This window comes from Pleuronectes platessa, chromosome 9 (assembly GCF_947347685.1).
Source record: "Pleuronectes platessa chromosome 9, fPlePla1.1, whole genome shotgun sequence".
NCBI classification, from domain to species: domain Eukaryota; kingdom Metazoa; phylum Chordata; class Actinopteri; order Pleuronectiformes; family Pleuronectidae; genus Pleuronectes; species Pleuronectes platessa.
In genome coordinates this window covers 25427701-25498192 of record NC_070634.1, presented here as the reverse complement: position 1 = coordinate 25498192, position 70492 = coordinate 25427701, and the positions used below count along the sequence as shown (strand labels likewise).

The following is a 70492-nucleotide window of genomic DNA, read 5'->3' as shown; positions in this document are numbered from 1 at the left end:
CTCAGCTTTAGAGTTAAAGAAGTGATTAGTGTGTAACTTTCTCTAATATTTCCTGATCTGAGGACATTTGAGTGTTTCTCTTTTAGCTTCATCCCTTAGAGCTGCAAGTTTATTGAGACTCGGAGAGAGAAGCTGCAACCCAGTTAAATAAACCTGTTGTGTATATATCTTTGTTTTCATCAACATTTTATACTATCACATAAAATACAACAGCGTCAAGTTGCTGAGTGTAGTGTTTGACCACTAGAGGTGCTATAGGGTGATCCTGTGAAAATCGATGAAGAAAATAAAGATGGACGACATGACAGCAAATGAAGAGTGGAGCCAAATCATCTGGATCCTCCTCCTCCATGTTAGCAGATGGGACATCAACCAAACTTAAAGGTCAAAGGTTTTTGCCATTTTAGGGAGATGTTATCAAACTGACTTAATGAGTTATTGATGCTATAAAAATTATACATATAAATAATAAAAAAAGACTAATTAGAAGCAGAACTAATTAGTTGAAGATAAAATGTTTAGAATAATTTGTGTGAAATTTAATGTAGATTTCATATTATTTGAATTTGTGTGCTTTAATAAACATTTTCAACAGGCTCGCTTTGCAGAAACCTTTGGTGGGAATCATCTCATGGACCCATTTGTCCAAGATATAGTTTTTCAGGACTTGATGAAAAATGTAAATGTGATATTTTGAAAGATATTTAATAAAAGACGAGATTTGACAGCGACACAGGGGGGGAAATGTGTGTTTCCCTCTTTTTGCCACATTTTACCAGATCAGTGATTCAGTCTTGAACCTGCAGTCGTCTCTTTTATCATTTACTGTGGCTCCTCTCTGTGAAATCACTGTGTAACTTTCACCACTAGATGGAGACGAATGCCTGGTGTTAGCAGCTGTAAAATAACAGCCTCATTAAAAAAAAAAGCAGAATGAATGTAAAGGACTTTTAACGACAGGTTTACTTGTTCTTATTATGTTATATTATAATGACCTCGCCCAGGAAGCCATGTTTTACAGGTTTAACAGGTAATTTAACAACTGTGACTCTAATCCCTGTAATTTAACCATTAGTCAGCTAATTGTCTTTAGTGGGAACACTTCAATAATGAATTGAACACCACAGGATCTCCATATTTCTCTCCATGTTCATTCAGTGTTTTTACTGGTGGAAGATTTTAAATAATCCATGACTCTAAAAAGCAGGAACCTGTGGTCAGGGCTCTGTGTGAAAGGTTCCTGCTGACGGAAGTCGACCAGTGGAGGGACTGAAGTGTTGCTCATGAATCAGGGGATTCTGTCTGAGGACTGTTGACAGGGTAATAGGAACCTGTCAGTCTGACTTCCCCCCTGAATATCTGCCTCGGCCTCGAGGACCGAAGTCTGTTTCACTTCCACTTCCACACACACACACAAAAACACACACATGGTGAAATACTGATTCTCCACCCAACCAGCTGTGGGGATATTATTCTGTCAATTATTAAAATGCTTTTGATTTCTCTTTATATACCTCACATGATTTTAATCTTGATCTTAGAGTCCAGAGGCTTAAATGGTTAATGGACAGTATTTATACACCACAAGTACAAGTTGCTTTAACCCATTCACACACACGTGCACACATCGGGGACACTTTGGAATCCAGGCTAGAGGAGCCAGGGATCAAACCACCGGCCTGTGGCTCAGGTGGTAGAGCGGGTCAAACCGACCTGAACCAGGACTCTGCCGGAAGGAGGAGCCCTCAAAGCTAAACGCCCCCATCTCGCCATGTTAAAGAAATCTGAAGACAAAGAGCCTGGATCCGCCCTCTTTCTTGAATCAGCTCCAGAGGATAAAAGGTTCCTGGCGGGCTCTGACCCCGCCCTGCCAACGGGAGCAGTCCTGCTCTAATCCTGCAAACCGCCACACAAACAGAACCGACAACATTCTCCTGAGCTGAGATGATCAAACCCGGCCACCGTCATCAGATCTGTGAGAAACAAACACATGGACGACGAATCAGCAGCGTGAGACGTGAGCGAGGAGGCGAGAACTGGGAGTCCTCGCGTCCTCCCTCTCTCTCCGCTGGTCGCTCAGATTTTTCCCGCTCTGAAAAAACTAATTTGTGACAAGGGAGGTGGCCACACACACACACACACACACACACACACACACACACACACACACACACACACACACTGGTTACTGTCGCTGTGTGAAAACTCAGTTCAAGCTGTTTTCCCTCCTCTCACTGTGACTGCAGCACTTTTCACGTGTGAACCCCCCCCCCCCCCCGATCACAGTGGTACAACAACAGCTCCACTAGTTTAAGGAACTCATTGGTTTTGTATTGTCAGTATTAACTCGGCCTCTCGACACAAAGCACATGCTGCAGCTTGTTGTTGGGTGTTGCGTGACTCAGTCTGCAGAAAGGCCCGGCCTCCGCTCACCAGTCACACCCACACTGGTCCGTTTAGATTGGATTTGATGTCAATCAGATACACAACTACAATGCCACGGTATGTAAACACTTAACCCACACACACGTACTTAAAATACTTGTACTCTGTGTACAGTTCTTTTTCACCCACGCCCGCCCGAGTGAGGACATATCAACTGTGTTTCATTCAATGAGCACAATGTGTTTCCACAAATCAAACACACAGGCCCCGGTTTCCCTCACTGTTGCCTCACGAAGTCGACTTCCTGTCGATCGGATGTGATGTTTCTTGACTTTCCTTTATTTTGTAACGTCAGTGTCACAACAGTCTGTGTGAAAACGTGTGAAAGTCTGAGTTGTACAGCGTCCTGACGAAAGAGGGATGCTGCTGACCAACGAGGGAAATTCTGCGCTTGTGAATAATCGATACGAAATCCTACGAGACGGATGACGAGTGAGAAAACGTGTCTCCGATGAAAGACTCATTGTTAAATGTCAAACTGAAGAAGGTGGATTGATAATCTGCAGTAAAATGATATGACACATAATCTTCATCAGCTCATGAAGACAAGTTTAGACCTTTACAGTTTCGAGACAACTGGACAAAGTTTATCCCTGAATGACGACAGAAAAAAATTAAAACAAATGGAAGTTTATCTTTGTGTCTAGGGTTTAAGTTCAGTGTGTATTCGCTCTAACAAACTCTAAATTAACTCTTTAATAAAATATAATGAAGACCAGAATGACCAAAAGGAAAAAGAAAGTGCAGTGGATGAGTTCATGTGAAGTTCATCTTCGCTGTGAGAGATGAACGTTAGTCTTTTTGTATTATTTAAGGTTATGCCCCAGTATGCCTAAGGTCGCTAATTTGCCTCATACCTAAATTTATATCTATTGTATATGCTATATTGAAATTAACAATCTCCACTTAATTTAGCATCTGTATGACAGCCAAAAACACATTCCAATTATGTGTTTAACACAATTAAACACATAATTGGAAATTAATTCAGGCAATAAGGGGTTAACCAAATAAAATACGTATAAAAATTCCCCTAGGCTTTGAATTCTGAAGAGTACACTAAGTATTTACAAATCACACATTTATTCGGCCGATTATCAGGGAATCAATAATGTGTTATCATGCTTCTGGAAGTGAACATGGAAAATCTTTTAATAGAGTGCGTGTGCTCCGTCGTTGACGTGTCCACTTGAAATCAAAACATAAAGTGAAACAAAGGGAGAGGAACAGGGAAGTTTGGAAGGAATTTAATCAGTAAATGTCCGTCACATGATCAGTTACCGTGATAAACATGTTTTCTTTGAGACGTCTGTTGTTCAACCTGATTTTCTCCTCTTATCAACACGTTTTTTCATCCACGTGTCAACGCAATGTTTTGTTAATCTCACGTGTTGATCTAGTTTTGTCGTCTTCACTCTGTCGTTCACAACATATCTTTTTACTAAATGCATTTGACCAGAACAGAGCTGGTGGAAGAGATAAACTGGGAGTGAGATGAAATATTTACATTTTGAACAAGTTGACGTAGAAAAACAAACTTTAGTTTTACTCTAACTCAAAACATGCGTAGACACTCAACTTGTTCCTGTTTTCGTGACGTTGCTTTGTCGTCATGTTAAAGCTACGATGTCCAAGACATGGAGTTATTTCAGTTAATCAGTTGATGTCAGTGAAGATGCACAAAACTTCTTCAACGAGGTAAAAGCCTGAAGGCCCAGATACAGTATCTCAGACCATTAGTACAGAACAGATACACTTCAAACTGGTTTTCCTATAAGTTGTCATGAAGTAATTTTTTCCCATCATCAAATAGCAGAACTCTGTTGTGTTTATGGGATGTCACCAGAGTTAAAGAAAAAACTAGATCAATGAAAAAGAGATGTTATTTTCTGTTAATATATCTAATACCTCAAAATAAATGATAAACAGTAAAATAACTGGAAAATCTCATATTAATGTTAAATGATGAATATTAAAATATGAAATTTAAACAATTGCCCGAGAAGAGGGTGAGCTGTCTTTACTGCCATTCACAGTGTCAACGTCTTATGATAAGATATAAGTACTGCAGGCAAAGTATTCTGGTGAGTAAAAGTACTGCTCTCAGGGACGTGCTGCCAGTACTTTAGTCACCGTACGAAGAGGAATCCCTTGATTCAAGTGTTTAGTCAATGTGTCCTCACTGACTGTAAAAGGAAAGAAAAGCTGATTGGGGAGTTTCACTGGAAAATGGTAACAACACAAGTTTAGTCAGCACGATTACACAAAAACAATCAAATGAGTTTCCACAAAACTTATCAAAACACATTAAACGTTAAGGCTGATCCACAAATGGGCAGATCCAATCATTTATTTTGTTACTATCTTTAAGGTATGGCATTTTTGGGGGCATTTTCACATTCCCCTGGACATAATAATTTTTTCTTTATGTAAAACACACACACATATTTAGGGCACTGGTAAATATGAGTGTGTAAGTTTGGTGCAAACTGCTCTGTCAAATGAAACCTACTTCTCATGCAGCCTCTGTATTATTGGTTTCCACATCATTGAGGCTTCACCAAGATGCTGCAAGACAGAGCTTCCTGTGTGTGTGTGTGTGTGTGTGCACTTTTTAACACAACCACTGAGATAAGGTGCTGGTCCGTTGCAGTTTGTGTCTCTGTGTTCTTGTTTTTCCATTTCTGTTTCCATTTCTGTTTTCATTTTCATTGAGAAACAAAATCGAGTCCATTTATGGTAACAAACAGGACACACAGGATTTCATAATGTGCTTCAGGGACAGTGTCACTGGTGTGAACATGAACACACACACGTCTATGAATAGTTCAGCCTCACAGGTGACAATTCTACGAATCTATGAATTTGCAATGACGTGACTTGTCCGTCAATCTTTCCACGAGGACAAATCAGGACATGGTGTTCAATACCAACCCACACATTCACACACACACACACACACACACACACAAAGGTGTGTTCACATACCTGAATGCTGATCAGAACCACCCACACACTGGGAGCAACACCCACATACGCTATTTAGAAAATGAGATAATGACTAGCATTCTGAGCTGTGAAGTTTGAACCACTATTGATTTTGAGTGGCTGAGAACAAAGGGTATAAAAAAAATTCTTTAAAAAAACTGCAGCCAGTTTGCTTTCTGTGAGCTGAAGCACCGAGGATTATGGGAAATGTGATCCTGTAATCTCCACAAACACTGAGGTGAGACGACAAACCGCAGAATCAAGTCACAACTCAACATTCAATCAAACCCAGTCTCTGTTTTTACTACACTCCACCTTTCTGCTCGAGAGTTGGCAAACAGAAAAATCACTCTACAAATTATTTATTAAAAGTTACTGATCACGTCTCTGTGAACGTTTTTTCCATTTCATTTTTGCATCCTCTGAACTTTCCCATGTCCCCGATGCAAAGCACGGCTCAATCGAGCATGGGGGGGGGGGGGTCACCGGGAAGTAATTTGCACCGTGTGCGTCGACTGTGGTGGAAAGTTGGAAATTACCCACTTCAGCATTTACATACCCACAAGGTTACCAACCAACAACAACAGTGAGACCCCTGAGGGACTCCTGTAAAGCCCCACTCACGCCCATATCAACAAACACACACACACACACACACACACACACACACACACACAGTTACACACACAGTCACAATAGTATGTTGTAGAATTCCATTTCAATCTGGGTCGCCATTTACATGAAAAAATAAGGTTTAAAGAGATAATGTTTCTCTATTCCACGTTTCTCCATGTATAAGATATTGTATTGCATATCAAAGAAGGGTGTTATTCTTACTACTAAATCACCTAAATAAATACTCTGGTCTCAGCTCTGATATAAAACAAACCCTGACACACCCATGGTGTTAACAAGTGCGGTCTTGATGCAATAGTAAATATCTGTACTGACTAATGTCTGTGGCTCATGGCTCATATCCTCAAAAGCCCAACCCATGGCTCTTTTAATAAAGTCATTAATCAGTCATTAAAATGGAACTCATTAAAACTCGATCTAAAGACATGTGACAAAACGTACACACGCATGTACATGACATGTAGTAAAACATATACCATCAAGATGAGGAATCCGATTTTTCCGTGAATCAGAGGAATTCAGCAGCAGTGAGTCACTGAGTGGTCTCAACAGCAGCTGCATGTCTATCCATGAGATTTCCAGATACCTGTAGCTGCAGGTCCTCGGCGTCACAGCCATTCCACCCTGTTTCTGTCTGGAGGAAAGTCCTCTCACTGATCTGAGGACACTAACGGAGATGTTAAAATGCCCAAGCTTCTGTTTTCAAAGGCTCGCTTATATGAAATCCGGGATCTGATGCAAAACGTCAAAAGACCCAGAAGGTAAGCCCCGACAGATGATGAGTGATGAGTGATTGGAAAAAGGGCAACGAGGCTCAATGTTTGCGTTTTTAACTTCATGTTTAGTTAAAGTTCGACTTGTTGAACTAAGTTTTAACTTTTATTTTTCAGGATTGATATTGTGCTTAATAGAAGGAGGCGTAAGAAGGATGTCCAGGACCTGATGGTGCAAAAAATAAGTGAAGAGCCATCTTCTTTGAAACTCAGGTAGTTAATGTTGGGCTTGTATAGATATTTAAATGTATTTATATATTATTGGGTGAAAGTTAACGTTCCTAATCTTATGATCTTTATCTATTTACAGTTGTCAGACAGAGAATAAACTCCACCTCACTCTGGAGAAACTATTACGGGATAAAAGTAAGAAAGGTTTTACTCTTTTCTGATGATTAAATACATTAAACAAAATGAACTCGTTCTAAATTTGAATTTGAGCGTGAACTGAAATCTGACCATCTCTAAATACTGCATAATGAACTACTTTTAAAAAATCTTTCTCTTAGAGTATTTAGCAGCGTTCCAAACTTTCCTGGAGTCGGAGTTCAGTGAGGAGAACATCAAGTTCTGGCTGGCGTGTGAGGACTTCAGGTCGACCGCCTCATTGGATGATCTCCGCTGGAAAGCAGAGGAGATCTACACAGAGTTCATCCAGCCGATGGCCTGCAGAGAGGTCAGTGTCAGTCACACCAGGACGACATCTGGACTAACAGCCAGGAGATTATACCTTATCAGGCTAAGTGTAAACTGCATTTATCCAAATTGATATTACAAAACAGCATCAGGTCTTTTTTGCAACACAGAAAGGAAACTGCACCTCATATCGGAAGGAGGAGATTAGTAAAAGTAGATCATGCAATATGGAAGATGAGGGCAAATCCTCTTCAAATCCAAATTTGATGTCTCAACAAATGCAAACACAACCGCTTCACTTTTCAATTTATTTTCTCGTCCGTGCAAAGTTTCTAAGTTTCTAAATGACAACCTGAACCTTTTGTGCATCATTATCTTGAATTGACTCACCATCTCATAACTGGATCCAAACTCAAACCGTCTATTTGAGTCCAACCGGCTCTGAGCTGTCTGATCCTGAGCTCGCTGTCCAGCCAGCTGCACATATCTCATTCATTGAAGTGGATTAATGAAGCAGGACGGATACTGGATGTGCTGTGAGACCCCAGAGTCAATACACACGTGTTTTAAAATAAAAAAAAAAACTGTTGCAAATCTGCAAGTTTCCAGCGAAATCTACAGTGCCTTGCATAAGTATTCACCCCCCTTGGACTTTTTCCCATTATGTACTGTTACTAACTGGAATTCAAGTAGACTTAAATAAACTTTTTCCCGTTTGATCAACAAAACATGCATAGTACTTTGGAGGTGCAAAATACATTTTATTGTGACACAAACAATAATGAGAACAAAAAAGTTGACATCTGTTGGGTGCATAAGTATTCACCCCCCTGTGTCAATACTTGGTAGAACCCCCTTTCGCTGCAATTACAGCTGCAAGTCTTTTGGGGTATGTCTCTACCAGCTTTGCACATCTAGAGATGGAAAGGTTTGTCCATTCTTCTTGGCAAAAAAGATGAAGCTCAGTCAGATTGGATGGAGACCGTCTGTGAACCGCAATCTTCAAGTCTTGCCATAGATTCTCTATTGGATTGAGGTCTGGGCTTTGACTGGGCCATTTTAAGACATTAACATTCTTTAATCCAAACCATTCCTTTGTAGCTCTGGCTGTATGTTTAGGGTCATTGTCCTGCTGGAAGATGAACCTCCGCCCCAGTCTCAAGTCTTTTGCAGACTGCATCAGATTTTCTTCAAGGATTTCCCTGTATTTGGCTCCATCCATCTTTCCCTCTATTCTGACCAGTTTCCCTGTACCTGCTGAAGAGAAGCATCCCCACAGCATGATGCTACCACCCCCATGTTTCACTGTTGGGATGGTGTGCTCAGGGTGATGGGCAGTGTTGGGTTTTCGCCACACATAGCGTTTTGCATTGAGGCCAAAAAGTTCAATTTTGGTCTCATCTGACCAGAGCACCTTCTTCCACATGTTTGCTGTGTCTCCCACATGGCTTCTGGCAAACTCCAAACGGGATTTTTTATGGATCCCTTTCAACAATGGCTTTCTTCTTGCCACTCTTCCATAAAGGCCAGATTTGTGGAGTAGACGACTAATAGTTGTCCTGTGGACAGATTCTCCCACCTCAGCTGTGGATCTCTGCAACTCCTCCAGAGTAACCATGGGCCTCCTGGTTGCTTCTCTGATTAATTTTCTCCTTGTCCGACTCTTCAGTTTGGGTGGACGGCCTCCTCTTGGTAGGTTTGCGGTTGGGCCATATTCTTTCCATTTTCTTATGATGGATTTTATGGTGCTCAGAGAGATGTTCAAAGCTCTGGATATTTTTTTATAACCTAACCCTGCTTCATATTTCTCCACAACTTTATCCCTGACCTGTTTGGTGAGCTCCTTGGTCTTCATGATGCTGTTTGTTCAGTAATGATCTCCAACAAACTCTGAGTCCGTCACAGAACAGGTGTAGTTATACTGAGATTAAATTGCAGACAGGTGGACCCTATTTACTAATTATGTGACTTGCAAATGTGACTTGTGAATGCAATTGGTCGCACCAGATCTTTGTTAGGGGTTTCACAGTAAAGGGGGTGAATACATATGCACTCAACACTTTTCAAATTTTTATTTGTAAATAATTGTGAAATCCATGAAATATTTCCCCCCACTTCCAAATGATGCACTATTTTGTGTTGGTCCATTACATAAACTCACGATGAAATAAATTTTAATCTGTGGTTATACCATGACAAAATGTAGAAAAGTCCAAAGGGGGTGAATACTTATGCAAGGCACTGTAAAACCAGATCAGAAAAGATATAACATTGGTGACTCTCGTTAACTATTAGCAGCACGGGGCTAAGTCCCGCCTGCATCGGTGGCCTGCGGTTGTGGCCATGCTTTAGGATATTTTTGTTTTGAGGGTCATGTTGACACATCACAGTTCTCTAAGGAAAGAAACCGCTTTGTGAATATGGGCTGTAAGGCTATACTTGTTTTCTGTGTTTTTCCAGATCAACGTTGACCACTACATTAGGGAGAATATCAAAACGTCCTTGGAGAACCCGAGCATCTCCTGCTTCGACGAGGCCCAGAAACACGTTTACCTGCTGATGGAGAGAGACTCCTGCCCCAGATTCCTGAACTCTGACGCCTACCTGAGCCTAACGCGCAAATCCAGAACTATGTGGTACATTTAGGTGAGAGAGAACGCTGTTGTTTGAGCTGAAAAGTTCTTTCACAATGTTTGAGACGATCATGAACGTTTTCTTACAAAGGCAGAGCATTTCTCACAAGCTCTACAACCCGAAGTCATCAATGTCCATGTCCTTTTGCAGACGGCTAGATAATAATAAACGTTATGAATGAGGAACCTTTCAAAACCCAATAACAGACGTGTTTTACGAGACACAAATGACCAAAAGACAATTTGGAGAAACACAGAAGCAATTTGAAGATCGCCAAACTGCTACAGCTGAGAAAAGGGTGGAATAAAATTAGGAGGCACTAAGTAGAGCTCCTCAGTCCCCGGTGACGTAACGTCCAGGTCAGTTGCTCCTGAGGTTTTTTCCGCAAATATCTAAAACTGAAAAAAACACGTGTGAAGATTTCAACCTGGAAAAACAGCGAGATTCTTAAGCGTTTAGTGACACCGGTGTTGATTTGCTGTAAACAAAAACACAAGGCTCCACCCCTCACTCAAATCTTCTGTACATTTCCGTGTTGTTGTGACCGCGTTCGATCCTAATCATATCCCACTGGGTCCTTGGTGTGTGGAAAACCAATTTCCTGGAAATTTACCACAGTTCATGATGATGATAGAGAGCACTCCCCTAAATTTGCATTTCCCAAAAAAATTCCCTTTTTTGCAGGAACGTGACACACAGTTGGATCTGTGTCAAACGTTTTGGCTTTACATAAAATAGTAAGTTCAGAAGCAGGATAAATACGTTACAATAAAAGGTTTTAAGAAAGTGAATTTCAGCTCAAAGTCCTGAGAAAACAGCTTTTGATATATTATTGATGATCAGTATTAATGAAATGTGGGCATTAATAAAGTAATGAAATACAACTACGAGGAATAAAAAGCAATGTGAGCAGAAAGAAGTGTTTGTACGTAGAGGAGAGAGAAAGATGTTGGTATGTGTGAAAAGATGATTTTGAAGGATTAATCGTTATTTGATAAAACTTGTTTGTTAACAGAAAGTCTGACTGAAAGAATCATAAATGATGAGGAATGGTAAATGAGTGGTTTCTGATCAATCAATCTAGTATTTACAAATCAATATTTCTGTCATAGGGCTCGACAATGTGCAAAACTCTCTGTAAAATAAAATAAAACAACTTTTTTACCAAATTGTCCTGATCCTCATCCGGACTCTTCATCTTTTTTATTCTATTTCCACATCATCAGAAGTCTGAGACCAAAGTTTATATTTATCTGATTGACTGACTAACTGCAGGCGTGGACACGGGCATGACTACAAAAAAAACTGGAATAAGCCAGAGAAGAGTTTCCACCGCTCACCCAGCAAGGAGATTCTGTTTTTGGTCACATGTCTGATATATCCTCTTAATTAGGTGCAGGGATGACGCCACACACCAGCAGTAGGGTTTTACCAAAGTGGAAAAGAGTAACCCCCGAGGTAACCCTTGATCCCGCTCTGCTCTGTAAATGGCCTTATTCCTCAGAAATGTGCCTTAAAAAGGAGTAGTGAGGCAGCTAATAATAACCCGGCAGCTTAAACGACAACACAGGAGTCATCAGACAACCTGATGCGTAACAGATCAGCCTGAAATGTTCTGCCTTGTTAGGGGAATAATCTCGTCACAGACACACACACACACACAGACACACACAGACACACACAGACACACACAGACGACGATGGCAGAGATCTACTGAGAGAAAGAACCTGAAGGAGCTGGACGATGAGATCAGTGTCTTCTGATCAAATAAAAGAATGTGAACGTGGAGAATAAGCCTCTTTATATTTCACTTTGATAAAGTTGTGTTGCTTGTTGTGTTACTTATTAGCAGCCAGACATTCCAGGCCTTCTTCAAAGAGTAAAACTAAATTTAAAAGAAAAAAAACAAAATGCCGCAGGGATGATACTTAAATCTCGTTACTAAATGTTGTTGTTGACCCGCGATGGAACGTTCTATGGGTTGAAAATGTCGAAAAACTAGATTTACCCTTTCAGGCGACATACCATTTTAATTGAGATCACTGTGACCTTTGACTTTTTGAATTCTCATCTAATCAGTTCATCTTTGAGTCCATGTGACAAAAGGTCAGAGTGTAAAGAAACACGCTCCAGCCCGACTTGAGATCTGCTCAAAAGGCCAAGAATGAGTTTGGTGAAGCCACTGTGACCAGGACTTTTGACCATTAAATCTAATCAGGTAATCAGTGAGTTTGTGCCACTTTTGAAATGATTTTCTCGAGGTGTTAATGCATTCACAAGGAAAAAATAGTTTTTTCAATTCTAATCATTGCGTCAAAGTGATGAAAACTATCAATATTCCCGGATAAATCCTCTTCACAAGAACAAGAGGTCACTGTGACGTTGACCATCGACTGTCAAACACCAATTTCTAATCAGTTTATCATTTAGTTCAAATGAAAATCTATATAAAATTCGGAAGAATTCCCTTTTTGCGGTGTTGAGATACTTTGTTCACAAACCAGGTGGAGATGCGGATGAAACTTTTCTCATTTCTGATTCCTAATATAAAACATTTATCCGAATATCAAAATAATCCTCAGAGAATGTATTTAAATTGCTGATCAGTGATATATAAATGTGATTTTTTGGCCTTCTGGTTGACTCTGTTCACAGGTTTCACAATCCACAGCTTCACTGGTCTCTCCCCCCCCCCCCCCCCCCCCCCCCCCCCCCCCCGCCGAGCACCAATGTCAGTAAATCTGAGAACACATGGAAGTGAGGGGTTGTTCCCGATAAGTGACGAGGCCTCATCACACTCAGTCCTTCACACACAATCTGTGGCTGTTTAATCATAGCAGCGGAAAGGAAGTGAGTACTGAGGAAGATTCCCTCACTTCCAGATCTTGCTATTCGAGGTTATGTCACTCTATTTAAACCGTGTATCCTGCTCTGATATGGCCTGAGACAGAATGAAATATGAAGGTGGGTGTCAGATTCACACTGACATCCTTCAGTTCTCAGTGTTTTGGTGACGCCTCACTACACCTCAGTGCTTCTAACCGTGTTTGGGCAAAAGAGGGAGAGGAGCAGCATCAGTGAAGCCGAAGGGCAGATTGCAAACGGGGCGGCCTGTGGCACCAGGTGCCGGGAAGGAGAAGCTGAGGAAACAGTAAAACATCAGATATACGTATATTCAGTCAGGTGTCTGATTGTACAGAGCTTCTATACGACGTTTTAAATCACTTTATTTGCTGAAAGGTTCCTTCCTGGGTGGAAATTCATTTCATTTATCAGTGAGGTATTTGAACACAACAGAAACTTAGTGGTGGTCAGTGAAATCAACTAAATCAGATTTAATTTTACTGCAGCTCACATCTTTATCTCATCTGGGTCTTTTATCCTTAAAGTAGTTTTTCTTGTTTTTCTTCAGCTCGCTTATCCGTTGTGTTTAGTTCTTATCTATGTGTTTAGCTCTTATCTGTTGTGTTTAGCTCTTATCTGTGTTTTAGCTCTTACCCGTTGTGTTTAGCTCTTATCCGTTATGTTTAGCTTTTATCTGTTGTGTTTTAGCTCTTATCCTTTATGTTTTAGCTCTTATCTGTTGTTTAGCTCTTATCTGTTGTGTTTAGCTCTTATCTGTGTTTTAGCTCTTACCCGTTGTGTTTAGCTCTTATCCTTTATGTTTTAGCTCTTATCTCTGTTTTAGCTCTTATCGTTATGTTTTAGCTCTTATCCATTATGTTTTGGATCTTACCCGTTGTGTTTTAGCTTATCCGTTATGTGTTTTAGCTCTTATCTGTTGTTTAGCTCTTATCCGTTGTGTTTAGCTCTTATCCGTTATGTTTAGCTTTTATCCGTTGTGTTTTAGCTCTTATCCTTTATGTTTTAGCTCTTATCTGTTGTTTAGCTCTTATCTGTTGTGTTTAGCTCTTATCTGTGTTTTAGCTCTTACCCGTTGTGTTTAGCTCTTATCCTTTATGTTTTAGCTCTTATCTCTGTTTTAGCTCTTATCGTTATGTTTTAGCTCTTATCTCTGTTTTAGCTCTTATCGTTATGTTTTAGCTCTTATCCATTATGTTTTGGATCTTACCCGTTGTGTTTTAGCTTATCCGTTATGTGTTTTAGCTCTTATCTGTTGTTTAGCTCTTATCCGTTGTGTTTAGCTCTTATCGTTATGTTTTAGCTCTTATCTGTTGTTTAACTCTTATCTATGTTTTAGCTCTTATCCGTTATGTTTTGGATCTTACCCGTTGTGTTTTAGCTCTTATCGTTATGTTTTAGCTCTTATCCGTTATGTTTGGGATCTTACCCGTTGTGTTTTAGCTCTTATCCGTTGTGTGTTTTAGCTCTTATCTGTTGTGTTTTAGCTCTTATCTGTTGTGTTTTAGCTCTTATCCGTTGTGTGTTTTAGCTCTTATCTGTTGTGTTTTAGCTCTTATCTGTTGTGTTTTAGCTCTTATACGTTATGTTTTAGCTCTTATCCGTTGTCTGTAGCTCTTATCCGTTGTGTTTTAGCTCTTATCCGTTGTGTTATAGCTCTTATCCGTTATGTTTTAACTCTTATCTGTTATGTTTCAGCTCTTATCCGTTGTGTTTAGCTCTTACCCGCTATGTTTTTGATCTTACCCGTTGTGTTTTAGCACATATCTGTTGTGTTTTAGCTCTTATCAGCCGAGAGTCAATTCCATGTTTTTAAGTCAGAGTTGTGCTGCAGGACAATAGCACAACAGTCACAGGTTCATGTTATGGCCCCAACTGTTATTGACTGATTCTGTTTCTACAGACAATATTTTCCTGCTGCCTATGGGACCAGAATGTTAAATGATCGTGTCTCTCATCTCCTCGTTCGCTGTTTGTTTCATCTCAACAACTGAGTGCAGTTCTATGAACGTCGTACAGATGAGACCTTTAAAAACAAAAAGCAATTATCCCAGTTGTTAGACTCTCTCTCAGATCACCTCTCCGTCATGGAAGGTTTCTCTCCTTGCCTCCCAGTATGGAACATCTATACCCGCTCTTCATTTCCCAATGCGATTGGACATGTCTCACAAATTAGCCCTTAAGGACCCAGCATGCTCCCCTCAAATTGGTCTGTGGATCGTCCAACAGCGTCACCTCTCACATCTCTCTTTTCCCCGTGGACGTGTCCAGACAACTCTTAATACCAACCATAGACTGTATCTAAAGATGGATGACATGACAGCTTCCATAAAGGGAAGCTAAATGGGACTCGGGCCAAACTCAAATGTCAAAGTACCTGCAAGTACATTTTATCTCAAAAGAGGGTTATTACATTGACGTATGTTCGAATGATCTTTTTTCCGGTAAGTTTGGGTTGAATACATTTTTTGATGCTATAAAAATGGGGGGAAACTTTATGATTGACGACTGAGACTGACGTGGTAGAGTGCTTTTATCATCGTGGCCTTCCAGGTTACGTCACAAGGGAGATTACAGCCTCAAGTTCTATACGTTAACTTTTAATATACCTACAGCCTTTCTGAGGTTTATGGTATAAAAACTGTATTTCCTTGTATAAAAGTAGTTCTGTGTACCCAAATAAATATCAGTAGTAAACAGTATGCAGCCGTGCATCTTCCACTCCTGCAAATATTTCAAGATAAAAAACCTTTTAAAAACAAATGAATGGATTCCATCAACAGAAACGCTGGAGTGTATTTATTTTGAAATGGGTGGGCTACAGGTAGTATTAGGGTTTCATAGGGGCGGAAAATTTTTGATAAATTTCTGGAAACTTTCCGGAAACTTTCCATGGGAATATTCAGCTAGAGAATTTTGAAAAAAACAAAAATTACACAAATTAAACGCTGAGCACTAAAAACATCATTCAAAACTCTATTTTAAAGATGTGTGGAATGCAGCACATGCTGCACTTTGAATTTCAACCCTCCACTGTGCATTTCTCCATCACATGCACAGATAATTCCCAGCATCCTTCACACTACAGCAGGGCTATTGAGGCCAGGTCAGGTAAGTTTCGATGATATTACTGGGGGAAATATATTAGCATGCTGATTGAGGATTGTTCATCTGTTCATCTAGCCTATTTCTATTCATTTATCCATCAATTGTAAAATATTTTTAAAGACGATTCCAATTGGCCAACTATTTATATCTCTGGCATTGCTTTAGTGTTTTTTTTTACAAGCTTTTTTCTCATCTTATTCTACAGAACAATGCCACGTGCACTATCTCATGTGTGGAGACATTTCACCCCAGCCAATGTAGAAGGAAAGGCTGTGTACATTTGCAAGTACTGTGCAAAGACCTATGTTAAGAATGACACAAAGATGCAGAAGCATATAGTCAAGTGCCCAAAGTTTCCTCAGGGCTCAAATCAGCCTATGAAAAAACAAAATGTTTATATGTCTGTATATGACAAGGTAAATACAGTTAGTATAAATTACCCACAACATTTCCAGTCAATTCCCGTTAATTCCCTCATGTAAGCATGTGAATCATGTAAAACTGGGCTGAAATAAAACCACAGCCGGTGTTCCACCAAGCTTGTAAATTCCCACATGATGTTGTGCAGCTTCCGATCTTCTGCAGAAACCGCTGCGTCAACGTCAGCAAAAAAAAAAATGTCTCTGTCGTCGGGCAGCAACGATTTGAGGAAACAAAACCTGAAAGGTAACCGGTCATCGCTAACTCACTTCAGCTCAGTCACACGTCAATACACAGATGGACTGGTTCACACGTCTGCTCTGAGTCTCTTCAGTGACTAACTGGCAGAAAGGCTGGGGCCTGTGTACGTGAGTCAGTGTCGACATTGGCATCAGATTCCATGTTTGTTGTTAAAGTTAATTCCCCCATAAGTGAGATAATGTGATGTATCTTCATTTCACGGTGAATTAGCCTCATAGACGTTTAGAACACAACACAAATCCACATGTCAGCTTTTAATCTGTTACCTCATCGGACGGTTTCAACAATAAAGCTGAAACCAGACTGTGGTGGTGACACGACGCCCTGACTTCCTGGCGCCTTGCTGAGTCTCTCTGTTGCAATCGATTCACTGTTTCCTCTTTCACATATGTCCTTGCATGCATTTCCGCCGTTCTCTGATTGGAAGGAGTCAGGTCTTCAGACAGAAGGCTTCCTGGTTGTTGCTGGATTAAGATCAGGTTGCTGGTGAATGTGTGTTTACCTGAGAAAGTTGTGACCTTTTGAAGCCAAACTCGACAAACACCTTTGAGCGATGTCAGTGTGAGCTACGTTAGAAGGGCTGTTTGGGGGTCAAGACTTGGTTTAAGGGCTAGAGCGAGGTTTAGGGTTAGGTATACCCAGTTAGCTGTGATGGTTAAGGTCAAGGTTAAGGCCATTTTGAGCCTAGACCTTATGGAACAAGGGGCATTTTGGGCATTTTGCTCAGTCCTCACTTTCAATGAGCAGATTTAGGGTTCAGACTGGATTTTAGGGTTAGAATTAGTTCAAGGTGAAGGTGAGGATTACAATTAGGCGTTTATGTGTGATGGTGGAGGTTAGGGTAAGGGGGTGCATGATGCCAAAGAGGGTCCTCAGTAAGATGGAAGTGCGAGGTTGTGTGTTTGTGGTGTTTCCATGATGCATGCTGCTTAGTCGTTATCCGTATGGCTGTGTCACTGTGAAGCACATGCTAAATGTGTTTGTTTTTGTCGACTTTCTAAATGTAAAGCGTATTAAAATCTCTTTGTTACCGAGCGTGCTCTACGTAAAAACTTGCCTTTGTGCGATGGATGGAGGTCAACGCTTTCCCTCCGAGAGACGGAAGCTTATTTTCATTGGACCCGTATCAAAACAAGGTAAAGGTCTCGATTTGCTTATCACCATCACTGTCATTTGCATCTGTCCTGCCAGACTAAAAATAATGTGAACACAGCGCTCTTTCAGCCGCGGATCGCCTGGTCGGGCTCGTCCAGCCGGGGGGGGGGAGAGGAGGGGAGGAGGGGGGGTCCAGATGGGGAGGAAGCAGGGAGACATAACAGGGAGTCAGGCGACCAGACGAGGGGAATCATACATTCAGTGCAGCGTGTGTTGTTTCCAACGCTGAGGCAGGAGGAGAGGGGAGGAACCGAGGGGGGGGGGGGGGGGGGGGGGGGAGGAGGAGGAGGAGGAAGGGGTGCTTCCTCTTCGACTCTGCTGATGCATCCCAGCAGCCCCAGTCCCATGGCAACAGGAAACCTGGGTATATAAAGGCCCTTCGCGGGGGGAACCCTCCTAAGTGTCTCTCAGCCGCAGCATGACCAGGACCCAGAGCCTGAGAGTGTGGACTTAACAAAACAATGCCCAGCCTAACCGGCGAGCCACTCACCACGCAGCACTTCATCATGGACGCAGATGAGGGGAAGAGAAACAAGAACATGTGAGTGAAACTTTCTCCAGCCGCAGGTTTCCAGTGAACTCGCTGAAGAGAAAGCATTTTTAGATTCTTGTTAAATTGTCTATTTCATACAAGGCTTGAATTTCAAATTGAATTTTTTCACTTTTTTGGGACCTTTGCGTCAAAACCTTTAAGATAAACAATCATAAATATTATGTTTAATGTTAAGTAAACCCCCCCGCACGCAGGTTTTCTGTTTGATTCCTAACAGATACATGCTTTGACTCTTTGAAAGTAATCGAGCAAAATCCATCAGGAGTTCATAGTATGACGCTTTTCTTATCTCCACACAGTGGAAAGAACTTCATGTCCAGACTGCAGTGCATGTTCTCTCACTCGTCCGGCTCCGAGAGGTAAGGACGGCTCGTGGAGTGTTTTGCATACATTTTGCTTCTGAAATAGCCGGCCTGCTCCTATCACTTCCATCTATGGCATCATGGAAGGATTCAAATGAACTACAGACACCATGTTTGCTTTGGCAGCGCACACACACACACACACACACACACACACACACACACACACACACACACACTCTCACACACACACACACACACACCAATATATCTCTTCTTTTTTTGGGTACATATTTGATAAGCACATCCGCTTGGCTTCTCCTGATTAGGCAGCTCTCTGCGTTCCTCTGCAGCTCTCCCAGCTCTCCCAGCTTTATTTCACCCCAAATTTGATTCTGGTTGAGTAATCCCGTTTGCGTTCTCTCCCAGCAGGCTAAGTTTAGAAGATACCCAACAATGGTCACAGTCACTGGAAAGGCTTCTGGAGTCTAAATGTAGGTTGCAAACCCCCCCCCCCCCCCCCCCCTCCTCCGAGGATGAGAATACTGCAAAAACAGTGAATTACGTTTGTGAGAATATGAGTTTTAAGGTTTCTTATTAAACCTCTCTTGCTTCAGATGGACTGGCCACCTTTCGTAACTTCCTCAAATCTGAGTACAGCGATGAGAATATCGAGTTCTGGCTCACCTGTGAGGACTACAAGAAGATCAAGTCTTCCTTCAGAATGTCCTCACGGGCCAAGAAGGTTTATGAGCAGTTCATCAAAGCAGAATCTCCAAAAGAGGTAAAGACTGCTCATGCACGCACACACACACAGACACACACACACACTGCTCCAAACGTAAATCTTTGTGTGATTAAATCAGACTGAACAATGAGGCGGAATGAAAGGGAATCACGGAGCCTGCTGCTCAAACCTCTGGCTCTCGGCTGAGTTGCCCTCATTCCTCTTCCTGTGCCTCATTCCAGATCAACATCGACTATCACACCCGGGAGCAGATCAAGAGGAACGTGAAGACTCCCAGCACGCACTGCTTCGACGACGCCCAGAAGATCGTCTTCGGGCTGATGGAGAGAGACTCGTACCCACGGTTCCTCCGCTCCGACATTTATAGAACTCTCCTGGAAAACCTCGCCGCCGACGCCACGAAGGGATGAAAGCACAGTCGGGGGGGAAAGAGAGAGAGAGAGAGGGAAGAAGAGAGAGAAAGAGAGAGAACGGACATGAAAACCCATAACTGGAATGTTTGAGCTCCTTCCAGAGGAAGGGCCGACAACACAGGAGGAAGGCGAGTGGACCTGCGCGGCACACGGACACGCACAGAGGCCTCGCACCTCGCCGCCGGCACTAGACCCAGACCGTGTCCTGTAGTCACAGGGAGGATCCCCCACACTGAGCACCCCAGAAGAAACACAGCCGGCCTCACCACCCTGTAGCGTGCACCGTGCACCGGATGATACGTGTGTGTGTTCGTAGGCCAACTGAGCACTTTGTGAACGAGTCAGTGGCGCCCCGCTAACGCTCGCAACTGACCGTGGAGCCGCCTGAGCTCCTTCTCTGCAGAGGTGTTTCCTGTGCAGATAAAGATTGAGGATGTGAGACTGTGTAACTGTCGCACACGTTGCATGTGTGTGTGTGTGTGTGTGTGTGTGAGTGTATCTAGTTGTTTGCATTTTACTGCCACTGACGCACAATGAGCTGTCACGGAAAGAGCCGGCCGAGGCTCCAGAGACAGAATCAAACCCACGGTGATGGGAGGAGCAGCTCAGAGTCACATGTCATCCTGAGTGAAGCAAGAGGCATTCTGGGAAACTTCAAGAGGATATTTCTTTCTACATCGGACTGATGTGAGGTTTTAAAAACTGACGCTGAAGTTTTTCTTTTAGTCTTAAGTTTCCTGAGGGTGACATCTTCGTGCAAATATTGTAATATCTTTAAAGTGGCAGTATTCAAACAACAAACGTAAAAAAAATTTTAATTTAGAGCAAATTATATTTTTGAATGATAACAAAACATAATCATGCACTTTTTTTGTGTTGAATCCGAAGCTAATTGTGCGTCACAGCATCTTAACAGTGACGGCCGGTGGTGTCTGATTTAATTCCTCAGCTCACGACTTAAAAAGAAACTCTTCAAGCACCGAAGTGTTGACGGTTGTGATTTTACTGAATAAACTACGAGTGGAGATGTAGTAGAACTAGTATCACAGATGCATGATGGGATGTTCTAGCTCCTCATATACCCGGAGAGGATGGGCCTTTATCCCCTGCTTTCCAAACCATGTTGTTCCAATGTGTTCTTATGGAGTTCATAGTTAATTAACTTAAAAAAAGTTCAACGTGTCATTATTTATTGTTGCTTGTCACCATTTGAGTTCAAACTCCGTTGCAGTGCTGACGTGCTTTTTTCAACTGTTAGAGATTTGAAGGACATTAAATTATTTAAATCGCTCACTTTGAAGTCAGTGACCTTTTATGTTTCACGCTGCCGCGGCTCTCTAGCGCTCGCTGCCGCGGCCTCAGTGTTGTGGTCTGTTTAAAGACGACAGTGAAATAGATCTTAAACACGGCGTCAGAAAGAAGCGATGGGATGTTTGCACAGTGATCGTCTGCTGCGTGTTTAGAAGCTTCACGGTGTCGGGATGGAAACATGGAGGCTGTGCCAAGTTCTCGTCGGAGGAGGAACAGTTATCTTCACTCGTTGTGGAGAAGCAGCCGACGGCCGGACTTCACCCTCCGTGCTACAAGTGACAGAATATATATGTGTGTGTTTTTTAATGTTGCTTGTGGTCTCTCATATTCAAACAGTTCCAGCATTTGAATCAATAAAAACGAGAAAAAAGCAGTAAATCAGATGAATATTAAGAAAAACACCAGATAGGATCATCGACTCGATGGCTCTGAGTTGTAATCTGTGTTTAGGACTAATGTGACTAAGGATATTGGTGCTCGCAGTTCCCTGTTTATTCTGTGGACTTGGAAGTGAAGTGCTTCCAGTGATATGTGCTGCTTTAAAAACAGGAAGGCCCAGACTTCCAGTTTCTTATGAAATCAGTCACTGATGGGAGAAATGAGATTTTTTATCTGGTATGAAACACTGTTTAACAGAATGTTGTGTTTTTCTCTACAGCCTTTCGAATATAAATAAATGGAATGGTTAGTTCATGAGAGATTCACATCAATGTATTTTCTGCTCTGTGAGAAAACTTGAGAAGATGTTGACAGTGTCACTTTTTCATCGGTTTCAAAAAGAAAACAATTTTTCACAAATCATCTTGTTGACTTCACACTTGGCCTGTGTACCTTTAAGGGCTCAAGGAAGTGGATTATGGAATATGATGTAATTTGGAAACTCTGCTGACGGAGGAAAAATGAAAATCTGTATAAACCCCCAATCACGCAATGCTGACGTCTGTCTGTGAAGCCTGTTAGGGAACTGAGACAGTTCAGGTTCCTGCATCATAACTTTGTCAGAAACCCTGTTCATCTAAACCGTATTCATTCTACTGAGAAGGACCCCCCTCCTCCACCAGGCAGGTTCTGACCCGGGTGCATGGCCGGGGGAAATTAGGAAGCTGAAGGGAGTTTGGACAGGAGCATCCCTGAGAGGCAGCGCTGGAACATCATCTATTTTTGTTCCTGAAATAAATGATAATAGTAAAAAATACGTCAATGTGTGGTTTGCGCTCATTAAATTACCACTTTCTGAACATCAGTCTCCTCTAATTAACACAAACACTGGTTCTATTCCTGCTGTGAGCGTCCACGCTGCCCTCAAATCACATGTTTTAATTATACTTTGCATCTTCAACATCTGAGTTAGTGCAGCCTCTGTATCAGTCACACAGAAAGATGCCCACTTTCCTTTCGTGGTTTTAAGACAGAACAGGCACAGAGGGAAAAACGCACAAACAGAAGATTTAAATGCAGCTGAAGCTTCTTTTATTCTGAAGAGTAGTATCTGTGTTAAATGGGGGTCAGGAGCATCAGTGCACAGAAACAACTATTTTTAAATAACCTTCAAAGATCGAACTGTAGGTTTTAGGCCGGTCTGACCGAGCTGCCACGTGCTTCCATGTCTGCATGTATGTGACGTGTTGAGCAGGAGAAGCCACTGAGTGATTCCAACGCTGTGCATGTGAGATTCAAACTTCCCCAATAAACAGCAAAAGATGAAGTTCCTTTATAACAATAACGTACCAGACCAACAGCTGCGTTACTGGTCACTTGCACGTGGAACAAAACCCAACGTGGACTCTGCACCTGTGCCCTTCAAATGCAGGTAGGACAGCACAGTGCATTGTGGGAAAGTGCATATTTGCAATTCAAATTGAGGTCATAATGTGCAACAAGCTCGTAAAAGATTTACTGCAGCACAGTAAATCTTTTACTGTGCTGTTGGGATGAACCGGTTCTGATGTGTTTTTGTTTTAACTCTGAATTACGCACACGGGCCGTGGATTGTTAAATGTCAGCTTCCGTAAAGAGGGAGGTTCCCTGTGTAGTTTGTGTGCGTATGTGTGTGTTTGTGCCCTGTGTGCATTCTTCACACGGCGTTCAGTACAAACACACAAAGGTTTGGAATTTAAATGTTTGGGTAGTGATAGCCTCCCCCCCCCCCCCCCCCCCCCCCCCCCCCCCCCCATACATCCTATTCCTAAACTGTAAGTGTTGACTGCAGTTCTCAGTTGAAGCAGGAAACTAGGACACGGGCTTTGGAAAGAAACAACACACATCTTTAACAGTGTAAAGTCACTAGTGTCTAGTGTTGTTTTGTTGTGTTTGAGTTTTCAATGCGTTCACGTCTCTTTTCACTCACCAGCCCAATCAATGGAAACTATTTAAACTTGATCTTCATTTCACACTCCCTTTCACATTCACATCTCCGGTCAGTGTAGGGTCTCCAGGCGACTGAACCCGAGTCTGCATGACTTTGGACTGGGAGAGAGAAAACACACACAGACACAGGGAGAACACACAAACTGTGGCTGAACCCAGGATTTGAACCAAGGACCTCCATGCTGTGAGGTGACAGTGCAAACCATCTGAAAATGCTACAACCAGACAGAGTATGATACTGATTGAATAGAATAGAATATAAATCTTTGTACAAACGAAATTTGTGAGATGTTATGATGATGCAAAAGTGTTGGCAGTGTGTGTGTGGGGGGGGGGATTAGATACCTCTACTACACCAACGTTAACAGGTTCTTTTTAAACAAGATCAAACCTGCTGTAAAAGGCTCTTTTCCAGTCTCTGTTCCTTTTCACCGGTGCGTCATGTTGCTCTGTTATTTCAGTTTGCTCAAGTGTATCTGTCGCTGGTGTCAATGTCAGAATCGCACCTACAGCGGCTTTTTAAAGACGTCTGCAGAGACAACAGGTCTTATGTCCGAGTCGTAAAATGCACAAAGATCCTCACAGGTCTCAGGTCAGGATTCTGACCCTGAGACCTGTGGGAGGGAGGGACAGAACTGTTTTCAGAACCTAACGAGTCCACCGGCCCTGATGAGCTTCTGAGGCAGGACACTGAAGAAGAGGATGAAGGTTTGAGGTCCCTCCTTCATGGCACAAAGCCCAGAGGACGAGAATGATGATGACGCCACCGGGGACAGTCATTAGATTGTGATTTGTGTGTCTTCACACACCTGTGTCACCTTAACTGTCACTAGTCATTGCTGAGGCGTTGATTTGCATTTGTGAATCACTGTATGATTGACATAAGAGGAGCGTGACCTCTTCTGAAAAGGTCATGCTGGTTGCATGATTCCATGGCAGCTCATTCCTTTAACTGCATCATAATTAACCAGATTTTAATGAGACGTTTCTGTGTTTGTTTTTATTGTTTTTTATCGGTGTCAATATAAATAAAATGTTCCTGGTTTTGGTTGCAGCAAATTTAATGTGGTGCTTCACTTTTACTATTCCTCCCTGTGGTCCAGTGAAGTTTATCGTCTACTGCCACTGTGAGAATGACACAAATACATAAATATAGATGTGTATGTTTGTGTGCTGTGTCCGTAGAAGATGAATAAAGATGGTTCTCCTGTTGAGCAAAATTGACCTTTGACCTTTGCTGCAGCAAGCCACTAGGGGGCGATCAAGAAGTTTTGGCTTCACTTTTTGGGGCCGTCATGTCGGCCATCTTTATAAACAGTTTATAGCTTTGTCCCATTTCAGGAGCGGCATCCTTCAGGGGACGCATTTGAAGACCATCCTATTTTGAAGGCTCCTTCAAATGCATCCTTTCATTTTCAGGTGACAAAGGATCCAACGGGTGGATCCCTTCAGTAAACCTATCCCAGGGTTCAATGCGGGCTGAAGACAAAGCTCACAGGCAGGAAATGCAGCCGCTCAAAGTAGCTAAACATGAATTAATAGGAGCCGGACAAGATTTCCCCGGGAAACTGTTTTTTGTGCATTAACTAGGATTAATATTTGGTGTTCGTTGATTCTACTTCAAATAAAACCGGCTCAAAACAAGTTGTGGCAGCTCACCTGGGCCCCTGATGGAGTCACCATGCCCTGGAAACAAAGGGCAGATACGTTCAGTACCTGCTGTGACACCAACACAACAGAAACATGTCACCATGGAGAGGCTGTGGTGGCAACCTGGAGCATCGCCCCCGGGGCAGGAAGCCTGAATCCACTGTTCTCGTCTCAGCCTGACTGACAACTGAGAAATACAGGAAAGGCAGGTCACAGTCGAACCCCAACAACAGCCACTGCTGGTGTGAGTGTATATGTACACAGGAGGGGGGGGGGGCCAGAAATAACACTTCAGTCACTGAGGTGATAACCTTAACCTGACCACTAGAGGGACACGCCCACATCGGGCGATCAGCGGTTGACACACAACAGATGTTATGCTAATGAGGACGCAGGCGGCGGAAGTGGAATTCTACTCAGAATGATAAGAGATATCAGCTTCATGCATGATTCCACACGCGTGTTAGAAATCAAAGCACTTTAATGTCGTGTTCCAGCAGGAAATCTTTTCCTTTTCTGACGCTGTAAACCACAACTTCCTAAATAAATAAATAATAAAACAATTATGACGTCTGTCACGTACTGTATGTGGCGTTGGCTCTGACCTCGATTCACCGTGAGAAGAGTCGTGTTGGCTACGTGCAGACATCCTCTGCAGCTCGCCAGGTTGGTTAATTATATCCCACATGTACGTTTTCACCTGAACTTTAATTACATGTTACAGGCGTGTGGTGGAAAATCAGGTTCAGGTCCATTGTTCGTCTTTTAATTACTTTCCACTCAGCGATTGCTTTGGCCTGAGTGCACGTGCAGACAGAAGTGCTTCATGTTGATGGTGTCTACTCTGTGTAATATTTATATCTATTTATATAAACTATATATATGTTTGTTTCTGCCGACTTTCCACATGCAGAATGTTCCCATTGGAAGTTATACTGGTCTCCATTAGCAGCTATAAACAGGCTGCATAAGGGTGAAGCCAAGAGGTTCGTTATTTCAGAGGTTTGGTTGAAGAATAGAATATCAACGTGTGTGTCTGTGATTTGTCTGTGATTCGCACTTAAACCATCTCTTATGCAGTTTGCACTTCGATCATTTGATTTATAGTTTTGATATAAAAAAAGATTGTTCGATGTGGGTTGATGGTTCAGCTCCACTCGGGCCTGCGGCTCCCAAATTCCATTGAGACGCTCCGGTCTATTACACGAAGTAAGAAAACGTGGCTCCGGATATTTTCCAGAGTTTTTCTTTCACATCTGCAGAAAGCAGCCGGGGGACACACACATTCACAACAACAGGAAAATGTCCACAACACACCGAGGCGGCTGTGCAGAGCATCAGGAGGCGGGACATGGCGTGTTGGTGTTTAAAGCACATAAACACTGTCGTCAACCTTTATTATGACAAACTTTCCGAGCTGACATCTTCATCTCTATTTCATTATCTCTATTATGCATCCCCCCCCCCCCCCCCAATATCTATAGCAAATGTCCTGTGCATGTCTGGAAGCAGCTTACGTCACGTGAAGCTTCATGATAAGTTTAGGCTCCTGGTTGTTTGGGCTGAGCAGGAGGTTCAGAGAGCAGCCGGACTTCACATGTACCAAAAAACATCCAGAACACCAGAAGAGGCTCTGAGCCGGTGCTGGGAATCACCTCCTGCGTAAGGACAGACCTCGAGTCTTAGTGGAAACTTGGCTCTGCTCTGCGTCCACTTCCAAACGCGACAGCTGCTTACACACAGTCTGCACATCATAATAAACACACGAGGCCAACGCTGTGTGTTCACCCAACAGATCTCCAACTGGTCTATCACAGGGGGGGGGGGGGGGGGGGGGCATCACAGCACAGCGGGTGACGCAGACGCATGAAAGCCTCGAAAGTACAGAACAAAATTTGATTATTCTTTACATACACGTCTACCACAAGAGGGACGCTCTTTAGGGCTTCTGGGAAAACAGGTGGATGTCCAGGCTTCGTTACTGGAACAGACTCCACTGGGTTTGAGCAGTGACGTGGTCAGCAGTGTTTTTGCGGTTTCTTCCACCAACCACACAAAGCTTGCACTCACTCTGTTTTGCATGCACTTTTACTTTTACTGTATAAGCGTAAGTAGTCAAATATAATATTATACCAATTCGTTCTACATCATCCATCATTTGCTCCTCTCGCGCTCTATCGAGTCACAGCGGACACTTTGTACCTGTGACAACAGAATGTGAAGCTATTTCAGGTCTGAAGCTTTGCATGCAAACGATGACCGAATGGAAACCGGGCGCTGCCGGTGCCAGCTGGTGGAGGTGGTGTGGGTTACACACGCTGCCGTGGATGAGCCCGGACCCGCAGGTGGAACTGAGTTACACATCTGAGTCATCTGCCTCTGCACTGCAGCCGTGACAAAATGACACAATGGAGTGTGTTGTAGCAGCAACAGTTCCTATTTGGAACAGACAGATCTGTGCATGACATCCGGCACGTTTACCTAAACAGATCAGCTGGAGCGGGATAAGTGTCAACTCATGTTCAACCTGTTGAAGAATAAACCTTAGGTCGATGGATCAGCTGGTGTTAAGTTCACATACGACTTGATTGGCAAACAAAGATCATATCCTGTACATCAGGGTCCTGTTAACACATGTATAGATTTAACTGATGCTAAAAACACAAGATGAATCTATATCATCGTAAAGATGTTGGGCAATTAATCAATATTATGATCATACAAATCGATCGTGGGTATCAAGCAGCAATGTGCTTAGAAAGACTTCACTCATTTTGAAGCTCAGAGAAACTGACTCTTTGTTTTGTTTTGGATTTTCTAGATCACAAATCTAGTTCTCGCTCGATTCATCTCCTGCAGCAGAATATTTAAAGTCAGGGGGTCTGTTGGCAAAAGGCAAAACCAAAAACGTGACCCAAATATCTTTAGCCATATCTTTAGCTGAAGGAAAAGGAAAAGCCTTGGTGATAATATGACTGAGCTGTGCTAAATGGAGTTCCTCATCCTCCAGATGTGCAAAAACATCTTCAACTTTCACCTTTCAACTAAAACCCAACAAGATCAGACCGGACTTTTACTTGCATCAGCCATTAAAGCTCATAAGCTATAATCAGCCGCGTCATTTCCCCCGACTCATTTATCCATCATCAGCTTCTTGGATTTCACGTCGGCCTCGATTTCCTGAAAACTTCCACTCTGCTGCCGTAGCTTCCCCGGACCTCCTCCTCCGGGGCTGCAGCTCCTGGTGATGTTGACTTTAATAACATCTCTTATCCTTACATGTGTTTGCTGAAGGGGAGGGGGCGGGGGGGGGGGGGGCAGTTCTACTGGCAGCATCTCCTCGCTGACCCTTCGAGGGTTTATCCGCTAAATCTGAATGTGTTTTACCCTTTTTGCTATAAATGGTCAATATATTCCCTGGAGACGCTCATTTAGAGAGATGAGGTTTCAACTGTTTTCTGAAATCTGCTCCATTAAAAACATGTCAAACAAAAACAAATGTCTAAAAACTTTCACGTCCATGCAGGTTTGAGTCCGTCAGGTTTTTTTTATTCACTAAATATGAGTGGAGTTAACAAGCAGCATCCTGTCCAGGTATTAGTTCAAATCCTCGTAATCACCTTTGCTCCGACCTGTTGTATCTTGACAGAGGTAACGCTTCACGCCCGGTGTGACTCACCCATCAAATATGCACGGCTCAGTGTAGTGTTGCAAAGCGACAATGAATCAGTTGTGCATCAGAAGTGAGTCCCGGGGCAGTTTAACAACTACACAACCTTATTTTTCTCTTCAAAGTAAGATGCACCTTGTTTGTTCAGACGAGGTGCTGGAAGTACAAGTGTGAATGTTTCAGGTGCTTGTGTGAACGTGTCTGGACTCGAGTCCCACAGCAGCTGCACTTTGGCAAAAACAATGTTCTCAGGGGAAAAAAGGAGAAAAGTTCCACTCGTCCCTGACGGAGCTTTTTCGTGAGGAGTCAGGGCATCGAGTCTGGAGCCCACGTCACATCTCGACCTGAAGCGGAAGCCTACGGGACAGTGAGGGGGAGGGGGGTGGGGGGGGGGGGATGTTTATGCAGTCGTAGCCAATCACTGCCTGAGAGTCATACCAGGGAGAAGTCGTTTTGTTTACACAGGCCCGAGCCAATCGCGTTACAGACCTGTCATTCCAGTCCCCGCCCCCCCCCCCCGGGCCCTTCACACCCCTCTCAGAAACTATAAAGTGTCCTGTTAAGTCAAGAGGGAGCATATTGAACCATGAGAGAGAACCTTGCAAACATGGCATTCACAGACTGTCTGACACCTGCTGACCTGTTCCCAGAGGGGAAGGGGTCAAAGTAAGTCCATCTGGAGTTTGATGGGGGGGGGGGGTGGGGGGGAGTTGCTGGTAACGATGGGACATCACTGAGACTCACTCCGAGACAAACCACTAACAAGTTGTCTTCATTTTCTTTTCACAGGAGGAAAAACTGGGGAACAAGAATAAGATTTCTCCTGAAGACAAACTCTTCCCACTCGGTTTTACATCTCGTGAGAAACAGACGATACAGGTGAGACACTGAACTCTTCATTCTGTGTTTTGCATGATTGAAACTACAGGTTATAGTTTTTGATTTGTTTTATTTTGCATAATTTTAAATTTTTATTACCTTTGTTTTATTCAGATTTATTTTTATTTCATATTGTTTTTGTGTTTATATATCCATAGTAATGTTGTTGTATTGTTGCATGGTTAATATGGATAAATTGTGTTATGGATAAATGAAACCAAACCTTATGATTTTATGCCTGGAAATAAGAAACTAAATTCTAAATATGTTATTATAGCATGGGCATAAGATCAAATCCTAAAGTTTGAAAACAATGAATTGTTAATATCTCCAATCTGTGGATTCTCCTATGTTACTTGTTTCTTACACAACCTCTGCTCTCTCCCCTCAGGCCGAGTCCTGATGACGTGAGCCAATGGGCGCAGTCACTCGACAAACTACTAAGTCATAAATGTAAGTGTCGCTCCCTTCATCACCCAAAGGTCACAGCTGGGTGCCCAGTTCACCCGGGTTTATCGGCCTCAATAAAACGCCGACTCCACCTTCCACCATTTGGTTTTAACACGTCCCTCTCTCTCTTTCCTTCACAGACGGCAAAATGATCTTTTGCATCTTCCTGAAGTCGGAGTTCTGCGAGGAGAACATCGAGTTCTGGACGGCGTGTGAAGAGTTCTGCACGCTCACGTCTCACAAGGAGCTGGTGTCCAAAGCCAACAGCATCTACGAGGAGTTCATCAGAAGCGAAGCCCCCAAGGAGGTAAACAGCAAACTGATGCCTCTCGTTTAATTCATTGCAATGTTCTTTCTTAAATGTGGACGTCCCGGACTCACTCTGGATGTTTCTCTCCTGCTCAGATTAACCTGGATTACCACACGAAGAACCACATCACAGAGAGCCTGGACGACCCGACGGTCACCAGCTTCCTGTCGGCTCAGAAGAAAGTCTACAGCCTGATGGAGAACAACTCGTACCCGAGGTTCATCCACTCCGACCTCTACAAAGAGCTGTGCTCCCGGGCGGAGGCCAAGCACCTGAGAGCCTGGTCGAACTGATCGCCGGCTCCTGCAGCCATTTGTTTACCAGTGTGACCGGGAGATGAGGCCACTGACGAGGACAATGGACCCGAACGCGAAGCCTGAGCATGAACATTAAGGGCGAGTGTGGGAAATGCACAAAAAGCCATTCCCAGTCCGCCCTGCTGGGAGCGTTCAGTGGTGACGCTCAGTGACGCTGCAGGCAGTAACACAGCATTTCAACCAGATGGGATTAAGGCTACATTTTTTCCTCACTGGGACATTACCTGCACTTTCCTCTCTGTGCTGAGTTTGATATTCTGAGCAGTGGAGCCGTGTCACTAGCAGAGTGGGAGGAGTCTGTGCTGCAGGACGTCCTGTGGGACGCCGTGGGACAGCGTCTCCTCGTCCTTCGGGTGGATCTACACCAGTTTACACGTTTTTACTTTACATAACATTCGCAAACTTTTTACTGAGGACTTTGTTAAGCCTGATGTGACTGATGTTTCTGACGATGATGTATTTATTGTGAATATTGTAATGTTAGATTTTGTGATACTGAAAGTTCAGAGCAGAGGGAGAAATAAACTTTGTTCTTCGGTGCTGAAATTATGCTTCTATGCTTTTATTTCCAACTGAATGAAAACATGTCACAGAGGTTCACTGGGAAACTTTTGAAATAGTGTGTAAAACTTCACCCACATCTCAATTTATTCAGCCAATTATTCCCCTGATTACATCAAAGTAACATTATTTATATTAATTACACATTTATTATAAATGTTCTCAACTCAGATCAATGAGAAAAAAGTTGAGAATACAAAATACACACTTTTCCACCTCTAACTTTGAGACGGTTAACAAACTGTAGCTCATCTACAGATATTACAGAGATGGAGTCATGGTTTCATATCCACCTGTCAAATCTAAATCAAATATTAAGTCTAATTTTAACAGTTTTATGTCTCTTCTAACTCCAGAGGGAAGTTTATTTGTCTTTGGAAGCTACATGCGTGTTAGCGACCACAGTAGCTTTGTGTTAACTGGTGATACACAGGTTGTGTATTTGATTTGCGCTGCCTGCTCATCACGATGCAGATCAGAGACCAAACAGCTGCGTTGGACATTAGTGGGCACAAACCTTCTCACATTCAATTATTGATTTAATCCAATGTAAATGAAAATATTATAAATAGAATATTGCAGCAGCTTTAATAAACATAAGCCAGTAAAATAGCTGACATCATAGGTGAGCATTCCTCAGATAGTCCGAGATGAAAAATACCAGAGGGGCGTTTCTTTTTATATATTTAAAAAAAACAATATCATGACGTCATTGATACCACATGACAAGTGACTAAATAATTTAAATAAGCTGAAGATTATGTTTCTAATCTTATTGGTATCACTCGGCTGCAGAGAAACCATAAAATATTGTATTTGGATTATAAGACATAACATCAAAAGCATTATATCGTCTCTCTAGCTACTTTATTTATGGAGATATCTTTGAGAAAGAAGCTCATCCTTTGACCCATAACATCCAAAAGGTCAAGTTTGGGGAAAGTCCATCCATCAAGCAGGATAAACGTATTTTAAGAAGATGTTTACCGACTAAGCCCGAACAGGAAGTGGTTTGGACACACGATGATCTGAGTGTTTGGTTTAAAAGAAGATCTCAGACTCACTAACAGCACAAACTGTCCAACGACATATTTGCAGAGACAATGTCCCGAACGCGTCACAACAACATTCCTCATCCTCTCTGGAACAAGGCATTCCTCTCTGCACAGCTGACGGGCTCCACGTCACCACAGCTGGGTTCTCATACTGGAACCACGGCCCCCCCCCCCCCCCAGCCTGAAGGTGTGAGTGACTGACAGAAGAGGAAGTGTCCTCCTCTGTCTACGAGGTGTGTGCTCTCTGAACTCCTGGTGGAGGCTGACGGTGTCCAGACGTCTGCACCTTGTTCCTAAAAAGCCAACGCCCCCCCCCCCCCCCCCCCAGACCTGCAGCCTGCTGTCGAGCCGTGATGAGGTCATAGTGGAAAGCTGCATCTCGACAGCCACCATGTGCTCTGCAGCTCTGCAGCTCTGCAGCTCCACAGCTGAGAGCAGATCTGGGATCTGAACATGACAGGTTTGAAGCCCACTGGCTGGACTGTGTTCATACTGGATTCTTTCTATTATAACTGGATTGTTTATCAGCCACTTTTAAGCCAAGCTATCAGTTTTATCTCTAGGCTGGTTTAGCATGAACTTCCTTAGAGGCATTTGTGATCTGCAGAGGATGAAAACTATAAACTGTAGAGATAATGACTTCTCTCAACATGCCACCATGTGGTTTTATTCTTTTATGAAATGTCTGAACGACACTGGATGGACGGCATCAAAGTGTAATGCAGACATTCATGTCCCCCTCAGGTTGAACCGTAATAACTTTAAAGATTATTTTTTGGCATTTTTATGCTTTTATTGATAGTTTTTAGAGACAGAGTTGAAATGGGGCAGAGAGGGGAGTGACATGCAGAGAACGACCGCGGGCTGGAATCGAACCCGGGTCTGCTGCTGGCCGAGGCCCATGGGGGGGACGCCCTACCAACCGAGCTAAGGGCGCCCCCAAACCGTAATAACTTTGATGAAGCCGTAACTTCTCATTGCTCCATTATCACGTCTTTCACTTTGTCTAATATCTAAAAAGCAGAGTTTAGGGTTTAATGACAATCAGCAAAAACTTGGCTACCAAGTAGAACTAAGATATTGAACTTGGTAATCAATGTTAGAAGGGTTTATGTTAACATGTTAGCATGCTAACCCGCAAAGATAGTGACCATGGTACTGAGAGCTTACTTTACTCATAGTTTTATGCAGAGTACAGTAAACGCCTTGCGAGCCGAAGAAGCATTTTCACTTTCTTTATATTCCTGTGAAATATTTAACATCTATTTCAGCGCTGACGCTCGACTGAGAGATGATTTGTCTTTGAGTTTCCTCTGCCAAGGTTCTCTCTGTTCATCGTTTCCTAATTTTACTTATAACAACCGACTAATCTTCTTTATCTATGAAACGTTTGCTGGCCAACACTTCTTTGACTTGACAAATATATCAAAATGAAAAGTAGCTTAATTTAATACCTTCAAGTTTCACATCGCGAGTTCTTTTCCTGACATTTTCCAGTAAACAATAAATCAGAAGTGTAATCAACTCTGATAACGTTTTGTTTATTGATCCTCGGATGCTGATTTTATTTTTTAAGGCCTGTTCCTCATCCGAGTTTGGATCAACTATTCAAAGGGCCTCCATTAGAGCCTGTGTGTGTTATTACGCTGGACAAACTTTCCTTGACCTTGACGTCGGCCGACGCAGCCCACATTCCATTACACATCAGACTTCATCTATTTTTACTTCTTCATCCTTTTTGGTTGCATCAGCTTCACCATCCAACCACCGCACCTTCTACACCAAGTTGTGTGACATCAGTCAAACACAAACGGAAACAACATTGACAAAGAGACAAGGTGATGTGTGTAGTCAGGGAGTGAAGATATTTGTGAACACTGGCAGTCACCACCAAAGCTTTTTGTTTGCTCACTGGCGTGGCCCGGACATCAGAAAGGACAACACACACACACACACACACACACACACAGACACACACTGTTCCCACTATGAACTGGTAGTAAAACCTTGGTGTTTTCATCTGTTGTCATGAAGCAACTTGGAAACAGGCGACCGGGCTCGGATCCAACGAGTGCTTAAGGTGTGTATGTAAACACTGGAGGCCAGAAATAGAACCGGGGCCACGCTCTACTGAGGCTGAGGAGCCTGCAGAGACGTCAGAGTCCTCAGACCTCAGGACGGCGTGGCACCGTAACTCAGACGAGCACGGCTTCATTACACAGGGCAAGCAAGAAGTGGATTTACAGGATAAATCACAGAGGCCACGTCAGACCCACATGTCCAAAGAATCAACGCACACACACACACTGCTGCGGGAAACTCTCCAAAAACTACACAAGTCCCTAAGTTTGTTTCCTTTGTTAATGATGCACTTATAAGGACTTGGCCGAGTGTCAGCGGGCCCTCCACAGGTCACATGGTCTCACACACGGATCTAAATGTTGGTCAAGTTTTTATAAGATTCTGAGTTTATCTTGTCCAATCGTTTATTTAGCTTCACTATTTGATTTATAATGTTAAATTGAGGTTAAGCAGATTTTTTTGTCATGTACTATAAACAGTCCTCATCAGTTCTCTACTGCACCAGCAGGTGGAGGCAAAGATCCACCGACAAAAAAAAAAAAAAAGAGGATCTGATCCTTTATAGAGAATTAGATTTTTGAATTCCGTCAAACAAAAAAGCAAAAGAATTCTTAAACATCTACACATTTTATTATGAAAATAAGACAGGACGTAATTCCAGCACATCTTTCCTTCTATCATGCAGTAGAGCGGATGGGACACACATGGAGAGAGGGTTGATGCCGAGAGTCTCTCTGCTACACCTGCAGTTCGGTTCTTCGTGCCCGTGCGGTTCTCAGGACGCCACAGTGAGGAAGTGCCGCAGACCACCCACGGTCGCTAATATGAATATGACGCATGATTTACAGTATCAGTGTGTGGCTCACTGATGAAAGAGTGACTGTGGGAGGGGGGGTCTGGATGTGTCGGTGTGGTGTGTAACCAGAGGCTTCTCTTGATGAAGTGCGTCCGTGCTCACTTGGCCTCCTGAGCCTTTTTGGCGCTCTGCTTCTCCTTTGCCTGGTGAGACACACAAAGGTACTTTCATCAGTATTTACACAGAGATCAGACAATAATACAGAATTTATTACTGTGGCTCCTACACCCATTTAGGAGTGATGCAGCATTTGCATGCTTCTCCCTCTAGAGCCGGAAAAGACTTATGTGCATTCTCTATCAAGTCATAATTTTGTTAAGTAGATAAGCAGCGTATAATTGATGAAAGCAACGAATTTAACAATTAAGAAGATCGAGACCCAGGTGATGTTCCTGCTGAACAAAGGCTTGTTCGATCAGAGATGTTTTTGAAGTCTCTGGAAGTTCACTGACTTTATTAATTTGACAAATTGTTCAAGAACTTTAAAGAGAAATCAATGATCATCAATGAAAGACAAATGTTGAAGGTATCAAATGTTTTCATGTCATGTTTCAATCTGCATCAGAGGCTGAGAAATGTAAGTTTTTGTAAATTCTGTGAGCTCTTGAGGAATCCCTTAGGTTTTAGGTATTCAGTGCCTTAGGTCTGACCTCTAGTGGACAATATAAACATTGCAGCTCTGGTTTTAACAAAACATCTTAGATCAGTTTCATTACGTCTGGAATTAATTTCAAGGTTCACAGGAAGGAAAGGTCATTTATTTAGTCTTTTATTAATTGTCCCTGAATGTCTTTAAAAAAAAAAGCCTACAGTAATAAAAAAATATAGAAACGTGTGAATGTGAATATACCTTCTCCACCAGGGGTATTAGCTGCTGGTACTCTGCCAGTGTCTTCAGAAGCTCCATGATGAAAGGAAGGTAGTTGTGCTTTCGTCGAATGTTTTCAATCTGCAACGACAAAACCAACACATGAATTTATAATGTACTGGTTTATTAAGAGGGAAAACTGTACTCTCTACTTCTAGTGTGAATACAGAATGCCACAGTAGGGAATGCGGTGCTGAGGAGAAACCCACCTTATATCTTTTAAGTTTCTGATTCTCCTCGTCAATGAGGAGCTGGTACTTGGCGATCTCGGACTGGATGGAGCTGAGGAACGTGCTGCTCTGGTCTGTGTCCATCGGCTCGTCCTGGAAACAGAGGGGGACACAGGTTTCTATACATACAGGACATATCCTGACTATTGGGAACGGGGGGAGGGGAAGATAACAATAATCAGCACTCTGCCAATGCTCTTTTTGATTAAACGTAAACCACTCACATTATCCCATTATCAACTTTGTCAAATTGACACTTCACAGACGTAAAGGAATAATGGAGTGCCAAAAATCTCAAAGTTTAAGACATGGTGAAGTAACCGAAGAGAGAATAACTTTTATTAATCCTATAAATGCCTTTTTAAGACCCTGTAGAAACCCTGATGCACGTCCCAGACTTGAGTTGATCACATTTATTCCTCTTAAACACACAATCTGAGAAGTGTGTTGTTACTGACCTCCAGTGGTTGAAGGGTTAACCCTGCAGGACTAATGTGGATGTGTATTTAAGGCGTGTGTGAGGTCATCACTAAGGTGTGATGTGCTACAGGTGGAGCAGAACCTTGTGTCAACACCCAGTAATGACGAGGGTGTGGCATTAGCTGTTAATCTTTAATCTCCCTCTTGCACAATACACATGTCGCACATTATCCTGAATATATCAAAATTGTGCATCGTTTTTTCCACATGTATTCTACTAGTTGTCATAGAGTGCACATCAGTACTGTTAGGTGAGGTAAAATATACTTGCTTGTACCAAATCTAAACTTGTCTTTGGCTCCAGGCCACAGCATCACATAACATATAGCACAAAAGTGCACACACACACAAATACATCAAACATGGCAGCTCCTACAAAAAGAAACCCTGCTATAAATGTCGAGTGTGGGCATCTAAAGGGAAAGAGACTGTCCTCCTACTAGACAGCAGCTCTGATCCAAACTGGTCCGACCCCAAAAGAGAACCAACCGACCTGAGTCGAGCCGGATGCAGTGAATGTAGCTCACGGTGAAAGTCTCCTTAAATAATTGATCCTCTGTTAAAGTCTCTAAAACAAAGGTTCTCCACATGATGACGCCATGTTAGTGAGCCGTCAATATGAGCACCTAGATATTTATATCTATACATCAAAATGTATGGACTCATTTGTCCTACAGCTGGATGGATGCAGACACTGCAGGTGCATCTCAGTCACCGTTCCTTCCATTCGTTTTCTAAATGTTGCATCTCAGGACAACACTGCATCATTACACATGTTTTTATCAAAACTAGAAAAGGCTCTGATGTGAGAAACATGACAGGTGAGTGCACATAGCCCCCAACTCACCATTATCTAACTCACAATTATCTCCAAGCAACCACAGCTACCATCTTTAACTTTCTGTAAGCTGACAAGTGATGCATTTCAAATGTGGACTCCCGCGGAGAGAGCGCGAAACATAATAAATGATTCTCTGTCATTTCCGCGCTGGGTTCAGCTCCTGTGCTGCCACTCACCTCGGTGAGCTGAGTCTGGAGCTCCGCGATTTTCCTCTCGTAGATCATCTTTCTGTCCGACACGATGGCCATTAGGTTGAACCGGATCTCTCCCTCGCTGTACCTGAGGAGGAAAACCAAGTTCAGTGAGAACAGAATGATAAACGCTGAGAAAACCAGAGAAGTATTCAGCTGGAAGAAATACAAGTATTTACAGACTGAATCTAAACTTTACTATGCTGAAACTCTAATAAAGGGCTAATAAATCATAAAGAAATAAAATGTGTCGATGAAACAATATTTCAATTAATTTCTGGCATCAAAGTCCAACCTGAACATACAGCAAATCACTGCTGGGTGTTTTAAAATAAAGTGAAAGATAAAAACCACGTAATTGCTCGGAGCCCAACATAATTAGTCCCTGCATATGGCTGCAGAGGGCGCTGTTGCTCACTACACGTTACATAGTGTTCCTTGAACCCTGTGCACTTTTTTCTCAATTTTTTCTATAGACACAAAGATAATTACTTCTGTATTCTTTTCTCAATCACTGGGCGAACGGCACTGATCCAGTCGTCCTGGGTGCAGGCACCTGGAGAAACACAGACGGGGATGAATGAGACTTCAGGAGTCGGTTTATACACAACCACTTCCATCACACACCGTTCATCACCATCATAAAAACAGGCAGTTTTAGGGGAAATTGACCGTGGCCAACCAGCCCAGTATTCAGCTGTGCACAGTGGGGGCCTCACGCAGAGGGACTTTAAGCATCAAACTGAAAACTTAATCCGATAAAAGAAAAAACAGCAGACACTGATGTTCTCCTGCTTACCGAGGTCAATTGGTCCCTCTCGAAGTCCGTCCAACTCGTATAGTCGTCCGTTCACAGGGACGTAGCTCACGAAGTGGAAGGCGTCCTCGTCCTTCGCTGACGGCTTCGCATCGAATTCAAACATTTGCTGTCTGCAAACATAGAAAATGCAAAAGTACTGAAGTGGGAATAATATCTGGTCTCGCGTATCAATAAAAAGTGTGATGTTTTAACTGTTAAATGTAATTTATCCTCAATTATAAATGTTATAATTCACTGAGATGCTTTGTACAATAATATGATTGATCAACCAGAACCCAACGGATTTATTGGATAAATATTGTCTCATATGACAAATCGTTATCGGTTTGTTTGACGATATGTGAATTAACAGTTTACATAAATAAAATTATGTTTATTGATTCAAGTTCTGTATATTAGGGTTGTGTTCTTCAGAGTTTAACTGTAAAATACATTTAAATACATACACAAACATAAATATATACATATAATAAGTATTGCAATACTCCTAATATCAGCATCAGCCTCCTCAAAAATACATATTGAACAGGCATAATTGAAAATCAGCATTGATAGATTATAGGACTGACCAATAAATGAACTGGTCTTGTACGTGTAATATTTTGCAAAGCGTAAACTGGTGCGTTAGCGGCAAATGGGCCAATCGTGTTTCTCCTAGTGGGAACGAGGAGCTAAAAATAACATGAGGCCAATCAAACCTCCCGTCTCCACTTGGATGTGATATGAACGGGAGCTTACCTGGCAAAGCTGTTGTGAACTTGTCGGATCACTTCAGAGTTGCTGAGAGCCAAACCTTTCATCTGAGGAGAGCGGGAGATGCATGATTAGAACACTGACTGTGTAACCCCCGGGCTTAAAACATACTGTGGGGGGGAATGAAACCCTGCATCCAGCTAATTCTACATTCATCAGCATGTTAATTGCAAGATAATCACAGTTAATAATTAAAATAGATGTCGTATTTGTTGCTTCTATGCTTATTAATGTGTAGATTGTCATAAAACTATTTCAGCCTTTGCTCAATGTCCCTTGCGAGATGTTGGCATCATTACTTCCATGTCTAGGTAGGGACATTTGAGTTTTTCCAAACTGAACAAGTCGAGCATCATAAATCAGAACGTTCTCCTGAATATTAGTGGAGCACGTACTAAGTCATCACAGTTTTACAGGTAAGAGGATAAAACTGTCTGCTATAGATAGAAGGGAGGATGTTGTAGAGAGTTGTGTAATGAGTTTCTCCTCCGAGGGGGAAAAGCAGTACAAGTGATTTTTTAGGGGAAAGAGCGATGAATAATTTAATAGTTATTATATGAATTTTAATGTTCCCGACACTGAACATAAACTGGGAAGGTTGAAAGATAAGAAACAACAACAACAAACACGCAAAGACCTGAAAACAAAACATCACACAATTCAAAACAAAGCCACAGTGTTTTTGGAATCAAGACAAAAATACCGTGAACATACAGCAGCGTCGAAACTCTGTGAGAACTCTCTGAACTCTGTCAGTGTGTCTCCGAGCAGCATGTCGGAGTGGGAGCAGTTGAGCAGAACGCTGACAATCGCCTGCGTCGCACAAGCGTTGTTGATGACCTGAAAACAGACACACACACATTATACAGGTTATTGATCCTCTCGGAGAAAGACAGCACACTTTAATAATCTGATTTTGTGGTTTAAAATTTCTACCAGTGCTCTATTTTTTGGCACATCGGCAAGAGTTGTTTAAAATCTAACAATCGAAATGTTAATGCTTGTTTCCATATGAAGAAATATTTTTGATTGTGTAAAACAGAGACAGTGTTTTTTATTGTTTCATGTCAACACTAAGTTTACTACAAAAACAATACGAAAGGTTTTGACACTTCTTTGCAAAATATTCAGTTTCTATCAGTGAACTTCAGTGTCTTATGTGTAATACAGTTACTCTTCATATATATTATTGTATTCTATTCATATATTTAAATTTGTTTAGATTGTACGTTTACTTAATCATTAACTTTTACTGATGTTTCAACTTTCTACGATCCCCTTTGCTGCCATTTCTTTGTATTCATGTGTTGCTTCTGCTTAGTGCTTTTAATTCTATTACTGCTTAATGGGACCTTGGCGCCAAGTTTGGTTCCCTCTTACGTCCATCATTGTTTTGAATTGACTATAAATCTTGGGACAAATCTTATCTACACTTGCCTGTTTTGCAAAGAAGATTTGGTCGAGTCTCGAGTCCTGGACAATGGAGCCTGCCGGCTCTTCGCCCGGCTGCCACTTGAACAGGAAGATCAGGCCGTGAACTGGTCTGGGGAAGAGAGAACAGATACCATTACGTTAAGTCCTGTCATCACTGGGATTGTAACGGTGCACACGTCAACTTACTTCAGGTTGTCAAAGTTCTCCGGCTCCATGCTCCAGATCTCCTCCACCTGGGAGCCTTTGCAGCCTGACGGGGACAAATGAAGCATCAGACAGTCAGTCACACTTTGGACACGAAGGTGAACACAACCTGTGTGTTAGTGACAGTCTGGTCTTCGTCCCCCATCAAGATATAACACCTGTACACTGTTATTGTTTTTATTAATTGATCTTCACTGTGTTGTTCTGTTGTTATTGTTGCTCGTGTTTAATTGTTGCTGATTGTGTTTCTTGTTCTCAGGCCTCAGTGGGACAATAGGTCCTGATTTCGATGCGACTGCCTGATTAAATAAAGATTAAATAAATAAATACAATACAAGGTTTATCACCCGCCGTGGTTTTGAACGCTGAGTAATGCTAGCCAGCTAGCTAGCCTGAGTAAATAAGCTAAGCTAGCCCAAACACTACATGCAACTTCCATGAGAAAACAGCGTCAGTGTGACCGTTAACAACACACGTGCTCTGGACTACTTCCCTTTCATGCTGCGTGGATTTGTTTACCTCCATTTCCACGCGTTAAGTCAACGCTTGCTAATTTGTACGCTGTCGTTAGCTGCAGAGCAGCTAGCTAGCGCCGTCGCATTAGCCGCTCGATGCTACATTGAATGAGCGGCTAACCCTTTTAGCTCCGCGCAACTCACCGAAACCTTTGATGAGCTCGGTGAACACCCCGGGGTCGCTCTCCATCAGGCACCATTCTCCCGCGCTGCCGGCCATCGTTCACGGTGTAAAGTACGAAACAGAATTCACGCAACTGCGCGCATAAAACCAGATGCTAACGTGCTAGCTTAGCGGCGGTCCCCGTTAGTCAGGCTAATTTAACCGAGGGTGCTGGGGTGACGTCAGATCTGCGACGCAGACAGCGTGGGTGCGCTCGTTTTTACTCTACAGCGCGCGCCGTTTTGTTTACAGAAAATTACTCCCGGACATCACCGATAAACTTTTTTTTCTAAACAGAAATAAAAATGTGTATTTAGAGATTAAAGCGAATTGAATTGTCTTGGTCACGGGTATTTATCCTTTGAAATATGACTGATATCCGCCCTTCTGCACAGAAGTGGTGAATAAATGAAGCACTCCAGCAAAGACGCTCAGAAAAATAGCAGTTTCATATTTATTAAATATCAGAATACATTCAGTTTATTCAAAAACATAATTTCTCTTCATACACATGCCCATTATCTTAAATATTCATCACATCGAGCAGCATCATGATTCCTGACACACTAAATAACCACCTACCTAATTTGAAATGAAATCTCACAGCGACTGAAATGGAAAATGTTTTCGACAAGCAAGTAAAAAACACAAAACGACTATATGATTTTCCATTCACAGTCTATGCAATTAACCAACATTTCATTTTTCAATTAGATATGTTTTTTTTTAAATGCTGATCACATAAAAAACAAATCTGTAGTTATTTCAGTGTGACGAGGCATAAACAAATTCCCTCAAAATCCATAAACAGAGTGCGAGTCAACACTTTGGTGTGTTCACTGTTTGATGACGCTTGAGCCCGGAGGTCGTGCTTGTTCGTGAGTGTAATATGGTTAAAAAACAAAGAACCAAAAAAAAGAGATTTGAAGTAGTTCTCCTATTCACAGGCTGTGTTTAAAATATGGCAGCTTTAACAATAGTACTGTAACATCCCTGCATGAAAACATATGTGTTTTAAACATGAAACATGCAATGCACTTTGATAAATACATAACAGGCGCACTCAAGCATTGCAAAACCTGTCTCAGCAGATCGAGCAAACAATGAATAAATACAGGATTGAGAGATATGATAAGAACGGTTAGTCATTTAGCGAACTGGCCGCTGGCGGAGCCCTCGGCGCTGGAGCAGCAGGGAGCACACTGTTCGATCAGGGGCACCAGCCTCCCCTGCTGGTGGAGCTGTTTGGTGTCGGAGCCGCCGCCGATGCAGTGTCCGTTGATGAAGACTCTCGGCACCTGAGCACACAAATCACGTCGTGACATGGACACAGTGTGAATGACTGGTTCGATGACTGCCTGTTGCAAATAACAATCTGGACGAGATGTCATTTGTTCTGTTGTTTATCACATGAAGCTATTCTGAGTCACAATAAAAAGCAAATTCTTGGCTGCAGCCCCAATAAAAACCAGTGGATGACAAGGCAACCTTTATTTATTAGATGCTGATAGCGCAGACTGTAAAGTTACTTGAAATTGACATGACATGAGATTCTTACCGTTCTGGCACCGGTCACCTGAGCTAAGGCCTCTTGCAGTCTCCTCCCGTCATTGTGTTCATCCAGTTCGACCACTTTGTAGGTGGCACCGATTTCATTGAAGACGTTCTTGGCCATTTTGCAATAAGGACAGGTGGTCTTGGAGAATATCACGACACAGTTCTGTGACACCACTTCCTGAGAACGCGGACAAAAATAAGATTTCAGTAAATATGAACAGATCACAGAAAAATCACACAATGGGCAAAGAGAAGATAACCATTCTCTCCATGGTTAACCTTTGGTAAGTGAGTACACTTTGGTACAGGGTAAATCAAATAAATACATTTTCTAGATGTTACAATTAAAATGTAATCCTCACTTCATTTTACAGGAAATTTTGAATTAATAAATCAACCACAAAGTTCTTGGACTCAGTATAATGTTACATACAGTTTATTTGTTTTTCATAGCTTTGGGGTAGACTTTCAGAAAAGCATGAGAACAGGATGGATAGATGGGAACAAACTGACAAGAGCCATCAAGCTATACCAACTGAATAAGACGCCAAGGAGAGGGGGTGAACTGAGGGAAATCAAAATATGGAATGACAAGGGAATAACCGAATAACAGAAATTTCAACATTTAGTTTTAAATGCCAAGTTTATCTGACACAGACATTTAAAACTAGGTTGTAATAAGACTCTGAACAGCCGGTTGTCCCCCAAGGTTTTATCAAGTTTCTAAAAGGTGTCAGATCTCCCAGCATCTTCTTACCTGAACATACTGTACGCAGGATGAGCTCGACAGACTCCCAGTCGTGGACGATGTAAAATTCCCCATTCTGAAAAAGACAAATCACAGCATTGCAGTCTACAGTCTAAAGCATTTGGTCTTTCTTTTACATTACTCTACATAAGAATCCACTGAGCTAATTTACACACAACAAGCATTAACTGAAAAACTCAACGGTAACCTTATAAGTGAGGAGATTTCATAAGAAGAGATGAGCTGAAGGCTAATAATTAGCATTAAAATAATATCTAACTGGAGGATAACTGCTGGTCTGAAAATACTCATGTCCATAGTTCTGGTATAATGAATACCACGTTGTAAGCAAGCAGCGTACGATGCCTGGTCTGCGACTGTAGTGAGATTTATTTACTGGTAATCCAGGATTAGGAGTAATCATGCTCCTCACTGTCACTGGTAATTGGGATTTGAGATTGAGATTTGACACCTTGGTGAAGTTAGTTTAAGGTTGGATGTATTCGTTCCCTCCAGTTCATGGAGTATTTACCAGGGACCGTATTTACAATACAGTTCAGCATTTGTTTGGAGTAAGTGGGTCACATGACAAGGAAGGTATTAAAAATAAGATTTTATAAATATTCATATAAATAGAGGATGGACTAATATCCAACAATCAAATGTCAGGTTTGTCTTGGGGGAGTTTAAAAGAGCGGATCCTTTTTCAACAACTTCCAACACACTCCTTGCAGTGTGTAGTTTAGTTTAGTGTGTAGAGTTTAGCGACATCTAGTGGTGAAAGGGTCATGCTGCAGCTGAATACCCTTTACCTCGCCCTCCTCTTCCAAAGATAAAAAAAGAGTACCTGTTGTAGCTTCAGTCGTCATAAAAACTCAAAAGCTGTTAAAGTTTGTCCAGTATGGGCTACTGTAAACAAACATGGCGTCCTCCATAGGGATGACCCGCTCCTGATTTACATTTAAAATGTTTCTTGAGTAAAGAAAACAATAATTCCTACAATTTAGATGAAACACACTGATTATCTGATATTCATTTCTGCCAATAGATCCCTTTCATATAAATCTTACATACTGGACCTTTAACCTTGTTGCAGTGAATTTCACCTTTGGACTCTTTTTTCCCTAATCTCTGAAAAACGCGGCATGTTAGAGAGAGAAATCAATGAGTGACTCGGATGTGGGTCGTGTAGCACTTATCCTTAACATTCTGAATGAAATGTTATTTCTTAGAAAGCAGTTGATAGCACACCGACCTGTGGTTTACATAGCAGCATATGACATTGTTTATATATATATAGGTTTGTATTTTTTAGTAAAACTATCTCGAACAGTTAAAATATTATTCCTGATCATAAAAGTCTCAGAAGATTATTGTCATTTTTTAACTTGATATTTGGATCCACATGACATGAAAGCCATTTTCTGCTGTAACAATAGTTGTCGCGGGTCCCTAAAAGTGAAAACCCTGTAAACCTGAACATCCAACTTAAAACTAACTTCTTACGTGGTTGAGCGTCTGACCAAAGCTCGTTTAAAATACGTCAAAATCTAGAAAACCACCCCAGTTTAAAAATAACAAACTTCCTTTCACGTCACTGCAGTTGTTAAAAGAAACCAAATCACTTAAGAGTGAATTCAGCATCACTGTCATACAGCTCACAGAAATGGTTTCAACTAAAATCCAAATATTTGTGATTGCTTCGCAGTACCTGGAACGTGACCGTTATATCTGAGCAAACGATGACAGTGATCAGAGACTGCAGAGATAAATATTAACATTTTGAGCAAATAACAACTCAGTGATGGATCATATTTATGCCGAATTCCCCTAAATAACCTATTGAATTGTGTAGATAAAGACAACAATACGTTAGTTCACAAAAAAGACGATGAAAGTGAATTAAACTTTAAATTACGTGAAGTTACGCTAGGTAAACATGTGGCAGTGGAAACACGAGTGAAACATCTGTGAGCCCAACACTGATCCTAGAGCTGTCGAATCATGCACTGACGTGAACAACGTGTTTTAAACTTCTTTTAAACTTTGTTCTAATGATCTCTAGATGGATTGTTTCCTAGCTAGCTATGTTTGTAGTGAAGCTAGCGGGTATGACCTTCGGCAGCCGGTCCACGCCAGCCTCGGGAGGCTTCCAGCCCGAGACCACATGGAGACAAAGTGACACACGGCCAGAAAGTAATCGAGCTGTTGACCTGGGTGGAACATGCGGCGACGGGACAGGAAGCTCTGCACTCACGCGCCAGCCTTTGTTGTTAGCAGCGGTCTGTGGCTAACGCTCAAAGCTAAAAGCCCCACCTGACGTCACCAAACGGAAGCGAAGCAGCGTCTGACGCAAGCACGTAACGTCGTCCTGAGTACAACACACGTGACCCTCGGAGGTATTCCAGGCGCGCGAGCCCAAGTGTGTACGTTCATTGTGACGTCACATGTAAACAAAAGACACGTGATAGAGCTAGAGAGAGAAAGCTCGATCTAGAGCTAGAGCGGGAGCGAGAGGTATACACAGATAAATAGATAGATAGATAGATAGATAGATAGATAGATAGATAAATAGATGGAGGGATAGATAGATAGATAGATAGATAGATAGATAGATAGATAGATAGATAGATAGATAAATATATATATACACAGATAGATAGAGAGAAATAGATAGATAGATAGATAGATATAGAGATAGATAGATAGATAGATATAGAGATAGATAGATAGATAGATAAATATATACACAGATAGATAGAGAGAAATAGATAGATAGATAGATAGATAGATAGATAGATAGATAGATAGATAGATATAGAGATAGATAGATAGATAGATAAATATATACACAGATAGATAGATAGATAGATAGATAGATAGATAGATAGATAGATAGATAGATAGATAGAAATAGATAGATAGATAGAGATAGATAGATAGATAGATATGTAGCCCTTGCTAAAGTAATGGGTGTATTTGCATTTTTGATAATAATATAATGTACAGATTCATAATTCATGTGAAGTTTATTGTGTATTCATGTGTTTAAAAATGCATAAATATGGTTAAAATACAAAGGTTAAAAAGTTTAAAATCTACATGAAGTATGTGTTAAAAATATAAGTTCATGTCATCTCATGTCGTGTTCTAAAAGGAAAAAGAAGCTTGGAGACTCCGGCCAATCGCGGGAGCAGTCGGACGTGAGGGGGTGGGATTTAGACTCTGTGGTGGTTCCGGGAAGAAAGCGGGGAAGAGAAAAAAAAAGAAGAAAAAGAGAGAGACACGAGTTAGCCCAACCGCGTCGAAGTTTTTTTAGAGGCTGAAAGCTCTTGTTTGTAGGTCAACGGACTGTTACCTGATAACAGTCTGATAGCCCTGTCAAGAGGATCTGCGCCCTCTGGTGTGGACGAGAGCTGTCGGACGGAATCGTACGAGTGGACTGTGAGTTTCGGCTGCGCCTGCCGGCGAGCCGCCATCCCCTGTTTCCCCACGGACTGTCGGGAGCGTAGGGACTGTTGTCGGGAGCCGTGAGTAACTTGTATTTGCACGTGCCTTTTATTTTGCTTTCAGAAAGCGAAGCGGCCAGTGTGTTTTGGGCCTCAACGCACACGAGCAACGGAACAGGCCTGCAACGGGGTTTTGGGATAGCTTTTCCCAGACTGTTGTGGACTGTGGTGTGTGTGTGTGTGGGTTCATTGCATTATTCGCTGGCTTTATGATTTAAAACGGGTATCATTTCTGTTGAATGTTAATTGTATTGTCACTGAACCCAAGTGATTATTGCCTATTTTTATTTGTCTATTTTGAACTAAAAAAATCCTCTAACTAAAGAAGGTATTTACATTTAAAGTGCTATTGTGTGTGTTTTTCATTTACTAAATTCTTATTTTATTTATTAAGCAAAAGAAAAAAGGGAATATCATAAGTCTAACTCGGGCCCCGCCCCATAGGTACATGAGACGGGTGTTACAGATAGATAGATAGATAGATTGATAGATAGATAGATAGATATAGAGATAGATAGATAGATAGATAAATATATACATAGATAGATAGATAGATAGATAGAGAGAAATAGATAGATAGATATAGATAGATTGATTGATAGATAGATAGATAGATAGATAGATAGAGAGAAATAGATAGATAGATAGATAGATAGATAGTACTATGGCTCACTTGTGGCCCAGATCTGGCGAACAGGAGCGGATCGCCCAAGTGCCAGATAACCTTCCTCAGTCATCTCACTCCGTCTGTTCAGTGGAGGCCTCGCTGCTGCTACAGTTTATTTCTTCCTTCATCCTCATAGATTTCTGTTTCTCCTCCTTCATCAGATGCAGGTGGACATGCTTTGGTTCAGAATTAACCATTTCCCATTCGCCACGTTGACCCAGAACAGGCTCACAGGCTCCGGCAATCAATCACAAATCTAAAGATCCCTGATGAGGCAGAACAGAAGTGCTTCACTTCAAATGCCCCTTCTTTTTTCATCTTCTTCTTCCATCTTCTCAAAGCCGAGGGAGAAATCCATCACTTCAGACTGGATTCACACCATCAAAGAGATCTACAGCTTTGCCCTTCAGGGGTAATATCCTGACACAAAGCCAGCGATGTTATGAGAGACGCCGCAGAATAGCATTAGGGTTCAAATACCTGCTCGCAGCATTAATACATATGATAACAGACAAGAGGGAGCGGGTAGAGCAGCTTGAATGACCGACTGATCTCTACAAACCCTGGTCATTTGAGTCAGGAGGGATTGAACTTAAACTCTAAAGCTGCAGTCTGTGCCCTCCTGCCTGGATTCGAAGATGTAGAACCCTTAAAAAAGGTAAAAAGCTTATTTCTGTAAGAAGGCTTCATCCATCACAAAGTCCCCTGTGCGAGAGGAGAAGTATCAAACCTGCACCGGGGTTATCGTAACTTTACCAAAGGTTGTTCACGGGGCATGAGGAAAATCTGATTCCCTCTGTCTAGCTGAAGATAAAAGGGATGTAACCCCAACTTCCTTGGTCTCAAACAAATCACGCACATCAAGTACAACTGGACAAAGACGGACTTAGTGGCATAAAGAGCTTTCCAACATTTTTAGCCAAAGGATATGATAATCCACTCAAACTCTCAAAAGTGACTATAATTTCAAAATGTCCCATTTCAGACACCATCAGGGGAATGTGTGCCCCCCCCCCCCTACCCCCCCCCCCCCCCGTCATGTGAAACAGGTTGGTAATGAGGCATGAAAAAAAAAACATTTCAAGGTGCAATGAACTTCTGACACGTGGAACTAGGATTTGTTGACGAATTGCTGGTGGATGTATTCGCTCTATTTGGTGCCACAGGGCTCATTCATAACACACGTGACTGGAATGTCACCACAACATTTACACAGTCTCCTGGGACATGTGCTTTGATGTATACACGTATATTAAAAGTATGCATATATCCTTATGATTTATAATGGTGTTATACTGGTGCAACAAAACAAGGGAATCCAGGCTTTAATAGCAGAAAAGAACAGACGTGGACAATTGTCGGGATAAAGTGGGTCTTCCGCTAATCGGAGGATCAAAGGTTCAATTCCCAGATGGATTAAATGACATGCATGAAGACAAAGAGCTAGATATAGAAATGATTAATCATCACATCCATCCCCCACCCTACTGCCCACCCATCTATAAAACCTTGATTATAAATAAATCATTACTACATATCGGGATTTGTAAACTTTAAAGAGACATTTTTAAATCGGGACATTACTCAGAAAATAGATGAACTGCGTTTTGTTGTGTTATTTGTCTCTCGGAAAAGAATGAGCGGCCATTAGTGTGATCTATATATCACACATCTCTGTGGCATGAGGCGACTGATGCTTCACTTTGACAAATTAGAGTCATCACGGGGTAAGTTGTTGACACCAGCTCTTCTGATTTAACATTCGTTTGCGGTTCAAGTCCGTGCGAGACATCCACAACGTGTTCATGGGTTCATTTATTTATGTCGTGTTTTTTTTACTGAGGTCATGTGAGGTTAGAGCCATTCCCCGGCAACACTGTCGGCTTTTATTGTTCCGCAAGCAGACGCCCATGAAAACCTGTTCATGGACTGGAAAGCTGTCCATCACGGCACTGGTACAAATGGACTGGTACCTTCACGCGTATCAGCAATGCAGCGCCTCGAGGCTGCTTCGTATTCATCTCTGTGGGTTGGTGGAGGAAACCCACACGAACACCAGGCACAGGTTCTCCACAGGGAGGCCGGGTGAACCCCACACACGCTTTCGAGGTCGGGTGTAGCTCGATTAGAATTGGTTCGTTCGACAAGCTGCTCGTGATGGTTACGAAACACCACACTCGAGTGAATCACACACACAAACAGAGAGGGGGGGGGGGGGGGTGAGGTATAGGTTCAGTACATGGCGAGTTCGATCCGACAGTTGCTTCTCGTAGGTTTTCACAGAGTTGCACTTGGTTTTTCACATGAAATCTGACAAATATACTTTTATAAACAATGAAGAAGAAGCAATGTAAAGCATTTATATTTCCTTGTTATTATATTTTTAACTTGTATGATTTAATTGTTGTCTTCATGTCGTTTGAGGAAAAGAAAGAAGTGATTTTCCAGCTGTTTGCTTCCCCAGGATTCTGCAGCGTTGTAGTTTCTCCACAGTTCTGCAGTCGCTTGAGGCCGAGTGGCCGGATGCTGTAGAAAAATCTCAATTGTATAGTCTCCATTGATCAGAGCATTGCTCTTGGCCGCGGCCTGATTGAGTGCTGTGGATTTTCTGCTTAACAGGCAATTGGCAAAGTGCATAATAACTCATTTTTAGTCAGTTCATCAATAAGCTAACACTAAAATCCATAACACTTATCACGAGGGTAAGTAAAGTGTGTGTCACTGTGATTTTTCACTGAGCAGCAGCCAGACTCTGCATTTCTGTGAGTTGAGGAAACTGTCAGTCAGAACTGTGTGTGTGTGTGTGGGGGGGGGGGGGGGGGGGGGGGTTAGATCCAGGTCTGTAACAACAGGTCCAACGGGTTCGAGACGGAGCCAAAACCTCCACCACAGAATATCAGGACACCTTCAGGGCCTAGTTATAAATAAAACTGCACTGGATGGATTTTTGTGAATGTAAATGTCAAACTTATTTCAAAGATATTCAAACTTACACTGATTAACATTGATTAACTATAAAACATATCCTGCATGTGTACATGTGGAATCTGTAGGTGAGAGATTTTGAGGATTTCTGACCCCGAGAGCTTTCTGGTTTGTGTTTCTGTATCTGTTATCAGCTTTTTGATTTATCTGAAGTCATGAGATAGATGTTTGTAGAGATTAGATAAAAATGACAGGAGCAAAAACCAAGAGTTTCAGACAGAGGCTGAAAAGAGGAGCAGCAGCAAAGAGCAGTCTGAGGAAAGTGATGTGTTTTCAAGTAATGACACAAATTAAGAACCGGAATTTGAGCAGAATATGTCATCAAGACCACAACTAACCATGAAACTAAGTTTAGCAAGGCCACTGCAAATAGACGATATCATATGTTTTCTATGGATATTTCACTGACATATTCAGTGACTTGTTAAATCAGTAAATTCACGGCATCATAACATTAACAGGAAACATTTTCTGGCCTCAAATTACATTTTTTCAAACAACAACACAATCACTGTGGCACATTTGTTGAATATTAAACAGAATTTTCTAGGAGACAAAGCCGAGTAAACAAAATCATGTTTATGAAAATTGAGAGTTGTCAAAAACAGAAAACGGTCCGGGGATCGTATTCGAGTCGACTGTTGCCTCACAGTCAGCTAAAAATAGACTCCTCCTTTGTTTCGATGACAGGCTGAAGGAGCAGCGGGGGTCGGGGCGGGGGGGGGGGGGGGGGTACAGATGAGACAATGCCGCCTGATTTCAGATTCCTGCCTGATGCAGATGCTTAATTTCACGTGAGAGGACTTTAACCTGTGCATGTGATTGGTTGTGATTGGCCTCGGCTGCAGGGTGAAGGGATTTCTCTGGCTTATGCCTTCAGAAGTAGAAGGGGGGGGGGGGGGGGGGGGGGGGCTCCCGGTGCAAAACAACAGATACTATGGCGGCAATATATTTCTCCGACAGAGCAATTTATGGGAGCATCACTATTAATCATCGCGGTGGAAAGGGAGATTGCCTAACTCATCCGGAGCCCCCCATGGAAAGGTAATTCTGCCATCACCTCCAGTGCTCATGGGCCTGAGCAGCTGATGCATTTTGCCCACGCTCGGACTCGGCCCTGCTCTGGCATGGCAATAAGCTGCCGTGATTTAATATCCGTTTGCCACATGCATTTCTTTCTCAGACGTGTAATCAGTCCACAAGGTTCTGCAGGAGGCCGCCATGAATCTGTAGGCTGCAGCCTCCCCGCCTCCCCCTGACACCTCCCACCGACCCCACCTCCTCCGGTGGACAATCACCGGCTCGCCAGCAGGACACGACGGATCCTGCCGCCACTCCTGATTACACTCATGACTCAGGTAGCCGATTGGCTGTCAGGGGGCGCTCACGCATACAGTTTGTTTTCTTTGTTTTTTCTTTGCTCTCCTTTGGTGCAGCTTCGTCTCGGGGAAGTTTTTTTGTCAAAATGATTGAATGTGATGGTTTGAAATGCAAATGAGTATTCCTTGCAGAGGAAGTGAGAGAAGAAAGAAGAAGAAATCTGTTTTTATGCGCCGAGAGAGGGAGAAACACTCGGAGAGAGTCAGCAGTTTAAAAAACTGTCGTAACAAAGATGATGCGCTCCATTAGGGATTTAAAGAGACTGGATCTGTCTCACAAGCCTGAAGTTTGCATATATTGATGCAGTAGCTGGCTGTTATTTTTCTCACATTGTCTCTGTACTGGTGCATAATACAACGACTGATTAAATCAACGAAAGAGACCAATTCAAATGTGTTCTCATGCATATTGAATCCAAGGCCAGGAGAGCAGCCATGTTGAGTATAAGTAGTAAAAAGCAAGTCGATTTCTTTCATGGCTGGAACACGGGTTGAATGACAAAATAAATCATATCAGAAACATGAACACGTGAACATACGTCAGCTAAATTCAACTTCAACTAACATGGAAGAGGAGGGGTTGTATGACCCACACTGCAGCCCCCCCACACGAAGGTGTCCGAGATGATTTGGCTTCACTTTTGGAGCGGTGTCCTGTCGTCCATCTTTAAATCACTGAGGCTGAGACGGTTGGATCTATAGAGGATTTCCAAGATCAGCTATTCCGACTGGAAAGTTAAAATGCCTTTTGTTTTTTTATAATTTGTCCTGTTGTATGTTTGGTTGACACATCGGACGTCCTGTAGCTCGTCCAATGGTTGGATCCTTCTTTGCTCGGGGACGAAGAGACACATTTGAAGAAGCCTTTCGGAATTGGACAGTTGAGTCAAGCTGCTGAGATGCGATCTGTCTTCAGTCGCAGCCTCAGAAGGATGCAGATGCTGAATTGAGACACATGTTAGGACATGTTACTTATTTTAAGATGACACAAGATCTGACATTTGTCATCCAATCGGTTATCCTCTCAGGGAATCCACTGTCTTATAACTTATAATAAGAATCTTCATATAGTCAGTTCCAGACCGACATGGATAAAGAAAGATTCTCAATTCTAAGCACACAGTCGTCTCATTAATTATGAATAACAGTTCATAACCTAAACAGCTGCTCCATCCTTGTGCGTCTTTAAACTAGTGTTTGTGTTGAAAATGTCTGTCAGAGTGTTTTTGTTTATTTATGAGAAAACATTTCTCGGCTGCTTCTGTTTTTCAACTATGACTTATCACACAACCAGAATAAGTAAATAAAATAAAATAAGTTTTTGCAGATAAAAATGTCACCGTTAAAAATGAAATATTTTCTCATTTTAAAGTGATCCACCTGGATTTACTCCAGATGAAGGATCACGCTGAAGAAAAACCACAAACACACGTCCACATTTCTGTTTGTGGGGTTTAAATGGATTCTGTCCTCGTCTCCTGCTCATGTGTCATCTTTAAAATGTCTCAGCTGAAACGCCGGACACGGCTCGCGTCAGCCGAGTCGGGGCTGTGCTATGATGACATTTGTTTTGGGGGAAGGTTACGACAACGTGTCAAGTAAGTATTCTCCCGTCTACTGTCAACATGAATTGCTGGTTTTGTTGTTGCTGTGTTTGTGGTGCGGGGGACGGGTGGACGGATGGAGGTTGACACAAATTGGATTGGTGGCGTGTCAGGTTGGTGTCTGGAAGTCTGAAAAAGACAGGTCCCAATCCTTCTGACTCTGTGTGTGTGTGTGTGTGTGTGTGAGAGTGTGGGTCCTCCTTGTTATTCAAGATGGACCCCGGCCAGTGTGTGTTTCTCTAATAGGAAAGGCCGAGACCAGTTGTTCCAGTGGCTTTAGGTGCTGTGAGAGATTTCACAGCTGCTTGAGCACAGTAATCCTGGAGCTCTCGATACGAGATGGCAAATAAAACGCTCCCGTGGAAAGAAGCTGAAACACCAAGTGAGGCCGACTCCCTCCGATCTGCGTCCCTCCACAACGTCATGTCCTCTCGTCCCCGGAAAATAAGGTCAACAGGCTCTCGCTTTCTCCCAGTTCATTTAAATATACTTATTTAGGTTCTAAATACCCACTTAATAATGTCTCCTTCCATGTAGTGATCTTTACATTTATATTATCAGTTAACTGAAGTATAGACACTAAACTAAACCAAAATTAGCTGATATTTCATTATTCATTTTCATTTGATAGTATTCATGTATACGATTGCGAATTTATACATATATGATTTGTATATATATTGTATAACATACCTTCCTATATACCCTTAAGTCTGTTTATGCATATACCTCCTTATACAGTACACTATACATACTCTTGTTGCATTTCACTCAGGTACCTTTTCTATCCATATAATATTTCCCTCTGTAGTAAAAGGTGTGTTGTGTACATATTCTCTTGAACTTCATTTAATGTCTTTATTCTGTGTTTTATTCTTACACGTTCTCTTGGTTGGCTCATGTTGATGATCTGCTGCTGTAACAAGGAGAGTGTGGGATCAATAGTGTTTCATCTTATCTTCATATTTGTGAATGTTTAGAATCATTTTGATGCCCCGACTCATTATAAATTATCAATTTTAGTTTAGTTTTAATTGAGGATTACAAAAACTAGCTCCGTTAATGTTTCATTATCAAAAAATGAGGTAAATCATATTTAAAATGTGAGTCAAACTGTTTAAATGCATTAAACCATGTGGAAATATATTAGGTTTTCCTCCCTGAAGCCAAACAAGGTGAATTAAGTGTAATTCCAGTTTTGACCTGCGGAGGGCAGAGTTGCTTTGTTTTGTTGCTCCACAGCCAAACTGCAGAAACAAAACCTGACAGTGAATAAAACATAAATCTAAAACACAGTTTGAAAATGATCCAATAAACTGAGAAGTGACAGAAAAACTTTATTTACAGCAGGAAATAAAAAAAAAGACACTTTTGTCACAATTTGAATTCGCTCAGTTTAAACTGACAATAATCTACATTGGTTTAATGTCACATGTTACATGCACTTTTTAAAAGCAACCTCAGAGGCCCATGGGGGGGGGGGGCAGCATTTATCTCTACTAATACTCGACCCTCGAGGCTCAGTGGGCCGAGGCAGATAAGTGAGCGGCCTGTCGCTGCGGCTGCTCTTCCTGTGTGGGAGGCCTGCAGCAATCACAGATGACTTCCCGTTGGCTGTGGAACCTGGCGATCCATTACCGCCCCAAACTCTCCCTCCATCGTCTTCTCCCTTTCTCTCTCTCTCTCCTCTTTCTTATCTTTTCCAAGAATCCTTTCCCCCCCTCAGTGCAGTTTTATCCGCTGGCCCCCGAGTGCCAGGTCGCTCTGTGTTGCTTTATCAGGAGCAGGAATTACGTTGACCTTGCGGCAACTTAAACACTTTATCAGAGGCACAATAATCTGCTTTTCTCGGGGAAAAAGCGAATCAGCAGAACTAAGAAAAGGGGGGGGGGGGGGAATAAACGAGTTGCAGGGCCAGCGGGTCTCGAGTCAACGACGGGGAGGTCTCACCACGCTGAGCCTCGACGGCCTCAAACAGAGAAAATGGGGAAACGTGTTTTCTGTTGCAGTAATTCTGTGCATCCCGTGATTCCCCACAGTGGAAGAAACACATTCATAATTAATGTGGGAGAAATCAGGTTCTGGGAAATAAGTATGTCTGCATAATGTTTATTCATTTGGACTAAAAAAAGAAAAGAAAACGACTGACAGAGGATTCTTTCATGTTGGCAAACAGGAGTTATTTTTACATGTGGCGTTGAGAGTAGAAGCGTTTGATCGGAGCGAGCGGTCGCCAGCGTCTGTTCCTCCACAGATTGACAGATTTATGTTTTCACTTTTCCACCAAACAGAAGAAGAAGAAGAAGAAGAAGAAGAAGAAGAAGAAGAAGAAGAAGAAGAAGAAGAAGCCCTCTCTGATAATGAGACGTTCCCCGATGCATCTGCGAGAATCGTTTCCTCACGTCGTCAGCAAATCCACTCCTCACTTTCTTCTCCGTGGCTCATACTTCTCTTATCTGCTCGGGCTCTGTTTCTTGTTGTCTAATCCCCCCCCCCCCCCCCCCCCCCATTTCGTACATGGTGTTCACGCTGCATATGAAAATGTCTCAACTCTGCCATCTACCTTCCACACGTCAGGGCCGTGAAGACACAGAATGTGCTGCAAATATGAATCTGGAATAAATTAGAAGTGTTTTCTGGAGATTTTCCTCTTTCTGCTCACTGCTCGGTGCAGGGTAATTGTAGCCAGACGCTAAACGCACCAGAAACATCAAAACCATGTGTACCTGAAGTGAAGCTAGTAAAAGTATTTGTGGCACTGATAGTTTAAGTAGCTCCTCGGGCAGTGGTGTAGCTGCTAATATGATGAGTGCAGGTATTGATGGCGGATCCTGTATCATGCAAATCCATGTATAAATAGTCCATGTTTGAATATTAAGAGGAAACATGGATTGTTCAACCACATCCTGGAGACTCATCCTCACCCTGACCTCTGATGCTGCAGGAATCAAGACCTTGACAGTGAATGAGACAGCGTTTACATCCAGACTCCATGTGAGGAACCACTGACTGGTTATAAAGATGGACGTAGACTCCAGGTCCAGAAAGCGCCTGAAACCTGTGTTCTGTCAAATGACCAGCAGGGGGCGACTCCATTGCTTTGGAAAGAGGTGCTGTTTCGACACTCGTTCAACTTGGGAACTTTTTAAGAACCAGTGACCGGAAACCAATGAGAGAAGAGGTTGGATTTCAAAATAGACAGGAATTACAAAACTGCAGAAGAGGGGTGAAGAAAGAGTTGCATGAACTAAACCACATTAAAAACGACTCAGTCCAACTCACACAAGTCTGAAATCAGCTTTTTGTGCTTAGTGAGTCTCCATCGTCCCAGAAACATCTCTGAGAAATCTTTTGTTTTGTTTCCCTCCCGTGTTTCCATGGATTACAAACAACATTTTGTGCACAACAAACACTCGAGCTCACGATAGGCATGAAAGTGTGACAGTGTCGCCTCCCAGTCACGGTCCAACACAAACCACTGTACACGCTGGTTCCTCTGGTCCGTCCCCCGGCACATTAGGTAGCCACAGTGTGTACATTACCTGTTTTCCCTCCCACCATCCCTCCATGTTGCATTGTCCACTGCTTCTTCTTCCCCTATATTAATATTCCTTCTCTCTCTCTCTCTCTCTCTCTCTCTCTCTCTCTCTCTCTCTCACCGCATAACTCTGGGGATCAATCAGCGGTTTCCACGGCGACGCTACCACCCGTGCAGGTGCGTGCGGTGGCGCTAGCTGCCCCCCCCCCCTGCGTGTTTGCTGTACAGTGACTGTACCTGCGTCTGAGCTGTCAGGGGGCCGGGGCCCCGGCTGCTGATGCCCCCCCTGCACTCGGCAGCGGCTCTGACAGCTGTCGAGTCGAGACGCTCTCACCTGCCAACACTCGGCCTCCTCTCCGCTCGCTGCAGAATAATGACCAGATTCAAAGCGAGGAGGAAAAGAGGAAAGATACACAAAGCGCTGTCAGGCTTGTTTTTGTTTCTTTGAAGTTAAAGAGACTCTGTGTGAAGGATATTTACTGAAATATCTTTAAAAATGTTTGGAAAGAAGCTTCACACACGAGGAGCCTGTCAGCATGAGGTTTTTACCTTCTGACGGCTCCTCTCTCTAAAAGAGGCTCAGGGCCAGAGGGACGAGATTCTGAGGATAACAATCGTGATTGAAAATTAAATCAAGTCGTAAATGAGAATAAAATCATAATATAACAAGAAAACAGTGTTATTTCAGAAAAATGGCAGATCAATGAGAAGAAAGTTGTAATTAATTGATAGAAAAAGTCACAGTATTTTGATGATAATGTTAAAAGTACAACTTTATTCTGTTACGACCACATGTTATTATAATGTTGTGACTTAAGCCGTTTTTCCCTTTAAGGAGCATCTGTAGTATCTTTCACGATGTAGTTTACTCTGTCAATAAAAAAACAACAACAATTTGTCCGTAATAGATCTTTTCTCCGAGAGGTAAACAACTAATACACACAACTCCCATGTGACCAGATTGTTTACAAGGAATAATCATGTTTTTTAAAAGAAAAACATTTCATTCTTAGGTTTTATCTGTTTTCTTCATCCTCTCTCTCCTCACTTTGCCAAGTCTTCCTTCAGATTTCACACCTTTGCTTACTTTACTTTTTTTTCTGCTCACTTTGTCAATCCCCGATAACCCCCCCCACCCCCCCACCCCTTCCATCTTCCATCCTCCACCATATCTCCTCCTGTCCTTCCCCGTTCCTTCGTTTCATTTCTCCATCCTTCTCCCTCTCTTTTCATCTTTCCCCAGCGACGGCCGACCCGGCGTATTTATAGAAAGACAGTTCGGATAATTAGAATAAACCAAGAATGACGGTGCTCCTTTTTTTCCAAACAGTTAACTTTACTGTCTGTGCAGAGCGGGGACATTGAACTGTAGCTACTGCTGTACATCACGTGCACGGAGCTGACCTTGTGAAAGAAAGGTTGCTGTGCATGAGAATGAGTGTACGACTAGAAAGAGAGAGAGAGACAGAGAGACTGCATAATATCCACCAGGCCTTCAGGATGCACTACATCAACTGGGCAAGAAGTCAATTAATCATGTTTTTGTAATTGCTGGGAGCGTGGAAGGAAGGTGGTCGCTGGGCGGTCGGAGGGAAGAAGAGTCTGAGAAACATGAGCCGGATCCAGACTCACACCAGGAAGAGATAAGGCCGAGAACAGAGCTGGGAACCGGGAGTGAAATTAAATGGCAAAATTGGCTGCGTGCCCCGACTTAATCTGTTCGAAATCTCCGGGTCAAGTAACTTAATTTGAGGAAAATGAACCAAGTGAAGCATCTTGTTGGCAGATAAGTCAGAGATTAAAATCACATTATTTCCCCCCTCTTTGATGCCCGTGGTTCTGGGAACAGTTATTCATCATTTTCCAAAAATCCTCATTTGCATATTTTGCAATTTGAGTGCGAGAGAATTCAAATAGGAAGTCGACGTCCTGGAGCCTCCCGAAATAAAAAACACAGAAGAACAGAACAATGCGCACTCACAGTGTTTTTCCTTCAGAGGGAATGCTTTAATTTGAATTCACATTTAGTTTGAAGATTTGTTTTATTGTTATTCTGTTTATAATGTTTTTTTGATGCAATTTCGAGAGCCCCGTCTAATGAAAGTCTGAGGAGGAGGTTTTTCGGGGGGAAAGGAAGGAGGAAATATAATAAATAACTAAAAACAAAAAACCTACCGGCTGTGGAGTCGAGCTTTTGTTCCTCCAGACAAGCGAGATTGATGCACCCTCCCTCCAGAGGGTAATATCGCCCGGACCAGGAACCAACCAACCTTGAATTCCTGCATCACTTTTGAAAGTTGTGCCTTCGGTGCAGCAGCAGCCGCGGCAGCAGCTGCAGTTGCACTTCATGAAACGTTACAGTGGCTGGACAGCCAGTGAAGGATGCACTGAATAAAGAGTCTTTAGAGGCTGAACAGGCTGTCGGGCGGCGGCACATCAAAAAAACTCTCAAAACTCTCGACCAAGGTGCACGAAGCGTCTGGAACAGAAGCCTGGAAATTTGTTCCTGGAACCAGAATATGATTATGAGATAGAGATGATTAACCTTTTGGAGCCGATTGGTCGAAGTGCAAAGGTTAAGATCACACGTTTGGTTCGAAATTAGATTTTCAAAGATAATCACAAATAATCGAAACATTCGAAAGCTCATAAGAAATGTATTTTCCATCTTATGATGTCATGAGATCAGTGAAGAAGTTAGAAAATAAGATTATTAGCATATAGGTTTTATAGATCATTATGATAAGAATGATGTCATTGTGATGTCACTATGAGGTAAGAAAATGACGTCACATGAGGAAGTGATGTCGTTTGGAACCAATACGTTTATTTAGATTGACCAATAATTTGTTGTATGATATAATGAACTGGTTTTAATGTATTAGAAAACTTATCGAATGATCAAATAAGTGGAAAACGTTTGTCAGAAAGTCCCAAAGTTTAATTTGTCAACATCTGTGAAGGGTTTAATGAAATCTTCACTGACACTGAACTATAAACAAACATTAATCCCTTCGGTCAACTTTATAAACCAAGATTAAAATCCAGGAAACAGTTTTGGACTCGAGCTGCGTTTCTCTTTTCCACGAGTCGGACGCTTATCGCATCCGGCAATTTGCTTTGCTAAATGGCTTCAGAGGAAGCCTTTGAGATTCTTTCACCCTCATTACCTAGAAATGATGTGAAGTGATATCAGTAAACTGCACAGAGCAGCACACAGATAATTACCAACGCAGCTGGTCTGTGATACTCTGTGATAGAGGAGGACAAACTGGAAGCAGAGTCGACTTCTCAGGCCCGGTTCTGTCTGCGTGGAGCCGAGACGTCTTCAAGCTCAGAGTTCACTTCTTTACTGACGTGAATACTCACTCAAAGTTTACAGATGAACGAGTCGTCACCTCTCATGGACCAAGAGAAAAAATAATGTCATGAAACATACAACAAACAACTGTAGCATGTGAATTAGAAACAGAACAAGACTATGAAGGTTACATACGACCACTGGTGATGAAGGTGCTGGGTGAACACACATATGTAAACACTATAGAATATATAGGCTGAATAAATAATAAATAAACAGATTATAAAGCAGCAGTTCGAACATGGAATATTTATGAATTTAATGCATACATTAATTATAATGTTTATGAATAAAATATAGAATATTGGCAGTGCAATTGTCCCGTTGTCACTCCTGGAACAAAAACAGTAAATAAATAAAGTAAACAACATTTTTAATGAAAAGTCTGGTAAAGTAAACATTTCTGGATGGATCCACCCTTTGACTGGATTCGCACCAACATCTATTTTAGAGCAATTCAGCAAATGACATCTGCCCAAAAAGTGAAGCCAAATCATCTGGATTGCCCCCTGGTGGCTCGCTGCAGTATAGGTCGTAAACCCGTCTTATCCATGTTATTAGATTGGACATGGGACCAACTAAAATTCCACATTCAGATCACATGAATTTCTCTCATAGTTGGTCTCTGTCATTTGAGGAAGCTGTTATCACACCGATGTTATTCAAAAGTGTTAATGTTTTCGGATCTAATTACTTTTCTCATAATATAATCTCATAAAACCAGGACTGACAGCTGAGACTGACTCCTGATTGGTCGAGAGCCTGCGGTCGCTTCCACTCCACAATCAACGCTGCTCAGACTCAAAATGGCAGCACCTGTACAAACAAACAAACAAACAAACAAACAAACAAACACTTAAATTAAACAAGTATTAACCAGATGTCTGTTTGAACAGTAATCTTCTGCAAGTTTGTGGAGCGCCTCTCAGCTGATTGTTTGTGCAGCCTTTTGTGTTTGTTTGTGTATTTACAGCTTCTGAAGGCACAAGCACCACTTCCTTCCCTCAACAGGTCCCGTGGGGGGGGGACTAATCTAACAGCTTGTCCAAATGTGTGTTTACTTACTTAACGCACAACGGTCCGGCGGCTAGCTCGGGTTTTTTTTCATTCACAGCATTTGAATGCAGGACTCCCCCGACACACTCACACTTACTGTTTGTGCTGCCGAACAAATGTGCAGGAAAACAACAATCAACAATGGAGCCGCTCCTACAGGTCGGCCTCGTGGGACAGCTTCCGTCCAAACTACGTGCAAATCTTTACAAATATTTGGGGGAAATCTGAAAAATGGAATGTGGATGAAAAGACTTTTATTGCCGTGGAAAAAGAGAGAGCTTGGGGTGCATTGAGATAAACAGCTGATTCTGCAGAACATGACGAAAAGAGTTTCAGTCAAAGGTTGAATGGAAGAAGTTGGAATTCCGGATTGAATCAAAAACTCACTGAGGCTTGTTTCATTCAGAAGAGCCAATGAAAACAAACGGTGGAAGTCGAAGATGTGAGACTCTTCACAGTTTCTTCTCTCTTGGATTCTCGGTTTTGTTTGTTTGTGAAAGTTCTGCAAAGTTCTTCCCCTGAAACCCCTCGTGATTGGTCCGTCACATGACATCATGACTTCCCCACATTTGCATAATACACGGATAGCGGCTAATATGAGCAAGAATTTGTTTATCTTCCAAAATAAACTATTTATTTTAACCAATCTTAAACAACATCAATGAAGATTTGCTCATTGAAAACATCTGCTCATGTTTGCAGGTCGTGCTCGGATTCACATATTCCAGTTATCCTGTGTGAGTGCATTTTCATTCTGATTAAACAGAACTTAAAGAGCTAATTTCAATCATAACATATTGAAGTAGTAGTTAATCAGTAAAAGCTGCTGCTGTGTGTGTTTGTGTGTGTGTGTGTGTGTGTGTGTGTGTGTGTGTGTGTGTGTTGAAATAGTGCTTCTTGACTCTTCCTACATAATAAATATGAGATATAAATATCAGACGTCCACTCACAACTCCGTTCATTATTATTTCCGAGCCCCCTTCACAGTAGCTTCCTTTCCGGTGCAGCACGTTCCTGCACATGCTCGTCTTTGCATCGCTGGTGTGTTTCATCGGCTCGGGGGCCAATTATATCCGTGCTCCGGACACCTACCGAGCGCACAGCCGGGCGCCACCGCCGGGCGCCTCTCAGAAAGGAAGGAGCCCGCCTCCTGGAGCTCTTTAGAGAAGACTGACTTCCCCTCCAGCGTGAAAAGAGTTGGCTCGGTCGACAGGTTCTGTAAGTAAGAGGCTCCAAGGTCAGAGGCTGAGACGCCTGTCCGTAACTCACAGGACGGCAGCAGCAACCTGATTTACTCAGTGTTGAACTCAAACGTGTGGTCCGTGGTTTATGTTTTAAATTGTGTTAGGTAATAAAAGATAGTGGAGGAGAAGATGATGGATGTCCCTGGATGTGCTGAGACCAGGTGTAATATTCTAAATATGAATTTAGTTGTGGTTGAATGTTGAAAACTGAGACATTTTTGTGTTTTGCTGAACTTATATCTCTCCCACTCCCCCCCCTCCCCTTTACCTTTCCCTGAATTCTATAATTCTGATTTGACTTAATGTGTTTTTATTATTTGTTTCTACATCAAAATTGTGACTCTGTCTTTTGAATTTAAAAGACATTGGAACCTTATATTGGACGATTCTGCAACCCACGGACATTTAGTTCATCAGACCTTTAAAGTGCTTTAAACTGTTGTTTCCCATCATAATGCACAAGCACCAGAGTTAATTTGAGTCTATTTTTATCAGAAACTCAGCAGCTGGAGCCTAAAAAAAAATCTATTTCAATAGGAGGAACAATTTGTCTGCAGCTGCCATCGGTTGCCAAACGGTGATAGACGGTTGATACGAGAGCAGAGTTGTTCTGTTCGTCAGCGCAGACGATTTACTGAGCTTCATTTGGACAAACATCGTTAAATCCACAACAAATCATCTCCCACTGACGCCTGTGGAAAAACCACGCAGCCGCGATTACAGCTGTGACCTCAACTCTGCCGCTGACGCCACCCGACTAATTACAAACTGAAAGTGAGAACAGCCTCGAATGGTATTTGTCTCAAATAGTCCGTTTTAGGAATTAAGTGATAACTGGGACACACTTCTGCTCCAATTTCAAGGCTGCCACTTTTTATTTAGGCCCCCTGTGCCGTTATCTTGATTCCTGCATTTTGTTCTAATGAAACTCTGGATGCTACAAGTTAGTGCACAGCATCAATCACCTCAATTAGGCAAAAGGGAGCTCGGGTTATGGTCTGTGCATCCTTCATTCCCCAGTGTGTTTGCACAGAAGTTGCAAAGAGATTATTTTCAAATAAAGTGAACTTCAAAATGCTCCACATCTCCGTGCCCCACATCCACCGGCTCTGCAAACACGGCCTGTTCGCTGCTTTATGGTTTACACACCTTTGCAAATGTTGGAGCTGATGAATCCGTCTGTCCAGACGCTGTCACTGTAATTTTTCCTCCTTAACTTTCCTCTCAGCTCCTCGCGCTCGTCCTCCTTTTCTCCTCCCTCTCTCTTTTGCTGCTCTTAACCGAGACCGTTCATCAGATTGTGGCACAATGTGAGAGTGTCACACCTGTCTGCCGCCTGCAAAGAGCCTTGTCACAATCCCTTCACTCAGCCATATATCTGACGCTGGTGCAAATGGCTGCATCCTTCTCGGGCGTTAGAGCCGCTCGCCTGGATCCACCAGCAAAGTCTCCTGAAGGCCCCGGGAAGAGGAGCACTCCTACAATCACTGGATCATTCCACACTGATAGGATGAATCATATTTTAAATGTCCCAGGTTAATTACATATGCACATGTTGAAGCATCATTGAGAGCAATTGCTTTGATATTTGTGGAAAATAACGTACATTTTTTCCAAGTTTATGTTTTCACAACACCAAAAAAAGATTTCCACAATGAGCAAGTGTCTAAGAAAGAATGAAATACAAAATAACACTGGTTTCACAGCAGGGTTATATATAGGGCATCATATACTGGTCTAAAGTATTGATTTCCTTTTGTTTTATGATCACCTGGGGAGGGGAATAAGATAAAGTAGAAAAATGTTGAACGTGGATCTTTTCGTGATTATTGTTCTGTGATTTTTTATTTCTTGCTGCCATCATCCTGGTTCCATTAAAAACAGCCCAGTGAACCTGTGGACGTATATTTCACAGAGAAGTTTCCGTGCAGACGTTCAGTAAACTCCTGTTTGTGGGAGAACGTGTGTTTGAGCAACTTGTCGTTGAAATAATCACAAAAACTTGCTTCAGTGTTTTATGATCCACGTTTTCTTTATTCGTCGGCATCTGTGCTGCTTTATCTTCCGTGCTTTTTATTTTACTGCCATGTTGTTATTTTCTGAGAACTATAAAGTGACAAACACTACATTTATATAATAAAACCCTGTGTTGTAGAATTAATGAATAAATGATCCTTGTAAGGAGATAAAATAACAGCATTTGTTAGCGTTTACCAGCTGGTGCTCATTGGTATTAATGGTGATTTTTTATAACAGATTTCCTCTTGATCTATAGAAGTTGCACAGAATTTCAGAATCAGGCTTCAAGCTGCCAAGCAGGTTTACATATACACAGAATTAGCTGTAGTCTGTTTTGTTTAAGCATAAATATAGAACATATAAAAAATAGAAAAACACCAAAGAGGGGATGGTGCAATAAGTTGTAAATAAAACACTGGAGAATGGATTTTCTGCAATATGTTGTAAACTCAAGAACAAGGAGGAGGATTTGGAAAATAAGACATTTATTTATTTACGATTGAAGTAATGTACAGTTTGTACATTATGGGCCACAGGAAGTTGTCATTAGGGTTTCGGGGTCTTAAGGGAACTGTTATAAAACGTAAATAAAGTAGAACCAGCTCTTACTAATCTTTTCCATCTAGAGGCTCGTCCACGTAAATTGCTTAATTGGATAATTGCATCAGTCAAAGAGCACTCTCATGATCAGACACATTTGAAGAAGCATACTGACGTGTGTACTCGATAAAGTCTAAATACATGTTGAGTATTTAAAGGAGGGTATTAGCTCCTTCGGGTCCCACAGTGGAGACAGGTTCAGGAAGCCACAGTGTTAAAAGCTTCCTAATTAAAACGGGAACCATCTCGACTTTTCCCAAACGCTCATCACGAGACATTTGCCTGAAGCACCGAGAAAGATGGCTACACGCCGGGAGTTGTGTTTTCCACTTTGTTTGTTGACACCTCTGAGAGTCTGCAGGAAACAAGCGTTTTGTCAGGGGGCTGATTTTCTGCTGTAACCCAATAACCCCGCTAATGCACTGCCCGCCCGCCATTTGTTCTCGTTTGTCACGGCAGCGCGAGGACAAACACCGGCACTGAAACCCAAACCTGCTGAGGAGGAGAAGCTGTGTCGGGGCAAAGGAGAGAGAGATAACTAATACCCGCCTCATTGATTTGTGTAGATTAAAAACCTCGATTCTATATTTGTCCATTTTTCACAGGCTCTGAAACGTACGCCCGTGCACTGTGGTAATGTGAGGTGCTTTTTTCTCTCTGTCACCATCTGTGGTGCGAATCCCTCATCGGCGTGGCAGCCAGAGATCGGCTGTAAATCACCGTGTGGGCGCTGCCTCGACGTCTCTTGGCCTGGATTCCTCCCTGTCCATCACGTTTCTCTTTGTCTCAGCTTGTTCTCTTATCAGGCTACAGCTCCATCCTTGTTTTCAATAAGAGGGGGAAACATTAAACCCGTCGCTGCTCGTGCACAGGAGGATGCATCACGCCCGTGTTGTTATTAAACGCTGCGGTTTCTACGTGTTGCAGGAGTAAAGCGTTTTTCATCGTGGCGGCTCGGCGCTCCAGCGTGTTGGATTTGGAATGAAACAACACGCTGGGGTTTAAAGTGCTGACTTTTAGCTTTAATTGTGCATTTAAATGCAAATCAATTCAATAATGAACTGTGGCTAATTGGAAAAACGTATAGGCCGCTATTCTAAAAGAACCAGAATAAATTGAACAAGTAAACCCTTTACAACATGAATATGCAATAATTTTGAATTTAGAGTTTTAAGAAAAACTCTTTTCTTCTATATTCAGAGCTTTGAGTTCCCAAAAGTTAATCCAAAATATTTTAAACAGCCCCTGGTGGCCGGCTGCAGTATAGCTCATAAACCCCGCCTCCTCCATGTTAACAGATGGGACATGGACCAAACAAACAGAATCCCTGTCGTTATCACAGATTTTACGACCAAGTTTAAATTTGGTTTTAATATGTAAAAGCATTTGTTTTAATAATAAACAATTAAAGCAATAACTGTCCTTGTTCTATCGTTAGCAGCTCACTGAGGCTCCTCCTTCTCGTTCCATCAGGACCTGCAAACTGTCCAGAATCCTAAGAATGACCCACGTCTTGTTCTGCATGTTTGATGAATCAGAGTGAATATATATTAAATGTCAATGTAAATGTGTTTAAAGTGAAGCTGCAGAAATGTATAACATATGTTTCAATAGAAATCTTTGACAGGGCTTAATTTAAAATGAAAACGAACATGCTCTCATGCCCGCCCGACTCTTGAGGAGTCTTTTCATGCTGCATGACACATGATGGACGTGCTCCTCACGACCCTGGCAGCCTGTGTGCAAGTCGCCCATTATATAACAATGGCCGTGCAGCCTCCGCGTGGCTAATGGCCAGAGAGCCCTACTCAGAACCCTGTGTCTTCAGAGGGCCCTTCCACACGCTAACAGGGTTGGATCTGTTTACCGAGGGCTCCTGGCAGGTTGGCTGTCCAGCACTTCTCCATGCTTTGTGGAGTGTCACTGTCAAATTACACTTATAAATAGATTTTGGCTCAACGCTGGCACAGCCCCATCGCCGAGTCCTTGAGTACTGGCTGGAATCTGCCATCTGTCTGAAAGCGTCAGGGAGTTCTGCCTGAGCGGAGAGGACACAGAAGATGTTGCCCTGCGTCCCGTAGAAAAGGACTGTGAGGGATTTGTGAGGCGCTCTGTGAACTCAAAGTTGATTTTAATACTATAGAACTGCAACTTACATGTTTAATACTCTGCATTAAGTGTGGTGGTAAACTATTTTACTACTTTCACATACCTGTCTGAGACTTTTAGGACTTGAAATGTTTTTCTGACCCGTTTGTGACCTTTATATTCAGAGGAAACGTATAATCCAGCCTCTTGTGTTTTCAGATTTCCATCACAATATATAAGATTAGTTTCATTTAGGCCTGATTGTTATGGTTAAACAGGATATATGGTCTATGTTGTGGATCTTTATCCCTGTTTGAATTTTCTTCCAGCTATTTATGGCCATTGCATTTGGTTTTGAACTTCACGTTGCTCTCTCCTGGTGGTGGCAGTGTAATTGCATCACAGCCCATTTCCATCAGACAAACATTCCCATGTGACAAAAAAAGAGAGAGGTCAGAGACTGGGGTTACTTTTGGTTTCCTGGGTTGGTAAGGTAGCAGTCATTATCATATTTATACATATTCTCGTACCTAAAATGTGGATTTCCCTGCCGCGGCTATGAGCTAATGGGTTTTGGGTTGTGACATTTATCATTTCCTTTTGTCAGACTCAGTCATTGTTCATCCAAAGCTTCCATTAGGATTCATCGGTCATGCTCACGGAGAGATATTAGTTAGGATCCAGGCCCGGCTGCTACGGAAAGGTCAGGAGATTTGTCTCCTCCTCGATCGTCTTCTCTCTGCCGCGGCTCCCGAGCAACGGTGAGCTGGGACGTTGAAGCCGGGGCCACAGCCTCCACTCCATCACGGCAGACATCTCAATCCGTTTCCTCTGGTATACCACGTTTACAGCAGCACAGCTTTCCAACGCTGATCGGTCACTGCTCCTTACCCCTTCATTCATCACTACCTCCTTCCTGCTGCCTTCCTCCTCATCCTTTTCTCTTTTACTCACACAGCCCTCTCTCCCTTTCCTCCTGCACTACACCCTGCAAAGCCTCTTCCTCTCCCACCAGTAGCAAACCAGTCCATCTATCTCTGCCCTGTTTTCCCCCTCACCTCTTTACCCCCTCCGTTTCCCCCCTCCTCGCCCTCCCTCCTTCATTTTCATTATTTGCTTTAGGGCTGAATGCGGCCGGATGCTGGTAATCTGGCGCTCTGATTGCATAGGACACGCATGAATGATACCCAAGCTTGTTCCCAATATCCTCTCGCTTTGAGTCATGACTTTAATCATTACTAATGGAGGGTGATGAATACCAGGGACCAGTTGAGTGTTTCATGAATTTGCACCGAGCTGGAACAACTGGGGCTTCGAGGAAGAAAGTGAATTTCCCTGTTTGCCTCCGAGGGGACATCAAGAGTCGGGTTAATGTGAAACCTACTGGCTGCTCGGTGTATTTACTGGTACGTTAATATTTTATTACCTCCAGCAAGTCGGTGGCTTTCCACTTCTGTCTGCCGGTTGGTCGTTTGGTTTGTTAGCAGCATTACCCCAAAAATATTATACACATTTCTATAAAGCTTGGGGGAAGAATGAGACATTAGCCTGGAAAGAATCCGTGACATTTTGATACGGATCCAGGGAATTCTTTCGACATTGGGATGTTATGCTTCCTGCATATTGATAAATAAAGGCAGGTGTGTTATTCTGTCCCCTGATCTTGATCAAGGCGGATTGCAGACCCATCATTTTCTTTGACTTCCTTCAGCATTGTGAAATATGGGTGTTTCTGTTAATTTCTCACAGAATAATTTATGAACCTTGATGAAAATCACTGGGGGACTGGTATATCCATGTGTGCAATTTGGTGCAGCTTGATTGGGGCGTTGGTGGAGGAATGTCCACTGCCCTTCTAGTCGGTCTGCTTATTGGTTGGTTGATTTATCTGTTCCAGGATTGTGCAAAAAAACACTTAACCAATTCCCTCAAACGTGGTGTAGTCACAAGGCCGGGAAAGAACCCATGAAAAACAGAGGTGAGAATTCAGATTTATTAATCTCCAACCAAGGAGGTTATGTTTTCACCCTCATTCGTTGTTGGTTGTAACTTAAGCAAGATAAGATAAAAAACAGTGGACTGATCACCACTAAAGGTGGAAGGATGCAGTACAGATATCCCAAGGAATCATACATGTGTTTAATTTGGTGCAGCCTGATTGAATTTAATGGGGGTGCTCACTCTTCTGAGGGCAA

The 70492-nt window shown here is 42.4% G+C and overlaps 5 protein-coding genes across 8 annotated transcripts; 3 read left to right on the top strand and 2 right to left on the bottom strand.

Moving 5' to 3' along the window:
• The first annotated feature begins 6574 nt into the window (after window positions 1-6574).
• Window positions 6575-11281, top strand: si:ch211-117l17.6 (regulator of G-protein signaling 21). Its single transcript, XM_053431406.1, has 5 exons — window positions 6575-6830; window positions 6960-7055; window positions 7153-7208; window positions 7352-7518; window positions 9939-11281. The coding sequence occupies exons 1-5, from the start codon at window positions 6754-6756 to the stop codon at window positions 10122-10124; spliced, it is 582 nt and encodes a 193-aa protein (XP_053287381.1). The 5' UTR covers window positions 6575-6753; the 3' UTR covers window positions 10125-11281.
• A 6946-nt stretch (window positions 11282-18227) lies between these two features.
• Window positions 18228-21946, top strand: LOC128448309 (regulator of G-protein signaling 13). Of its 2 annotated transcripts, none has more exons than XM_053430901.1 (5): window positions 18228-18460; window positions 18772-18831; window positions 19207-19268; window positions 19392-19558; window positions 19744-21946. In XM_053430901.1, the coding sequence occupies exons 1-5, from the start codon at window positions 18381-18383 to the stop codon at window positions 19930-19932; spliced, it is 558 nt and encodes a 185-aa protein (XP_053286876.1). In that variant the 5' UTR covers window positions 18228-18380; the 3' UTR covers window positions 19933-21946. The 2 variants fall into 2 exon arrangements, with proteins under 2 accessions (XP_053286876.1, XP_053286874.1); XM_053430899.1 differs by having other exon boundaries at window positions 18233-18460; window positions 19204-19268.
• A 7514-nt stretch (window positions 21947-29460) lies between these two features.
• rgs2 (regulator of G protein signaling 2) lies at window positions 29461-31435 on the top strand. Its single transcript, XM_053430459.1, has 5 exons — window positions 29461-29599; window positions 29723-29812; window positions 30204-30265; window positions 30403-30569; window positions 30668-31435. Exons 1-5 carry the CDS (start codon window positions 29520-29522, stop codon window positions 30863-30865), a joined length of 597 nt encoding a protein of 198 aa, XP_053286434.1. The 5' UTR covers window positions 29461-29519; the 3' UTR covers window positions 30866-31435.
• Window positions 31436-35195: 3760 nt separating this feature from the next.
• On the bottom strand, window positions 35196-42124 carry uchl5 (ubiquitin carboxyl-terminal hydrolase L5). Its single transcript, XM_053430415.1, has 11 exons — window positions 41924-42124; window positions 41247-41310; window positions 41064-41169; window positions 40341-40466; window positions 39612-39673; window positions 38853-38983; window positions 38546-38609; window positions 38039-38141; window positions 36521-36634; window positions 36294-36392; window positions 35196-35586 (listed from the first exon to the last, which is right to left on the bottom strand). Exons 1-11 carry the CDS (start codon window positions 41997-41999, stop codon window positions 35542-35544), a joined length of 990 nt encoding a protein of 329 aa, XP_053286390.1. The 5' UTR covers window positions 42000-42124; the 3' UTR covers window positions 35196-35541.
• A 248-nt stretch (window positions 42125-42372) lies between these two features.
• Window positions 42373-46601, bottom strand: glrx2 (glutaredoxin 2). 3 transcript variants are annotated; one of them, XM_053430395.1, is made up of 4 exons: window positions 46461-46601; window positions 44257-44323; window positions 43501-43677; window positions 42373-43240 (listed from the first exon to the last, which is right to left on the bottom strand). In XM_053430395.1, the coding sequence occupies exons 2-4, from the start codon at window positions 44320-44322 to the stop codon at window positions 43088-43090; spliced, it is 396 nt and encodes a 131-aa protein (XP_053286370.1). In that variant the 5' UTR covers window position 44323; window positions 46461-46601; the 3' UTR covers window positions 42373-43087. The 3 variants fall into 3 exon arrangements, with proteins under 3 accessions (XP_053286370.1, XP_053286369.1, XP_053286371.1); XM_053430394.1 differs by having other exon boundaries at window positions 46364-46597; XM_053430396.1 differs by having other exon boundaries at window positions 46505-46583.
• Window positions 46602-70492: the final 23891 nt, after the last annotated feature.

Bases quoted from the DNA above. Each gene is read 5' to 3' on its own strand.
- si:ch211-117l17.6 (XM_053431406.1), top strand. From the start codon at position 6,754: ATGCCCAAGCTTCTGTTTTCAAAGGCTCGCTTATATGAAATCCGGGAT. The intron at 7,056-7,152 runs GTAGTTAATGTT...ATCTATTTACAG, and splicing joins CCATCTTCTTTGAAACTCAG to TTGTCAGACAGAGAATAAAC. The intron at 7,209-7,351 runs GTAAGAAAGGTT...TCTTTCTCTTAG, and splicing joins GAAACTATTACGGGATAAAA to AGTATTTAGCAGCGTTCCAA.
- LOC128448309 (XM_053430899.1), top strand. From the start codon at position 18,381: ATGCCCAGCCTAACCGGCGAGCCACTCACCACGCAGCACTTCATCATG. The intron at 19,269-19,391 runs GTAGGTTGCAAA...CTCTTGCTTCAG, and splicing joins AAGGCTTCTGGAGTCTAAAT to ATGGACTGGCCACCTTTCGT. The intron at 19,559-19,743 runs GTAAAGACTGCT...GCCTCATTCCAG, and splicing joins AAGCAGAATCTCCAAAAGAG to ATCAACATCGACTATCACAC.
- rgs2 (XM_053430459.1), top strand. From the start codon at position 29,520: ATGAGAGAGAACCTTGCAAACATGGCATTCACAGACTGTCTGACACCT. The intron at 29,813-30,203 runs GTGAGACACTGA...CTCTCCCCTCAG, and splicing joins GTGAGAAACAGACGATACAG to GCCGAGTCCTGATGACGTGA. The intron at 30,570-30,667 runs GTAAACAGCAAA...TCTCCTGCTCAG, and splicing joins GAAGCGAAGCCCCCAAGGAG to ATTAACCTGGATTACCACAC.
- uchl5 (XM_053430415.1), bottom strand. From the start codon at position 41,999: ATGGCCGGCAGCGCGGGAGAATGGTGCCTGATGGAGAGCGACCCCGGG. The intron at 41,311-41,923 runs GTGAGTTGCGCG...TGTCCCCGTCAG, and splicing joins CGAGCTCATCAAAGGTTTCG to GCTGCAAAGGCTCCCAGGTG. The intron at 38,610-38,852 runs GTAAGCAGGAGA...GTGTTTCTCCAG, and splicing joins AGAGGGACCAATTGACCTCG to GTGCCTGCACCCAGGACGAC.
- glrx2 (XM_053430394.1), bottom strand. From the start codon at position 46,473: ATGTTCCACCCAGGTCAACAGCTCGATTACTTTCTGGCCGTGTGTCAC. The intron at 44,324-46,363 runs GTCATACCCGCT...TGTCTTTTTCAG, and splicing joins GCGTGGACCGGCTGCCGAAG to AATGGGGAATTTTACATCGT. The intron at 43,241-43,500 runs GTAAGAATCTCA...TTGTGTGCTCAG, and splicing joins AGGTGACCGGTGCCAGAACG to GTGCCGAGAGTCTTCATCAA.